Source organism: Oncorhynchus gorbuscha, linkage group LG09 (assembly GCF_021184085.1).
Source record: "Oncorhynchus gorbuscha isolate QuinsamMale2020 ecotype Even-year linkage group LG09, OgorEven_v1.0, whole genome shotgun sequence".
Classification (NCBI taxonomy): domain Eukaryota; kingdom Metazoa; phylum Chordata; class Actinopteri; order Salmoniformes; family Salmonidae; genus Oncorhynchus; species Oncorhynchus gorbuscha.
This window is the reverse complement of record NC_060181.1, coordinates 45,991,610-46,061,136: the sequence shown is the minus strand read 5'-3', so window position 1 is coordinate 46,061,136 and position 69,527 is coordinate 45,991,610. Positions and strand designations below refer to the sequence as shown.

At 42.6% G+C, this 69,527-nt stretch overlaps 1 protein-coding gene and 1 pseudogene across 4 annotated transcripts; both read right to left on the bottom strand.

Annotated features, from left to right (window-relative positions):
* Positions 1-9,897: 9,897 nt before the first annotated feature.
* Positions 9,898-57,014, bottom strand: LOC124044393 (annotated as a pseudogene).
* A 1,682-nt stretch (positions 57,015-58,696) lies between these two features.
* LOC124043711 lies at positions 58,697-65,616 on the bottom strand. Of its 4 annotated transcripts, XM_046362590.1 has the most exons (7): positions 65,328-65,616; positions 62,047-62,139; positions 61,734-61,769; positions 61,466-61,486; positions 60,358-60,441; positions 60,223-60,240; positions 58,697-59,507 (listed from the first exon to the last, which is right to left on the bottom strand). In XM_046362590.1, the coding sequence occupies exons 1-6, from the start codon at positions 65,445-65,447 to the stop codon at positions 60,235-60,237; spliced, it is 360 nt and encodes a 119-aa protein (XP_046218546.1). In that variant the 5' UTR covers positions 65,448-65,616; the 3' UTR covers positions 58,697-59,507; positions 60,223-60,234. The 4 variants fall into 4 exon arrangements, with proteins under 4 accessions (XP_046218546.1, XP_046218544.1, XP_046218547.1 ...); XM_046362588.1 differs by lacking the exon at positions 60,223-60,240; XM_046362591.1 differs by lacking the exon at positions 61,466-61,486 and having other exon boundaries at positions 65,328-65,611.
* Between the last annotated feature and the right edge of the window lie 3,911 nt (positions 65,617-69,527).

Genomic DNA, 69,527 nt, shown 5'->3' with positions numbered 1-69,527 from the left:
ATTTGAGATTCTTCAAGTAGCCACCCTTTGCCTAGATGATAGCTTTGCACACTCTTGGCATTCTCTTAACCAGCTTCATGAGGTAGTCACCTGGAATGCATTTAAATTAACAGGTGTGTCACGGACGTTGTCGTGGAAATGACCGGACCAAGGTACAGCGTGGTGAGCGTACATTTTCCTTTATTTATATAAATGTCACCAACAAAACAAGAAACAAAGAAACTACCGTGAAGCTTAGTAGGGCTATAGTGCCACTAACAAAGTCAACTACCCACAAAATACAAAGGAAAAAAGGCTGCCTAAGTGTGATTCCCAGTCAGAGACAACGATAGGCAGCTGTCCCTGATTGAGAACCATACCCAGCTAAAACATAGAAACAGAAAACATATAAATAAAGAAACTAGAATGCCCACCCTAGTCAAACCCTGGCATACCCAAAATAGAGAATAAAAGCCTCTCTATGGCCAGGGCGTGACAAGGTGAGCCTTCATAAAAGTTCATTTGTGGAATTTCTTTCCTTTGTAATGTGTTTGAGCCAATCAGTTGTGTTGTGACAAGGTAGGAGGGGTTTACAGAATATAGCCCTCTTTGGCAAAAGACCAAGTCCATATTATGTTAAGAACAGCTCAAATAAGCAAAGAGAAACTACAGTTCATCATTAGTTTAAGACATGAAGTTCAGTCAATACGGAACATTTCAAGAACTCTGAAAGTTTTTTCAATTGCAGTTACAAAAACCATCAAGCGCTATGATGAAACTGCCGCTCATGAGGACTGCCACAGGATTGGAAGACCCACCTCAACCAAATTGAGATGGTTTGGGATGATTCGGGCCGAATAGTGAAGGAAAAGCAGCCAACAAGTGCTCAGCATATGTGGGAATTCCTTCAAGACTGTTGGAAATGCATTCCAGGTGAAGCTTGCTGAGAGAATACCAAGAGTGTGCAAAGCTATCATAGAGGCAAAGGGTGGCTTTTTGAAGAACCTCAAATATAAAATATATTTTGATTTGTTTAACACTTTTTTGGTTACTACATGATTCCATATGTGTTATTTCATAGTTTTGATGTCTTCACTATTATTCTACAATGTAAAAAATAAAGAAAAACCCTTGAATGAGTAGGTGTTCTAAAACTTTTGACCGGTAGGGTAAATTCACTGAAGAGGTAAGGGAGGAGGATGGTACATCTGATCTGCATTACATACCAATACCAATTTGTATGCCTCCTTGTCTTTATACCTGCAGCCACATACACAAATGTGAGCAGTTCTGTCATCTGCACCAATAAAGCTAGCCTTCAACATATTCTTACCTCTTTGTTGAATGATATCCATTGAATTGTGTCCATTTTCTGTTTTAGAAAGTTTCGCACAAATATGAAAAGATAGATGGTGTCATCAGAAAACAATATAATTGGAGATCATACAAGGGACAAACCTTACCTTAAATTGAGGAGATCTTTACATTGTTCAATTAAGTGCCTGCCCCTGCTGTCCTTTCAAATCCAAATGTTTCAGTTGGGAAATTAAGTTCCTGCAAGTACCCACACCAACTAACGAGGTTCCTCAGTGAATTCCACCTCATATGGGTTCTTGGAAGAATATTTTGTGGGCAATTGTCAGTGCCAAACACCCTAAAGGTTCGGTGAAGATCTTTGAGGGTCTAAGAAGAACCCTTGTTGAACCCCTAATTTTTGAGTGTATAACATCATTACACCACTACATATCTGCCTGCCTGTGTGTGTGTCTCTTTACAGTCTGCATCGTTCCATGAGGTGTGGTTTTATCTGGGGGGGGGTTAACCTAATTTTACTGCTTGCCTGAGTTACTTAATGTGGAATAGAGTTCCATATAGTAATGGCTCTGTGTACAGTCGTGGCCAAAAGTTTTGAGAATGACACAAATATTAATTACCACAAAGTTTGCTGCTTCAGTGTCTATGTATTTGTGTCAGATGTTACTATGGAATACTGAAGTATAATTACAAGTATTTCATAAGTGTCAAAGGCTTTTATTGACAATTACATGAAGTTGATGCAAAGAGTCAATATTTCCTGTGTTGACCCTTCTTTTTTAAGACCTCTGCAATCAGCCCTGGCATGCTGTCAATTAATTTCTGGGCCACATCCTGACTGATGGCAGCCCATTGTTACTTAATCAATGCTTGGAGTTTGTCAGAATTTGTGGGTTTTTGTTTGTCCACCCTCCCTCTTGAGGATTGACCACAAATTCTCAATGGGATTAAGGTCTGGGGAGTATTCTGGCCATGGAAGCAAAATATCTATGTTTTGTTCCCCAAGCCACATAGTTATCACTTTTGCCTTATGGCAAGGTGCTCCATCATGCTGGAAAAGGCATTGTTCATCACCAAACTGTTCCTGGATGGTTGGGAGAAGTTGCTCTCGGAAGATGTGTTGGTACCATTCTTTATTCATGGCTGTGTTCTTAGGCAAAATGGTGAGTGAGCCCGCTCCCTTGGCTGAGAAGCAACCCCACACTTGAATAGTCTCAGGATGCTTTACTGTTGGCATGACACAGAACCGATGGTAGCGCTCACCTTGTATTCTCCAGACAAGCTTTTTGCCGGATGCCCCAAACAATCGGAAAGGGGTTTCATCAGAGAAAATGACTTTACGCCAGTCCTCAGCAGTCTAATCCCTGTACCTTTTGCAGAATACCAGTCTGTCACTGATGTTTTTTTTCTGGAGAAAAGTGGTATCTTTCCTGCCCTTCTTGACACCAGGCCATCCTCCAAAAGTATTTGCCTCACTTCCTGAGCAAGCTCTGTACTGGTGGTGCCCCGATCCAGCAGCTGAATCAACTTTCGGAGATGGTCCTGGTGCTTGCTGGACTTTTTTGGGTGCCCTGAAGCCTTCTTCATAATAATTGAAAATGTGTTCTGGTTTTGGGGACTGTGAAGAGACCCTTGTTGACATGTCTTGTGGGGTATGCATGGGTGTCTGAGCTGTGTGCTAGTCATTTAAACAGACAGCTTGTTGCTTTCAACATGTCAATGCCTATCACAAGGACAAGTAGTGATGATGTCAATCTCCTCTACTTTGACCCAGGAGAGCATGATATGCATGTCATTTATGTTAGCTCTTTGTGTACATTTAAGGGCCAGCCGTGCACCACCCACACTCCATCCTCCCTACCACTCAGCCTTTCTGTCTCCCATCATCAATGTGCTCCTTTTGTCTCTGGCCTTGTAACAGAGTCCCCCAGTCTGTTTCCTGTTGTGTGTGGCAGTTGCCAGGTAACGAAGGCAGGCCTCATGTGGGGATGGAGTTTCCTAAAGCAGCGATTCCCCCAAGGCTGAGAGAGCACTCATAGTGAGTGGGGTTCAGCTTATAGGGCTAATGGGCCCTAAAGCCAGCATGAAGCCCAGACACAACACTGACCAACAGTTCGCTAACGTGGCACCAAACACAATCTCCACTAAACACAGAGCATGCGTGAGCATTTTATTATGTGTTTGCAGATCTTCCTTGAGCACAGAGTATAGTGGAAATACTGTGGAGACATCTTCAAACCAGAAGCCTGGCCATTACGGCTGGTCATTTCATTTGCATTGGTCACTCCTACTTAAACAGGGTGCACTGGAATTCCAGAACAAACCCAGTCAAATGTAATTAGGCTAGAGAAGCCGTTTGGCCATTTATTAACAAGATACAGTAGCATAATAGCATAATGGTAGGTCTTTCCAAAACATATAAAAAGCTGAAATGTTGTAGAAAATACAAATGAAAAAATGTTCTTCCACACAAGCTAACATTTCTGCGATATAAATGTTTTAGTGTTCCACCCAGGGGATGGCTAACATAATTTTGTCAAGAAATGTCAAATAGATACATGATCCTGCAGCATTTAAAATGGTCTCATTCACAACCATCAAAAAGAAAATAGACCTGACATATTGATTACGTGAATTTACTGTCAAATCGGATTTTGACACTTATTACAGCTCTTTGATAAATTGCTCCAATGCTCCCTTAATCTTCTATTTCATTTTAATGAAGGTAACTCTATTATTGAGTGTAATGGGCTTACAGTAGCTTTGACATAGGGCACTCACCTGTGTAGATTTTCCACAACACAAATCATTTTATTTGTCACATGCGCCGAATACAACAGGTGAAATGCTTATTTAAAAGCCCTTAACCAACAATGCAGTTCAATAAATAGAGTTAGGAAAATATTTACGAAATAAACTAAAGTAAAAAACAAAATAAAAGTAACACAATAAAATAACAATACCGAGGCTATATACAGGGGGTACCGGTACAGAGTCAATGTGCGGGGTACAGGTTATTCGAGGTAATTTGTACATGTAGGTAGGGGTAAAGTGACTATACATAGATAATAAACACTGAGTAGTAGTAGTGTAAATAGTCCGCGTGGCCATTTGATTAATTGTTCAGCAGTCTTATGGCTTTGGGGGTAGAAGCTGTTAAGGAGCCTTTTGGACCTAGACTTTGCAATTCGGTACCGCTTGCCGTGTGGTAGCAGAGAGAACAGTCTATGACTTGGATGACTGGAGTCTTTGACCATTTTTGGGGCCTTCCTCTGACACCACCTAGTATATAGATCCTGGATGGCAGGAAGCTTGGCCCCAGTGATGTACTGGGCTGTACACACTACCCTCTGTAGTGCTGTACATTTGGATGACGAGCAGTTGCCATACCAGGCGGTGATGCAACCGGTCAGGATGCTCTCGATGGTGAGGCTGTATAACTTTTTGAGGATTTGGGGACACATGCATTTTCCTGAGGGGAAAAGGTGTTGTCGTGCCTTCTTCATGAATGTCTTAGTGTGACTAGACCATAATAGTTTGTTGGTGATGTGGACACCAAGGAACTTGAAACTCTCAACCCACTCGACTACAGCCACGTCGATGTGAATGAGGGCATGTTCGGGGTCCCTATTTCTGTAGTCCACGATCATCTCCTTTGTCTTGCTCACGTTGAGGGAGAGGTTGTTGTCCTGGCACCACATGGGTGATCTTAAATCCCTATAGGCTGTCTCATCGTTGTTGTGTGGTCAGCAAACTTAATGATGGTGTTGGAGGTGTGCTTGGCCACGCAGTTGTGGGTGAAAAGGGAGTACTGGAGTGGACTAAGCACACACCCCTGAGGGGCCCCCGTGTTGAGGATCAGAGTGGCAGATGTGTTGTTGCCTACCCTTACCACCTGGGGCAGCCATAAGGAAGTCCAAGATCCAGTTGCAGTGGGAGGTGTTTAGTCCCAGGGTCCTTAGCTTAGTTTAGAACCAGGAACAGATGTAGCCCTTGGTTCACTCCAGACCTGACTGCCCTTGACAAGCACAAACACTTCCTGTAGCGTACTGCTTTAGCATCGAATAGCCCCCGTGATATGAAACTTTTCAGGAAGTTAAGAACCAATTTACACAGGCAGTTAGGAAAGCAAAGGTTAGCTTTTTCAAACAGAAAGTTGCATCATGCAGCACAAACTCCAAAAAGTTATGTGACACTGTAAAGTCCATAGAGAATAAGAGCACCTCCTCCCAGCTGCCCACTGCACTGAGGCTGTCACCACCTATAAATCGAGGATAATTGAGAATTTCAATAAGCATTTTTTTTACGGCTGGCCATGCTTTCCACCTGGCCACCCCTACCCTGGTCAACAGCCCTGCACCCACCACAGCAACTTGCCCAAAACTCCCCCATTTCTCCTTCACCCAAATCCAGATAGCTGATGTTCTGAAAGAGCTGCAAAATCTGGACCCCTATAAATCAGCAGGGCTAGACAATCTGGACCCTCTTTCTAAAATTATCCACAGCAATTGTTGCAAGTCCTATTACTAGCCTGTTCAACCTCTCTTTCGTATCGTCTGAGATTCCCAAAGATTGGAAAGCTGCCGTGGTCATTCCCCTCTTCAAAGAGGGAGACACTCTAGACCCAAACTGTTACAGACCTATATATATCCTACCCTGCCTTTCTAAGGTCTTCAAAAATCAAGTTAACAAACAGATCACCGACCATTTCGAATCCCACCGTACCTTCTCCGCTATGCAATCTGGTTTCCAAGCTGGTCATGGGTGCACCTCAGCCACGCTCAAGGTACTAAACAATATCATAACTGCCATCTATAAAAGACAGTACTTTACAGCCGTATTAATCGACTTGTCCAAGGCTTTCGACTTTGTCAATCACCACATTCTTATCAGCAGACTCAACCGCCTTGGTTTCTTAAATGACTGCCTCGTCTGGTTCACCAACTACTTCTAAGACAGAGTTCAGTGTGTCAAATTGAAGGGACTGTTGTCCAGAACTCTGGCAGTCTTTAAGAGGGTGCCACATTGTTCAATTCTTGGTCCGACTCTTTTCTCTGTATACATCAATGATGTCGCTCTTGCTGCTCGTGATTCTCTGATCCACCTCAAACCAGATGACACTATTCTGTATTCTTCTGGCCCTTCTTTGGACACTGTGTTAACTAACCTCCAGACGAGCTTCAATGCCTTACAACTCTCCTTCCGTGGCCTCCAGCTGCTCTTAAATACAAGTAAAACTAAATGCATGCTCTTCAACCGATCGATGAAGGTTAGTCAGATTATCTGGAGGTGCCTAAGGAGGAATAGATGAGCCCACAGACTAACATGAGGCAACCTGATAGGCCCATATGACAAAGATAGCTGCAGAATTTATACTCCACCACTAATTTTCATTTTCAATTGCTTCATCCCACAAGCCATTGTTTAGAATGGCTCGTTGCAGGACAAAGCAAACACTTCAAATGTGTAATCAAACGAATATACTCTACAAGACTTGATTCTTAACCAACCTTCTTAGATTCAGCATACCACCCTGAATCCCGCTGCTGGCTGAATCTAAGCAGTGTGGATCCGGCTCGGTCCCTGGATGGGAGAGCAGATGCTGCTGGATGTGGTTTGGAGGGCCAGTAGGAGGCACTCTTTCCTCTGGTCTAAAAATATATATCCCAATGCCCCAGGGCAGCGATTGAGGCCATTACCCTGTGTAGGGTGCAGTCTTCAGCTGGAACTTTAAACGGGTGTCCTAACTCTCTGTGGTCACTAAAGATCCCATGGTACTCGTCATAAGAGTAGGGGTGTTCACCCCGCTGTCCTGGTGAAGTTTCCAATTCGATCATAATGCCCACCTCATCATCCCCAGCTTCCAATTGGCTCATTCCTCTCCCTTGTAACTATTACCTGAATTAATAAAATATTCAGTATCAGGTCTTTGCCACCATCTTGTGGTCAACAATTATTCTCCCGCTGCATGAATACAAACAATATTGGGGGTTAACAGTATTATAAACAAAGACAACCTAGCTACTGTACTTTCTAAACTCTGATATAACATTTACCACTCAAATCAGAAACAATTTAACCAGAAGAGATTACTGAACTATAAAACACCTACTTAGTTCCTTGAGCATGCCTTTGGGGAATCCTTTTTAAGCAATCACAACATATGATACTATTATTTGTTAAAATGTCAGTTTATTGCATTAATCAATGGTAATACCATAATGAGTCATACATTTAGAAATTGCAGTCTGTGGCATGGAACGCAAGTCCTCAACAGATTAAACACGTATAACACCATACAAACCGAGCACGAGTATCAACAGAAAACACATTGTCAGACGATTGGGATCAAGTTACCAACTTCTATTAAAGTGACACAGCCATGTCCATTCGTCCTTCATAAATAAACATTACAGCCATGTCTGCCTCGTGCAGCATTGCCATGTACAGTACATATGGTTGCCACATTTCTATTCAGATTATTCAGAAATGATTTACCTGAGTTCAACTTACTGTACAGACAAAAACAATCAAGAAAAGAGATGTGTGAGCATGATGATACATTTATTACATTGTGTTTGGACTAGGAACCTATATCTAAACGCACACTCACATGGCAAGGATGATACAACTTATTCCTACAAACCGCTGTCAGGCTTCGTCTTGACATCCATAGGTAGTTTCATCTCAAGCCCAGAAGACATGATCAGAGCTTAATAAATAAACTGTCATATGAGTAATTGTCAGAGGATGACTACAAAACTACAGCCTTAATATTCCGTGGTTGTTTGTGATTGAGAGAGAACAGTATTGTCATTGTAAAACATTGTCAGAAGTGAATGGTTACAGCAAGGTAGATCCCCTGTGGTCAAACTGCTGGCCCAGGAGATCTTCCAAATAAGAGACAGAACACACTAGCTATTTATGAGAGACGATATCAAAACGCAACAATCAAAACAATGAGGCACAAAAGCTCTATGTCATAATACACCGCTCAAGAACAGGATGCACAGAACACAATTGCCAAAATCAAAGTAACTATGGAGTGCTGGTTTCATACTATGAGGTAGTTTACATGATATTCAACTTCTTTTACTTAATGTAAAGGACTTGTTGTACAAAGATGGAACATCCTAAGCCAGTTGGGTGTTGTTCCCAGAACAAATGATTTGGGAAATTTAGCTAATTTTGGTTAATGTACTTAAAAAAAAAAGTTTTACCAGCTAGGCTGGTTGAGAACAAGTTCTCATTTGCAACTGCGACCAGGCCAAGATAAAGCGTAGCAATTTTACATATACAACAACACAGAGTTACACATGGAATAAACAAAAACACACAGTCAATAATACAGTAGAACAAAGGAAAACAAAAAGTCAATATACAGTGAGTGCAAATGAGGTAAGTTAAGGAAATAAATAGGCCATGGTGGCGAGGTAATTACAATATAGCAATTAAACACTGGAAAGGTAGACCGACAGAAGATTAATTTGCAGGTAGAGATACTGGGATGCAAAGGAGCAAAATAAATAAATATATAAATACCAGTATGGGGATGAGGTAGGTAGATTGGCTGTTTACAGATGGGCTATGTACAGGTGCAGTGATCTGTAAGCTGCTCTGTGTCACAATATTGAGTGAAGAGGTGTGGAGTCAATTGCAGAGAGCAAAGATGTGGGAAAAACAACACGCTTTAATGTCCCGTAACACAACATGTACGAAGTGAAAACACAAATGAACAGAAATATAACCGGACAGCGTGTAACCCAAAATACAACAAAATACACTCAACCAACAAAACAGACGAACAAGCCCGCACGAAACAGAAGTGGGCTAAACAGACTATATATACCCTATCCTAACAACCAAACTAGAAACAGGTGCTACCAATTAGACAAAACTAAACGAACACAGAACAACGGATCGGCGATAGCTAGTAGACCGGCGACGACGACCGCCGAGCGCCACCCGAACCAGAAGGGGAGTCACCTTCGGTAATATTCGTGACACTCTGAAAGCTGGTGCTTAACGCTAGTGAGGGAGATGTGAGTCTCCAGCTTCAGAGATTTTTGCAATTCGTTCCAGTCATGGAATTTTCCCTAGGTAAGTACAGTTAAGTGTCAGGGTACAGTAGTAAAACACTGTACATGTTAAGTTGGTATTTACAGTGCTTGGGAATCACAACACAAATAGAAATCCAAATTAAACCATCATACTAGTATCTCTACTCAGTAATGTTCAATGTAATTTTAAAAAACATACAAAAAGTTAAATGCGGAAAGCATAGTCATCGAGTTATACAAATTTTAAAACAGAGGGCAAATTGAGCCAAACGATCCTGTCCAGTGCATCAAAGGGCAATTTGTTCTGTTTTTACATCTTTCCTCAGTCCCTTTTTGGTTTTGTGCTTACAGTCTTTTCAAGTATTACCACATTCCAGTGACAAATTCAGAACATTTTCTCATCATGTTTTTGCTTCTAGTGGTTCCTTGACCGCTTTAGTTTCCCTTTACTGTGGATCAGAAAGAAGAGCTGAAAAGAAGGATTGTAGAGAGACTAAGAAAAATAATTTGAGGAAGCGTGTAAGTAGGACAGAGCTTAAAATGGCTATGAGGACAGCTTAGAGTAGCTGGGTGGTGAGAACTTGCGTTTCAGGTATTTGATGATATAGAGAGGAAGAAAGCTGACGACGGGGATCACTGACAGATTCCACAGGAAGGCTGGCGTTGTGATGAAGGCCAGGTCTGAGTGAAAAAACAACACAGGTTAGAAATCTGTCCAGATATCAGCACATTCAATATGTGACAGACACTAATATGTTGATATTATTTTGTTATAACTTACAATACCGTTCAAAAGTTTGGGGTCACTTAGAAATGTTCTTGTTATTGAAAGAAATGTCACATTTTTTTCCATCAAAATAACAGAAAATTGATCAGAAATACAGTGTAGACATTGTTAATGTTGTAAATGACTGCCGTAGCTGGAAACGTCTGATTTCTTTATGGAATATCTGCATAGGTGTACAGAGGACCATTATCAGCAACCATCCCTCCTGTGTTCCAATGGTATGTTGTGTTAGCTAATCCAAGTTTATCAATTTAAAATGCTAATTGATCATTAGAAAAGCCTTTTGCAATTATGTTAGCACAGCTGCAAACTGTTTTTCTGATTAAAGAAGCAATAAAGCTGGCCTCCTTTAGACTAGTTGAGTATCTGGAGCATCAGCATTTGTGGGTTCGATTACAGGCTCAAAATGGCCAGAAACAAATAACTTTCTTCTGAAACTCGTCAGTCTATTCTTGTTCTGAGAAATGAAGGCTATCCATGCGAGAAATTGCCAAGATACTGAAGATCTCGTATAACGCTGTGACCTACTCCCTTCACAGAACAGAGCAAACTGGCTCTAACAAGAATAGAAAGAGGAGTGGGAGGCCCCGGTGCACAACTGTGTAAGAAGACAAGTACATTAGAGTGTCTAGTTTGTGAAACAGACGCCTCACAAGTCTTCAACTGGCAGCTTCATTAAATAGTACCCGCAAAACACCAGTCTCAAAGTCAACAGTGAAGAGGCGACTCCGGGAGTTGCAAAGAAAAAGCAATATCTCAGACTGTACAGAGGAACTGTGTCTAGAAGGACAGCATCCCGGAGTCACCTCTTCACTGTTGACGTTGAGACTGGTGTGCCAATAGCGGACTCAGCTATTTCAGCCATACCCGTTGCTGACAGGTGTAAAAGCGAGCACACAGCCATGAAATCTCCATAAACTAACATTGGCTGTAGAACGCACTGGAAAACGTAGCCAATTGTCATACTTGAGTAAAAGTAAAGATACCTTAATAAAAAAATACTCAAGTAAAAGTCACACAGTAAAATACTACTTGAGTAAAAGTCTAAAAGTATTTGATTTTAAATATACTTAAGTTTCAAAAGTAAAATTCATTTCAAATTGCTTGTATTAAGCAAACCAGACAGCACAATGTTCTTGTTGTAAATTGTTTACGGATAGCCAGGGGCACTCCAGTCTCAACACGCAGACATAATTTACAAACTAAGCATTTGTGTTTAGTGGGTCCGCCAGATCAGAGGCAGTAGGGATGACCAGGGATGTTCTCTTGATAAGTGAGTGAATTGGACAATTTTTTACCTTAAAAATGTAACAAGTACTTTTGTGTGTCGGGGAAAATATTTGAAGTAAAAATTATTTTCTTTAGGAATGTAGTAAATTGAAAGTTGTAAAAAATATAAATAGTAAAGTAAAGATACCCCCAAAAACTACTTAAGTAGTGGTATAAAGTATTTTTACTTCAGTACTTTACACTACTGGTAGAATGGCCTTACTGAGAGCTCAGCAACTTTCAATGTGGCACCATCATAGGATGCCACATTTCCAACAAGTAGGTTCATAAAATGTCTGCCCTGGTCAACTGTAAGTGCTGTTATTGTCAAGTGGAAATGTCTAGGAGAAACAACAGCTCAGCCGTGAAGTGGTAGGCCACACAAACTCACAGAACGGGACCGCCAAGTGCTGAAGAGCATAAAAATAGTCTGTCCTCAATTGCAACACTCACTACCGAGTTCCAAACTACCTCTGGAAGCAACGTCAGCACAAGAACTGTTCATCGGGAGCTTCATGAAATGGGTTTCCATGACCGAGCAGCCACACACAAGCCTAAGATCACAATGCGCAATGCCAAGCGTTGGCTGGAGTGGTGTAAAGCTTGCCGCCATTGGACTCTGGAGCAGTGGAAATGTGTTCTCTGGAGTGATGAATAACACTTCAACATCTGGCAGGCCGAAGGACGAATCTGGGTTTGGCGGATGCCAGGAGAACACTACCTGCCCGATTGCATATTGCCAACTGTAAAGTTTGGTGAAGGAGGGCTAATGGTCTGGGGCTGTTTTTCATGGCTCGGGCCCATTAGTTCCAGTCAAGGGAAATCTTAACACTACAGCATACAATGACAATCTCGACGATTCTGTGCTTCCAACTTTGTGGCAACAATTTGGGGAAGGCCCTTTCCTGTTTCAGCATGACAATGTGACGACCTCACTGATGCTCATATGGCTGAATGGAAGTCTCTGCAGCAATGTTCCAACATCTAGTAGAAAGCCTTCCCAGAAGAGTTGAGGCAGTTATAGCAGCAAATGGGGGACCATCTCCATATTAATGCCCATGATTTTGGAATTAGATGTTAGACAAGCAAGCGTCCACATACTTTTGGTCATATAGTGTATATGTCACATCAAATAGGGCTGCAAAAGACATGGTCAGAGTATGGTCACAGAAGGAACATTGCCAGGGCTGAGCAGTCACAGCACAGTCAAAAACAGTGATGAGAGGAAAAGTTGAAAAGGAGGTGGAACAGAAGATAGGTAGCGTTTCCACAGTGCTGTACAGCTACCCAGAAAAGCTCCAAAGGACACCCTGCCTATGCCTGTCCCAAGGCCACGTACAATGGAAAAAGAGAGGACAAGTAGCAGAGCGAAAGCGAGAGAGAAAGAGACAAGGTGAGTGCCAGCATGAGAGAGAGAAAACAGGGAGCGAGAGATACAAAAGAGAGCGAGGGAGAGAGACAGAAGACGGCAGACACAAGCAAAGCAAAGCACAGACCTCCAAGGTTTAATTGGGTTAACTCATAAACATAAGTGCAAAGTGCATCAAATTTAAACACAAAAGCTGCAGTGTAGTGTAGTGCAAAGGGTGATATTGTTACTACAAGTGTTTGGCAAACCTGCCTTCGACATAACAAAAAGCAACAGAACAAAATTATTATTTCCCCTCAATCCTTCTGAGCACAATAGCAAACAGCATAATAAAAAAATAAGGGGGGATAAAGAAAGTTGAATTTAGTTGTTTTTCTCTTCAGGTAAATAATATTTGCTTACCTAAGTACTCGTTGAGGAAGGCAAGCGAGGCTATGTAGCAGCCTAGACTGAGGAACTCTGCTAGCACCATGAGCCAGGTACAAATGTTGAGCGCCACCATGAGCAGCTCGGTGAGGATCAGCTCAGTGAAGGAGATGGCCACCACGTGCACAAGCTCTGACTCAAACAACAGCAGTGCGCCGTACATCAGGATGCCACCTGGGGATGCCTCAAAGAAGTGTTAGTGACGTAGTAGCGGTTGAGTAACTGTTTAATCAGCTTGAGAAAGAAACTAGAGAATGGGTCAACTAGAATGTATTCTAGTAATCAACTAAAATCAATTTGTTTCTACTTAATGATGATAAGACCTAAAAATACAATGAATTGGTTTATTCTTTTAGGAGACGAAATATGTACATTTGGCCTTCATTTTGGTTTATTTATTTTAAGTTACTTTGATCCCCAATGGGGAAAGAGGGATACCTAGTCAGTTGTACAACTGAATGCATTTAACTGAAATGTGCCATCCGCATTTAACCCAACCTCTCTGAATCAGAGGTGCGGGAGGCTGCCTTAACATCCACGTCATCAGAGCCCAGGGAAGAGTGGGTTAACTACCTTGCTCTGGGGCAGAAGGACAGATTTTTACATTGTCAGCACAGGGATTCGATCCAGCAACCTTTCGGTTACTGGCCCAATGTCCCTACCCTACCTGCTGCCCCTTCAATGCTCACTGAAAGTCTGTTATTCATTGAGACACCAGACAGTCCAGTAAGTCTGGAGACACGGGGTTTGACTCAATCATATTATTTATCGCGTATCCCGAACCCACCCAGGTAAACCCCTCTGAGTATTGTAGCTTGACACTAATTCATCTATTCTATGGTTGTGCCTATCATTTAATCATAACTCTCTGCAAATTGAGCTTAATTGCCTATAACTGATCACATAATTGCCTTTTCCATACAGTCTACATACAGTGCATTCCTGAGAGTTAAACTAGATGATAAATTAAAACTGACGACCGTGGCCTGTTTTTCATTGGTATTAGGCCTTTAATTAAAAAACGAAAGCTGTCAGGAAGGTACACTTCAGTAGGAACATAAGATCTTTTTCAACACGCTGCATGGCTTAGTGATTACAGAAATATTGATTTACAGAACACACAAAAGTCTGGATGTAACTGTGGATGACTCTTGGTAACCTAAGCTACTGAGAAACAGGACTGTCTGAGAGTCAGGGGACAGTGGACTGAAGTTTTGCACATAGTAAAAATGATGAAATAGAAGTGTGTTGCCTGGACAAACAGTGAGTAATAAAAATGTGGTTTAGCCACTATGCTGCGCGTCATTCAGATTGCTTTCAGGAAAGCTGCCATACTGTGCGGATGGATCCTTTGGATATAAGAGTTTGTGCACCTGGCCAACACCTGTTATATATCTAATATCCATTATGTTTCTCAGCACCCTTCCCTGTGTGTTAGTATCCATCATTAGAACTGTGTTAAGGAAATCTAACTCAGAAAGCTACAGGAGTATCCTGTCAACCCTCTTACCTTGGTAAATACTGATTAACTGATTAACAAATGCCTCGGTGCTTGACAAACTGGCCCAGGGCTGCTGAGCGCTTGTAGCTGTTCCTGCCGTGGACCACGAGCAGCAGACCAATGTGCTTAAAAACTGGGTGATGGAGAAATATTCAGTCTTCATAAGGGGTGCCTGCTTCTCCTCCTGCATGGGAAAAGCATAAGAGCATATTCTAGGGATGGACACATATGGGGCCCTTAACAGGTTTTGCATTTTTGTAAAAAAAAATCATGTTTTTACTATTTAATGTAATAATAAATGGATAAGGTAAGAGGCGTAATATGGATTATTAACCTTTCCTTCAATACCAATGCCACAGTCTGCTGCCTGGATCATATTGACATCATTACCTCCATCACATGGAGAGCCACATGTCAGCCACAGGTTCAATAATAGCATGTAAAAGAGCAATATGGAGATAAGGCTTATGCCCCAGGACAAAACAATGTTAATAGAGATGCTTATGCTCTTTGATTGTGGACATAGGGGTGTACCTTCTCATAATGGGTCTAGTTTCTTCATTTTCAAAACAAAGTAGTCAATAGTGAGAGGTATATTACTGGTAGGCATTTTCTACAATCTATTTTATAATTTGGCATTCATTGTACACAGATCATTGTCGCAGTTCTGTGTCTCAAAGGATGAGAGTGGTTAGTTGTTACAAAACCTGTGCTATAGGTGGAACAGGTTCTGTTGGCTGTGTGCTGCTTGAGCAGGTGGACGATCTGGGCTTTCTGAGTGGGGGAGCAGCGACAGCAGACTACCGCTGGACACTGACACGCCAGTTCCACAAACTCATGCTCATTGTCCCGCAGACTATGTGGGAAGATAAACATATGGATTTGGAAAATGCAAACACATCTGGACCCACAAGCACATTCACATATTACTTACTGTACCATCTCTTCAGATCAACAGTGATAAAATGTAGTTTGTTTTGCTTATAAAATCATAACTGATGTGCTTTGTTGCTCTTCTTGCGGTTTTGGACTCAAAATGTTTTAGTTTTGACACCAGAATATTTTTGGCTGCATCTACTGTACCATCTTGAGAGGCTTGTAAGAAGTGTGTTGTGTTGTAGTACCGCCAAGGAGTCTCCAGAGATGACCAGAGCACAGTCGTGTTTCCTTCTGAAGGCATTGAGCTCCAGATGGGCCTCTCCACCGTTGGAGACCTGCTCGAGAGCCCGGCAACACAATCAGTGGAAGGACAGATACAAGACCATTTCCTCATCCCTTTAAACACTCATTAAGTGAGAGATTATTATTTTAACATTAAAAAGAAAGAGAAACGTACCCATCTTCACTTCTGGACACCAAATGGGAGCTTTTAGCGATACAAGTAGTTGTCTCCAGCTTATCCCCAGTAAGCATCCATATCTGAACTGAAAACAAAACCATGACAAGGAATCAGTGACAGAGTATCCGCAAAGGACCATCTTGCAGTATTTCATATTATACAAGGACCAGTCAAATTCTATGGAGTGCCTCTTTTTCACAGCTAACATTATAATGTACATGGAAACAACAGCACAATATAAATGCAGCCAACATGAACAGTACGTTCACAGTTTGATTCCAGCATTGCTGAGGAGCTCCAGGGATGGCCTGATGTCGACCTCAACCCCAGTCAAACACAGAAGCTCCATCTCCCTCTCCAGACTTTCTACCACTGCTGACACTTTCAGAGCCTGGTCATGCATACGCAGCTTGGCCTGGTTGTACCGGTTCTACACTGACACAGAGAGGGAAAGAGAGACCATCAGTGAGGGAGGAGAGATGAGAAAGGAAGTGATAATTAAAGAGAGGTAGGGAGGTACAAATAGATAGTCAAAGGGAGAAATCTGAGATAAATAAATAGCCATGGCAAGAGTGTAGTGCAAGAGAGGAGAGGAAATAAGTGGAACGAGGGAAAGTATTGGGTTTGTAGGTTATTTTGAATTCAGCAGGACATTAAGCCTCTAATCTAAGCCTGGGTGGGGATTCTATTACGCTAACATATGGAGTTGTTTTAAGATGGTCATACAAAGGATAATTTAAATATTTGACTTTGCATTTTAAGACTCCTTTAGGTAAAAATATACAGTACCAGTCAAAAGTTTGGACCTATTCATTCAATGTTTTTTCTTTCTTTCTTCACCTTATATTAAAACTATGAAATAACACACATGGAATAATGTAGTAACTAAAAAAGGGTTAAACTAATCTAAATATATTTTAGATTCTTCAAAGTAGCCACCCTTTGCCTTGATAACAGCTTTGCACACTCTTGGCATTCTCTCAACCAGCTTTATGAGGAATACTTTTCCAACAGTCTAGAAGGAGTTCCCACATATGCTGAACACTTGTTGGCTGCTTTTCCTTCACTCTGCAGTTCAACTCATCCCAAACCATCTCAATTTGGTTGAGGTTGGGTGACTGTGGAGGCCAGGTCATCTCATCCAGCACTCCACTCTCCTTGGTCAAATAGCCCTTACACAGCCTGGAGGTGTGTTTTGGGTCATTGTCCTGTTGAAAAACAAATGATAGTCCCACAAAGCGCAAACCAGATATGATGGCGTATCGTTGCAGAATGCTGTGGTATCCATGCTGGTTAAGTGTGCCTTGAATTATAAATAAATCACAGACAGTGTCACCTGCAAAGCACCCCCCACACCATCACACATCCTCCTCCATGCTTCATGGTGGGAACCACACATAAGGAGATCATCTGTTCACCCACTCTGTGTCACACAAAGACACGGCAGTTGGAACCAGAAATGTCAAAATTGGGCTCATCAGACCAAAGGACAGATTTCCATCAGTCTAATGTCCATTGCTCATGTTTCTTGGTACAAACAAGTCTCTTTTTCTTATTGGTGTCCTTTAGTAGTGGTTTATTTGAAGGAATTCGACCATGAAGGCCTGAATAACGCAGTCTCCTCTGAACAGTTGATGTTGAGATGTGTCTGTTACTTGAACCCTGAAGCATTTATTTGGGCTGCAATTTCTGAGGCTGGTAACGCTAATGAAAGTATCCTCTGCAGAAGATTTAACTCTGGGTCTTCCTTTCCTGTGGCTGTCCTCATGACAGCCAGTTTCATCATAGCGCTTGATGGTTTTTGTAACTGCAAATGAAAAAAACTTTTTAAAAGTTCTTGATTGACTGACCATGTTTTAAAGTAATGATGGACATTGCTCTTAGCTTATTTGAGCTGTTCTTGCCAAAATATGGACTTGGTCTTTACCAAATAGGGCTATTTTCTGTATCCCACCCCTAACTTGTCACAACCCAACTGATTGGCTCAAACGCATTAAGGAAAAAAAGAAAATCCACAAATTAACTTTTAACAAGGTACACCTGTTAATTTAAAAGCATTACCTCATGAAGCTGGTTGAGAGAATGCAAAGTTGTCATCAAGGCAAAGGGTGGCTACGTTGAAGAATCTCAAATATTGTAACGAAGTGGGCTGAGAGTCGGGAAGAAAGTTCAGGGAGGGAGTGTTTTAATAAATAAACACAAAATAAGAAACACGAACAACGCACAAACATGACACAGGAACAGAAACAATAATGTCTGGGGGAAGGAACCACAGGGAGTGACATACAGTTGAAGTCGGAAGTTTACATACACTAAGGTTGGAGTCATTAAAACTTGTTTTTCAACCAACCTCTTTCCCTACTGTATTTATTTTATTTATTTATTTATTTTGCTCCTTTGCACCCCATTATTTTTATTTCTACTTTGCACATTTCTTCCACTGCAAATCTACCATTCCAGTGTTTTACTTGCAATATTGTATTTACTTTGCCACCATGGCCTTTTTTTGACTTTACCTCCCTTATCTCACCTCATTTGCTCACATCGTATATAGACTTGTTTATACTGTATTATTGACTGTATGTTTGTTTTACTCCATGTGTAACTCTGTGTTGTTGTATGTGTCGAACTGCTTTGCTTTATCTTGGCCAGGTCGCAATTGTAAATGAGAACTTGTTCTCAACTTGCCTACCTGGTTAAATAAAGGTGAAATAAATTAAATTAAATAAAAAACCACTCCACAAATTTCTTCTTAACAAACTATAGTTTTGGCAAGTCGGTTAGGACATCTACTTTGTGCATGACAAGTAATTTTTACAACAATTGTTTACAGACAGATTAATTCACTGTATCACAATTCCAGTGGGTAAGAAGTTTACATACACTAAGTTGACTGTGCCTTTAAACAGCTTGGAAAATTCCAGAAAATGATGTCATGGCTTCAGAAGCTTCTGATAGGGTAATTGATATCATTTGAGTCAATTGGAGGTGTACCCGTGGATGTGTTTCAAGGCCTACCTTCAAACTCAATGCCCATCATGTTGTGGGGGTGCTTCGCTGCAGGGGGGACTGGTGCACTTCGCAAAATAGATGGCACATGAGCGAGGAAAATTATGTGTACATTGAAGCAACATCTCAAGACATCAGTCAGGAAGTTAAAGCTTGGTCACAAATGGGTCTTCCAAATGGACAATGGCCTCAAGCATACTTCCAAAGTTGTGGCAAAATGGCTTAAGGACAACAAATCAAATCAAAGTTTATTCGTCATGTGCGCCGAATACAACAGTGAAATTCTTACTTACAGGCTCTAACCAATAGTGCGAAAAAAAAGCTGCGAAATTCAAACGAGCCTGCAAAGAACTAATGGGACTGTAGCGACTGTGTTGACCTCAAAATCTGGGGAGTGAACTAAGTTTCTATTCAAGCGTTGATCGACATGGTAATGGCTCTGTAGTATTGGAGAAAAGTTGAAAAAACTGACCCTCCATTACATTGTGACTTGTCATGCCGTAACGTACAGCATAAAGCAAATATTTCTGTCTTACAATCTCTCTCCACCAGGTGTAGCACTTCTCTCATCATTTAAAAACAAGAAATGGATAGTGACGGGGGTGAGGGGGGATACTTAGTCATTTTTTGCGTCGTCACTGCAAGCGATCATGACTCTCAAAAGACAATGTTTACTTCTGAATATCACTTTAGCACCGCCCTAAAAACCCGATGCAAATTTGATACAAACCTTCAAATCAGTATGTAATGACACATTACATAAACTCTTTACAGTTTTTTATTTATATTTTAGATGCGATAAGGTGATGTTGGACAAAAAGAATTGTTCCCACACGACATCTCTCCTTCTCAATATCACGCATTAGTTACGCTTCCCCACCCGCCATTTTTAAAAATACCCGACGGAGCTCGTTGCCTTCTTGAATCATGCAGAAACGGGCAGTGTGGAGGTCATGTCATTTATTTTGTTGGAAAGGGGAGAAATTGTGCTTTACAATGGCATTGACATTTATTATTCAGTTGATCTGGAAGTATTACGTTATTTGGCGCTAAAATAAGGTCAATTGTACGGACCAAGGCGTTATACAAAAGTGAGTGAGTTTACGTTATATATACAGACACCGGTTAGTCAGGCTTATTGAGGTAGTATGTACATGTAGGTATGGTTAAAATGACTAGATATATTTGATGAACATAGAGTAGCAGTAGCGTAAAAAGAGGGGTTGGCGGGTGGTGGGACACAATGCAGTTAGCCCAGTTAGCACTGGTTGGTCGGGCCAATTGAGGTAGTATGTACATGAATGTATACTTAAAGTGACTATGCATATTAGATAAACAGAGAGTAGCAGCAACGTAAAAGAGGGGTTGGGGGCTGTATACAATGCAAATAGTCCGGGTAACCATTTGAGTCTTATGGCTTGGGGTTAAAAACTGTTGAGAAGCCTTTTGGTCCTAGACTTGGCCCTCCGGTACCGCTTGCCATGCGGTAGTAGAGAGAACAGTCTATGACTGGGGTGACTGGGGTCTTTGACCATTTTTAGGGCCTTCCTCTGACACCGCCTGGTGTAGAGGTCCTGGATAGCAGGCAGCTTTGCCCCAGTGATGTACAGGGCCGTACACACTACCCTCTGAAGTGCTTTACGGTCGGAGGCCGAGCAATTGCCATACAAGGCAGTGATGCAACCAGTCAGGATGTTCTCGATGTTGCAGCTGTAGAACCTTTTGAGGATCTCAGGACCCATGCCAAATCTTTTTAGTTTCCTGAGGGAAAATAGTCTTTGTCGTGCCCTCTATACGACTGTCTACATGTGTTTGGACCATTCTAGTTTGTTGTTGATGTGAACACCAAGGAACTTGAAGCTCTCAATCTGCTCCACTACAGCCCCGTCAATGAGAATGGGGGCGTGCTCCGTGCTCCTTTTCCTGTAGTCCACAATCATCTCCTTAGTCTTGGTTACGTTGAGGGATTGGTTGTTATTCTGGCACCACCCGGCCAGGTCTCTGACCTCCTCCCTGTAGGCTGTCTCTTCATTGTCGGTGATCAGGCCTACCACCTACCACTGTCTGCAAACTTAATGATGGTGTTGGAGTTGTGCCTGGCCATGCAGTTGTGGGTGAACATGGAGTACAGGAGGGGACTGAGCACGCACCCCTGGGGAGCTTCATTGTTGAGGATAAGCGTGGCATATGTGTTGCTACCGACCCTCACCACCTGGGGGCGGCCCGTCAGGAAGTCCAAGATCCAGCAAATTGGAAATTGGTGTTGATTTGAGCCATTACTAGCCTTTCAAAGCACTTCATGGCTACGGACGTGAGTGCTACGGGTCCGTAGTCATTTAGGCAGGTTGCCTTTGTGTTCTTGGGCACAAGGACTATGGTGGTCTGCTCGAAACATGTTGGTGTTACAGACTCAGACAGGGAGAGGTTGAAAATGTCAGTGAAGACACCTGCCAGCTCGTCTGCACATGCCCGGAGCACACATCCTGGTAACCCGTCTGGCCAAGCAGCCTTGTGTATGTTGACCTGTTTAAAGGTCTTACTCACGTCTGCGTGATCACACAGTCATCCGGAACAGCTGATGCTCTCATGCATGCCTCAATGTTGCTTGCCTCAAAGCGAGCATAGAAGTGATTTAGCTCATCTGGTAGGCCCGTGTCACTGGGCAGCTCGCGGCTGTGCTTCCCATTGTAGCCTGTAATAGTTTGCGAGCCCTGCCACATCCGTCGATTGTCGGAGCCGAATTTAGCTCTGTACTGACACGTTGCCTGTTTGATGGTTCGTCGCAGGGCATAGCAGGAATTCTTGTAAGCTTCCGAGTCCCACACCTTGAAAGCAGCAGCTCTACCCTTTAGCTCAGTGCGAATGTTGCCTATTATCCATGGCTTCTGGTTGGGGTATGTACATACATTACCTGTGTGGATGGCGTCCTCAATGCACTTATTGATAAAGCCAGTGACTGATGTGGTGAATTGCTCAATGTCATTGGAAGAATTCCCGAACATGTTCCAGTCTGTGATATCAAAACAGTCCTGTAGTTTAGCATCTGCTTCATCTGACCACTTTTTTATTGACCGAGTCACTGGTGCTTCCTGTTTTAATTTTTGCTTGTAAGCAGGAATCAGGATAGAGTTGCGGTCGGATTTACCAAATGGAGGGCGAGGGAGAGCTTGGTACGCGTCTCTGTGTGTGGAGTACAGGTGATCTATAATTTTTTTCCGTCTGGTTGCACATTTAACATGTTGATAGAGATTTGGTAGAACTGACTTAAGTTTCCCTGCATTAAAGTCTCCGGCCACTAGTAGCGCCACCTCTGGGTGAGTGGTTTCCTGTTTGCTTATTTCCTTATACAGCTGACTGAGTGCAGTCTTAGTACCAGCATCTGTTTGTGGTGGTAAATAAACAGCCACGAAAAGTATAGCTGAGAACTCTCTAGGCAAGTAGTGTAGCCTGCAATGTATCACAATATACTTCAGGCAAGGAAAATCTAGAGACTTCCTTAGATTTCGTGCACCATCTGTAGTTTACAAATATGCACAGACCGCCTCCCCTCATCTTATCGGAGTGTGCAGTTCTATCCTGCCGGTGCAGCGTATATCCCGCTAGCTGAATATCCATGTCATCATTCAGCCACGATTCCGTGAAACATAGGATATTACAGTTTTTGATGTTCCGTTGGTAGGATATTCGTGATCGTACCTCATCTAATTTATTGTTCAATGATTGTACGTTGGCGAGTCATATTGACGGTAACGGCAGCAACTCGCCTTCTGTGGGTCCTGGCGAGGCATCCATCTTCGTCCTCTGTACCTGCATCGCTTCCTCTTGCGAAAAACTGGGATTCCGGCCCTGCCGGTTGTTTGGAGAATATCATGTCTTGCTTGTTGTGGAAATAATCTTTGTCTAATTCGAGGTGAGTGATCGCTGTCCTGATATCCAGAAGCTCTTTTCTGCCATAAGATACTGTTGCAGAAACAATATGTACAAAATAATTTACAAATATTGTGAAAAACCCAAACGTAATAGCACAATTAGTTGAGCGCCCGTAAAACTGCTGCCATGTCTTCCGTCGCCATTTTAGGTTGTTGCACACAAAGTCAAGGTATTGGAGTGGCCAATCCAAAGCCCTGATCTCAATCCTATAGAAATGTTGTGGGAAGAACTAAAAAAGCTGGTGCGAGCAAGGAGGCCTACAAACCTGACTCAGTTACACCAGCTCTGTCAGGAGGAATAGGCCAAAATTCACCCAACTTATTGTGGGAAGCTTGTGGGAGGTTACCCGAAACGTTTGACCCAAGTTAAACAATGTAAAGGCAATGCTACCAAATACTAATTGAGTGTATGTAAACTTCTGACCCCCTGGGAATGTGATGAAAGAAATAAAAGTTGAAATAAATCATTATCTCTACTATTATTCTGACCCATCTGGACAAGAGGAATACCTATGTGAGAATGCTGTTCATCGACTACAACTCGGCATTTAACACCATAGTGCCCTCCAAGCTCGTCATCAAGCTCGAGACCCTCGGTCTCAACCCCGCCCTGTGCAACTGGGTACTGGACTTCCTGACGGGCCGCTCCCAGGTGGTGAGGGTAGGCAACAACATTTCCACCCCGCTGATCCTCAACACTGGGGCCCCACAAGGGTGCGTTCTGAGTCCTCTCCTGTACTCCCTGTTCACCCACGACTGCGTGGCCACGCACGCCTCCTACTCAATCATCAAGTTTGCGGACGACACAACAGTGGTAGGCTTGATTACCAACAACGACGAGACGGCCTACAGGGAGGAGGTGAGGGCCCTCGGAGTGTGGTGTCAGGAAAATAACCTCACACTCAACGTCAACAAAACTAAGGAGATGATTGTGGACTTCAGGAAACAGCAGAGGGAACACCCCCCTATCCACATTGATGGAAGAGTAGTGGAGAGGGTAGTACGTTTTAAGTTCCTCTGCGTACACATCACAGACAAACTGAATTGGTCCACCCACACAGACAGCATTGTGAAGAAGGCGCAGCAGCGCCTCTTCAACCTCAGGAGGCTGAAGAAATTCGGCTTGTCACCAAAAGCCCTCCCAAACTTCTACAGATGCACAATCGAGAGCATCCTGTCGGGCTGTATCACCGCCTGGTACGCAACTGCTCTGCCCACAACCGTAAGGCTCTCCAGAGGGTAGTGAGGTCTGCAAAACGCATCACCGGGGGCAAACTACCTGCCCTCCAGAAGATCATCAAGGACAACAACCACCCGAGCCACTGCCTGTTCACCCCGCTATCATCCAGAAGGCGAGGTCAGTACAGGTGTATCAAAGCTGGGACCGAGAGACTGAAAAACAGCTTCTATCTCAAGGCCATCAGACTGTTAAACAGCCACCACTAATATTGAGTGGCTGCTGCTAACACACTGACTCAACTCCAGCCACTTTAATAATGGGAATTGATGGGAAATGTAAAATATATCACTAGCCACTTTAAACAATGCTACCTAATATAATGTTTACATACCCTACATTATTCATCTCATATGTATATGTATATACTGTACTCTATATCATCTACTGCATCTTTATGTAATACATGTGTCAGGATTTGGCCAGGGTTGTTCCGTTTTTTTGTCACTAGATGCCCCCATTGTGCCTTTTGACCTTTTGTTTTCCCTTGATCCCCATTATTATTTGCACCTGTGCCTCGTTTCCCCTGATTGTATTTAAACCCTTTGTTTTCCTCAGTTCTTTGCTCTGTGTTTGTATGTTAGCACCCAGCCCTAGTACTCTGTGAACTCTTGTTGATCCCGGTGGACTCTCTTGTGGAATTCTGTTTTTTGTTCTTGTTTGTTTGTTTTTGAGTATCTTTTGAGGCTTTTTGTGCTATACCTTCCACCTTGTGGATTTACCTTTTTTGTCTTGGAGGATTACCTTTGTTCTTGTGGAATTCCTTTTGAGGTTGTGGAGTTACATGTTTTCCTGAAGAATTTCACTTTTTACTTCATTAAATACACCGTCTCAAGTACTGCTGTGTCTGCCTCATCTTCTGGGTTCTGCCGACTATTCGTGGCTCAGTTGGTTAAGTGACTGTTTCTCACTCCGGAGACCCGGGTTCGTAACCGGGTCCTGACAACATGTATCACTAGCCACTTTAACTATGCCACTTTGTTTACATACTCATCTCATATGTATACTGCACTCAATACCATCTACTGTATCTTGCCTATGCCGCTCTGTACCATCACTCACTCATATATCTGTATGTACATATTCTTTATCCCCTTACACTTGTGTCTATAAGGTAGAAGTTTTGGAATTGTTAGCTAGATTACTTGTTGGTTATTACTGCATTGTCGGAACTAGAAGCACAAGCACAAGCTACACTCACATTAACATCTGCTAACCATGTGTATGTGACAAATAAAATTAGATTTCATTTGATTTGACATTTCACATTCTTAAAATAAAGTGGTGATCCCAGCTGAGCTAAAACAGGGACTTATTACTAGGATTAAATATCAAGAAGAGTTTAAATGTATTTGGCTAAGGTGTATGTATACTTCCGACTTCAACTGTATATAAGGGAAGGTAATCGGGGAAGTGATGGAGTCTAGGTGAGTCTGATGACGCGCAGATGCACATAACGATGGTGACAGATGTGCGCCATAACGAGCAGCATGGTGACCTAGAGGCCGGAGGGAGCACACATAACAAATATAAAATATATTTTCATTTGTTTAACACTTTTTTGGTTACTACATGATTCCATGTTTTATTTCATAATTTTGATGTCTTAATTATTATTCTGTAATGTAGTTAGTGCAATGTAGTTAGTTTAAAAAATAAAATAAAAAATAGAATGTGTAGGTGTGTCCAAACTTTTGACTGGTACTGTATATAAAAACATTATTTGACAAAGCATTGAATTTGGATTTACTGCTATTAGCCCATAGAAACACATTGAATTCATACATGGATAATCAGAAGAAAGATCAGGAAACAATTCTTTTTTTTTACACACATTTAACCCTTTCTTTTAGCCACTAAACTACTTACATATACTTCTACTCATTCTTTTTTTATACAGGTACCGTGCTACCTTCAGTCGAGTCTTGTGATGCTTGTGGGCGTCCTAGAGCAAAACAACCGACATGTTCGTGAGAGACTCACCTTTACATAGAGGATTCATACAACCCTGCATGCCACTGCTGGCTTGTCTCTGAAGCTAAGCAGGGTCGGTCCCTGGATGGGTGACCAGATGCTGCTGGAAGTGGTTTTGGAGGGCCAGTATTTATATACATTTTATTGAACCTTTATTTAACTAGGCAAGTCAGTTAAGAACAAATTCTTATTTACAATGACGGCCTACCCCGGCCAAACCCTAATCTATTCTGGCCCAATTGTGCGTTGCCCTATGGAAGGCACTCTTTACTCTGGTCTAAAACAATATCCCAATGCCCCAGGGCAGTGTTTGAGAACATTTCCCTGTGTAGGGTGGCATCTTTCAGATGGGACGTTAAACGGGTGTCCCAACTCTCTGTAGTCACTAAAGGTCCCATGGCACTTATTGGAAGAGTAAGGGTGTTATTCCTGTGTCCTGTCTAAATTTCCAATCTGGTCCGCATACCATCATGGCCCCTTAATCATCTCCCCTGTAACTATTCCCCAGGTTGTTGCTGTAAATGAGAATGTTCAGTCAACTTACCTGGTAAAATAATACAATTTCATATGAGTCCCATGACGCTTGTGGGGGTTGTAGAGCAAAACCACTGACATGAGTCTCCCCTTTCCATAGTGGGGTCATAATAGTTTATAGGCCAAACCGTTCGGAGTTATCATTTGCGTGAGAAGACCAATTTTCAGTATGTCTCATGGTCAGACAAACACAGCTGTAGCTTTGCCACCTTTCACCTCGGATGCGGTGGATTGGGATGCAGCCCATGCAGATAGCTCTAGCTTAAACAGACAAAAGTTGTAGTATTATGCTAATTAGATTTCCGTGGAACCGCAGAAATCAACTCAAGTGGGTTAATCAGGGACATTATATTTTGTACCTCAAAGTCTGCTTACTGCTCCTTGGATAGGCATTTATTAGCCACCGTCCTAAGCCCTTCCCTGGCCATGTTCCCACTCTGAGAACAAAAAAGGGGATTGTTAGGAGAGAGGGACGTAATATGATGAAAATATTAATTACTGAACAATTGTAGGGACACCAACTCAATATCTATATTCCAGGCAGATATTTTTCATTCAACAAACAATACGTTTTAACAAATGTCATATCACATACAGTAGGTTAAACACACTGTATAGTATAGAGTAGAGGCATAGATCATTTCATCTAACTGAGAGTCAGCTGCATCAGAACAGTCAACCAACAACGACAGAAGTCAATGGGGAATAAAGCCACCTAGGGGCTAAATTCAGAGGACACAAAATCAACAGATGGTGGTTTATTTTTTATATGAAACGCCAATGAGCTGAAACTGACACTCTGATTGCTTATTGACATGGTACCCATATTGCTTGGACAGTCTATGGGTTATTACAGTCAATGGAACATCATTAAAACTGTTGTTAGGAATATGACATACTGGATCTGTCCCAAATGGCACCTTATTCCCTATATAGTGAACTAATTTATATTAAACCACAGCCTTGGTCAAAAATAGTACACTAAATAAGGAACAGGGCACAATTTGGGAGGCAGACACTGTAATGGCTCCTAGACAAGGAATGCAATTCATGTAGGTCACTAATTAAATTGAAAACAGCCTCTGGTCATAAATGACTCAATACTGCCAATATAATTATGAACATACAGTACACCACACCCAGTCATGGGTGGGCCTGTTGATCTTGTGATGAATGTCCTGGTTAACAATTGAGGTAATTAGCCTGCATGTGTTAGATTCATTTTTTTCATATAATACAGCCTTACCTCCTCCTCCAGCCACTCATTGTACTGCACGATACTCGCCATGGCAACATCAGTGCCCTTAATAAACATGTGATGTCACCTGTGGTCTCCTCCTAGAGCAAAGTATGAAAAAAATTATACATGTTTAACCATATAAAAAGCATTTCAGTGCCATATCATACTAACAACAGACCTGAATTCAAATACTACTTTAAATCCTTCAAATTAGTTTAATGTTTGTGTTAACCTGCCTAGATGGGGTTTGCACTTTTCTGACTATTCTATTGATTCCATTGCAACGGGATAGCTCAATCAAGCACAGCTTAAGTATTTTAAATGATTTCAAATAGTATTTAAACCCAGGTCTGACTAACACACACACATAGTTACCAAACATGTAATGGTCACCAAAACTAAGTCCATACCCTGACGATGATGACCATCCTCTTGCTCTTGGAGGTGAAGGTCTGCAGGATGTAGTAGGTTAGGATTTGTCCTGCTGGGGTCTTCGGCAGCAGGGAGATCAGGTCCCTAGTCACCAGTCAGGCCTACGCTCTCAGTCCACCGCACCAGTGCCACCTAAAGAGGAACAACGCACACACAGTAAGGTCAGGAACACACCCGCACTACTACACAGACCCAAGCCCTCTGCTCCTCTCATTAGGGGCTGGCTATGGGTCCACATAGAGGTTTCACAGGTCAAGGTTAGGGGCTCTGTGTATGCTCACAGGGTCAACTTCCTGATCGCCCTGAAACAAATCCAACACATGAAATTAACTGGTTCATTGTTAAGTATCATTCACAGCTGAGAGGGAATACAATGAGACACAGAACGAGGTTGTTAGCCTCATAGTAACAGAAGGACTAACTATAACTCAGTGGCCAATTATTACACAATAGAAGGAGCAGAATGGTGAATAATCCTGTAGTCATTGGCTATGCTTTAGATTAGGACATATGGTGAAGGGACCAAAACCAATATAATATACCTACTGTAATATATATAAAATAATATACCAACCAATGACAATAACATACATAGACAGTTTCCAAGGGGGAAACTCATGTCAGGAAGTACACTAATGCTAATGTCAAATGTGTTATGCAGGATCATTACGATGCTAGATAAGCCTAAAAATATGCACATTTTGATCATTTGTTTATCCAATAATCTATATAAAATGACCCTAAGTATCGCTTGTGGTCAAAAAGCATGGTCAATAATTGAAACAGAAAGGCATGCGCTAAAACTGGCCTCTACTTAAAGCTGCAATATGTAATGTTTTGAGTGACCCGTTATGAATCGGTCATTCTCAATGAAAGCAAGTCTAAGAAGTGCTAGATCTGTTCTATGTGTGCTATTTCTATGCTTCCCGATCTTGTTTTTTTTTTACTTTCGGTTTTGGACACAAGCTTCAAACAGCTGAAAATACAATATTTTTTGTTATTGAAACAATATTTCACAGCAGTTTAGATGGTAAATTGATTCTCTGCACTATACTTTGCTTGTTTTGATTCACATAAACTGAAATTAGGGAAACTATTAGAAATTTTGCAACCAGGAAATGGCGGAGCGTTTCTGCAAGTAACTGAACTGAGGTTTATCATAATGAATGGGGATCTTTGTGGTTGTGTGTGTGCTAGCGTGCGTGTCCCTTCCCCCAATAATAATAGAGCATACACTCAACCACAGCTTCTGAGTGTATGTTCAGTACACAATTGTCATGCAGTACATCACTTTACTGGATATAACCCAAAATCCTGAATCATCATCCACTGTCATGATATTGATAGTTCGTTGCCTTACAAATACTATGTATACAATGGTCTAAGTGCTTTATCTCTGGAGTCTGGACACAGTTCATTCACAAACAGAGGAGTGTTTTTCTATTTGTCTTTTCCCTCCCACCAAGTTCAGCTACACGACTCAATTCTCCACGTCCTCATTTTTTATTTGCTCACTCAAAAGGTTGATATTACTGTATACTCCTGACTTACAAAAAGGAACTGATTGCTAATACCCCATAATTTTTTTCTGGTTCCCCTTTTGAGGTCCGTGCTAGGCTGGCTATATGTACTTAATACACATCTGTGGCAAGAACGTGTGTATGCGCGCGCGCACACAGTCAGGATCTAATACCTACCTCCTCAATCTAGTTTATCAGCTCCATGGGAACAATTTAAAGCCATTTCAACTTTGATACAAACTGTATGTAAATCATATGTTACATAAGGAATTTAAGAGACTACCCGTGACTACTTTACGATGTTATGTTCTTATTTCTCAGAGTAAATAACTCACGGACAAAACTTTAACCAAGTTGAATCATTCTCCAAAGATTCTGTACAGCTGAAAACAGCTGCTAAACATTTAAGACATCACAGTTTATATGCATCCTACTTAAGACACTCCTCTTCCTTACAGTTTATGGCTCCACAGGAAAGAAGGTAACCAGATAACTGACCTCATCTCCTGACCCAGAGATATCCATATGTCTTCCCTATATCAACACATCACTCTACTCTCTTCCATCAAAACACATTCCAAAGCCTTCTGGCTTTTTACAAACTCATTCAGCCTCTATTCAAGGCTTTTTCTATATCATTTATTTAATATCTCAATGTTCAAAGTTTAGCCGATCCCAGCAACGACAATGGCAGACCAGTTTAAACTACCCAATCAATCATTTGAATACCATTCCCAACATTCTAGTGATCATGTATATCAAAATTAAATCAACAGCATCTAAGCATTTCATGATGAAAATGGATCTGTAATAGCTCAATTCTTCCCACTATGTCATTACCAATCAAAACTAGGATTTTAAAAGCACTTGCTAAACATTATTGTCTTAGTTGATTTAGGGTGGTCAACATTCAAGATAACATGTAGCACTAAATTTTAGTTGTCATATTAGCACTATGCATGTATGTAAAACATTCATACATGCTGACTGACTCCATAGATAAATGTCCATCTTTGCAGTTTTATTTGGTCACCTATTGAAATGGGTCAATCAGGGACTTATATATGCAAGTGATAATACCCAACAAGCCAAACAAATTGTTCCTTTGCCTGGTACTCCCATTGTGGTCCACCTTTTCTATCCAATATAAAAGACAGTGGGGAGGAAAAATAGTGAGTGAGAGAGAGTCATATGTGTGAGAGTCATATGTGAGGGAGAGATGGAGCAGAAAAGAGAGAGGGCGACAGATAGAAGTGGTGGGGGGACTGAACAACCACATACCCCTCTTATTGTCTCTCAGAGAACATGTAATATTGATCAATCCAAGCAGTGCCAGACAATAGAGGCAGATAGCTCCAAGTGTAAAGGGAAATAAATATACACATCAAGGTGAGACAGGATGGACGAGCAGGCAGGCAATTCCAGAGCAAACAAAAAGGGAAACCGAGCTATACATCTTTTGGTTACCATATCATCTTCATTTTGACTTCTAGTCTGCGCTGGGCTCGTGCCTAGTGCAAGCCAAGGTAAGTTCCACAAAGGCCTCACAAAATCATTGTTCCATGGGTGAAAAACACTCCAGTGGCCCGGAACACTGTACTATATGAGGGGATTAGCGATCCTTAGATATGAATTGAATATTTATGACAAAGTTATATGACGAAGACTCCTCCTCATCCAGCGACCTCTCCCTGTTCCCTCTGTGTATTCGATATTCATCTAGGACTTTCTTGGAATTCTCTAATAACAGCGGCCATATTCCCATCAGAATGGGCAGTAAATAAAGTTGAACAAAGATGCCCATTCCGAATGTTCCAAAATGTTGTGTCCTGCTGACTATGTTTGAAATAAGACCATTGATACAGTAGACAGGTAATGCAGCGACTTTCATAGGCTGCAATCACCCTGCCAACTCTCACTAGCCTGAGAAAATCCTGACAATGCCATACAATGCCATAACTGAGGTGCTACAGCACAACACCAGCACTCCGTCTCCCTCCCCCACTAAGCAGTGAAGTAGCTACCAGATGATTAAACCCTCACTCCGCTCAGGGCACAATTCACTTGACACGGGTTTAGACCAAATGACACAGCGGCACGGAAACGCTGTATCATCATCTGTATTGTGTCATATCTGGTTTGGGGGCTTTTACATCTTCTCCGCCCTGACAACACCCATCAATTCAACTCAGTGGCATCTCACGGACATTCCACTGTGCCAGCTAGGTTTGACAAGGTTGATGTGATCCACTGGAGCGGGTAATATCGCCTTATTAACCATTGTTGCTGCTAGAGAGAGAGAGAGACTCCTACAAAAATTCAAAATGACAACCCTTCAGCAAGCCTACAACAGAGCGCTCACTTCACTATGAAAAATGGGAGTGGTAGCCAGTCAAGTTATGAGAGCTCCTTCTATTGCCAGCTGCCCTTAACTTCATGCTTCATCTTACCCTCCTTTCAGACTACCCTTCACTGCTACATTCTCATTTTCTCTGTTTTAATCCCTTACACCGAGGTGGGTAAATGCTTGGTCTCCTTTGAGGGTTAAACCACTATATATATTCATATATGTCTACCTTGAATTCTGCATTTAATAGATTACTTCCCCTGAGTTGGCAGATCTGTGCACAACTGCGCTCTATACTGTACATTCAACGTAACAATGGCATCACCATAGCTCTGCACGTGATATTAAAATGTATTTATTCCTATGAATTACATCATGCTTACAGATGACTACAATTTCACACATTGATATCTATCTATATGCCCTTTGTTCCTCACAAACCATGCCATGCAGGGACCTATAATGAGGTTATGTTAGATTTTAACGTAGAGTTACAATCCATCTCTGTCACGCTCTGTCATCTCTGTAATAAAAGGAACATGAAACACACCAGCACTACAAATCATTAGGGCTGAAGCGTTAGCTGCTGACGAGTAGTGTGCTAAAAAGACGCATCTTTCATTAGCAGAGCTTAAACAGAGTGCAGTCATGACTTCAGCTACAGATCAAACTCAGCCACCTAGAGGAAATGCTGGTCTTGAAAGTATGTCGGTGTAACGCTTCAGGACTGAGCATGAATGAACAATGAAAAGGCCAAGAGGAGAAGTAGCGGAGAGAGAGGTTTAACGCAATGACTCTTTATGAGGAGTCGTGAGCCATGATCTCTCCTGATCTTGGAAAGTTAATAAAGCAAAGAGATCAATAGCTAATCTTTCTGCTGCTAATTCCTATAATTGACAAGTGATGTTTGCACATGTTTACTGAGGCTACTCAAATTCAGTGAACCATTTAGGACAATACTAAGAATGTGACCCTAGTAGAGTATGATCACCTGTGCATATGACTGCACTATATGGCTCTGGATCTCATCCATGGTGTCCGTCCCATAGGACACTGTCCCCAGGTGCAGCCGCTTGAAAATCAGCTCGTTCTGTGTTAGAGTTCCATCAATTCAAAACGCAGAATGAAGTGAGATTTGTATTAGAGGCAAACAATAGGTTAATGAGTGAGAGCCTCTATACCAGCACATAAATCCCATACTGGTGCTCATTGAGTCATTTTTGAGGTGGTCATGCATTCATTATGGCTACAGTGTTAACCCTATGATTTCTTTCAGTATCGGTTGGCAGAGTAAATTTCTTTTTGGGGGTGGGGGGAAATCACCTCACTTAGCTTAAAACCTGTTAGGGAAGATGCGAATTTTCTATGCATATGATAAGTATGTGTGTATAGAAAACACCCTGAAGTCTCTAAAACTGGTTCAATTGTGTCTGTGGCTATAACAGAACGTGTTTAGGAGTAAAATTCCCAGGGAAAACTGTTCACCAAAAACACAAAAAAAATATTAATCCGCCAGTCAATGTATTGTCTAAGGCGACAGAAAAAAAAACGAGGATCCCATTACAATGGCTACAGCTTCCACATGATGTCGCCAGTACTGGCATTTTATGGCTGCTTTATCCTTGGTTAGATGACATATGGGCATTTCCTGTCTTGAGGCGCACCGCAGGATGTTATGAAAGTGTAAACATGGAGGATGATTTCAAGACTTGCTGCTATCGAATACAGATCGCCCCGTGATCAATTTGACAGATTATTAACGTTTATTAATACCTAAAGTTGGTTTAGAAAAGTGATTTGTAAAAGTTTATAGGCAAAAAAAAAGTGACGTTGCGTCTTGTAACGGGGAATTTTCCTGGATCAGACTGGCCTTCATGAAATGACATTTTGGGTATACAATGACGGATTTAATCGGGAAAAAGACCCAATTGTGATGTTTATGGGACATATAGGAGTGCCAACAGAGAAGCTCGTCAAAGGTAATGAATGTTTTATATTTTATTTCTGCGTTTTGTTGTTGCGCCGGCTACCACAAAATCTGTTGTTTAGGTGACGTTCTGGTATTTTGGGGGGTGCATGCTATCAGATAATAGCTTCTCATGCTTTCGCCGAAAAGCATTTTACAAATCTGACTTGGTGGCTAGATTCACAACGAGTGTAGCTTTAATTCAGTACCTTGCATGTGTGTTTTAATGAGTTTTATCGAAAACTATAGGTGGCGCACTGAAATTTCCATTGATTGATGTTCCTGCACTGGAACTACATTCTGCGTCATCCCTAAGAGGTTTAAACAGATAAAGGGAACAACATTCTTAATTGTGGCACCTATGCTTATGAAATATTCTCAGATCTTTCTAAATGAAATAATATCTTACCAAATAGAAATAATGTTCCTTATGGCCATCTTAATCTTAAAATGTCTGCCATCGTGCTAACAGAGGTCAGGGTAAGGTTTGGTTATTGGAAATTAAACTCATTTGTTCTAAAAGAGTCATAAAAAACAAATGTAAAAAAATAAAATAGAAATTAACTAAGAATCTCTGTAACGGTTTTCTTCCGTTGAAGGAGAGGACCAAAGCGCAGCGTGGTTAGTGTTCATTTTATTTAATAATAAATCCAAACTGAACACTTCAATTTACAAAAAACAACAAATGTGAAAACCGAAAAACCGAAAACAATACCGTGTGGTGTAAAACACAAACATGTAAACAATCACCCACAAAACAACAGTGAAACCCATGCTACCTAAGTATGATTCTCAATCAGAGACAACTAACGACACCTGCCTCTGATTGAGAACCATACTAGGCCGAACACAGAAATACAACAATAAATAGACAAACAAAACATAGAATGCCCATACAACTCACGTCCTGACCAACTAAAACAAACAATAAACACAATAACTAGGGTCAGAACGTGACAGTACCCCACTCCCAAAGTGCGGACTCCGGCCGCAAAACCTGAACCAATAGGGGAGGGTCCGAGTGGGCATCTGTCTGCGGTGGCGGCTCTGGCGCTGGACGTGGACCCCACTCCACCATAGTCTTAGTCCGCCTCTGTGGTCTCCTAGGAACAGCGACCCTTGCCGCCGACCCTGACCTGGGAACCCTAAACAACAGGCCCACCGGACTGAGGAACACCTCTGGAATTAAGGGGTAGCTCAGGACTGATAGGTAGCTCAGGACCGATAGGTAGCTCAGGACCGATAGGTAGCTCAGGACTGATGGATAACTCAGGACTGAGGGGGTAGGTCAGGTCTGAGAGATAACTCAGGCTGGTTGACGACTCTGGCATCTCCTGGCTGACTGACAGCTCTGGCAGCTCCTGGCTGACTGATGGCTCTGTCAGATCCTGGCTGACTGGCGGCTCTGGCGGATCCTGGCTGACTGGTGGCTCTGGCAGACCCTGGCTGACTGGCGGCTCTGGCGGATCCTGGCTGACTGGCAGCTCTGGCGGATCCTGGCTGACTGGCGGCTCTGGCGGCTCCTGACTGACTGGCGGCTCTGGCGGCTCCTGGCTGACTGGCGGCTTCAAGCTGACTGGTGGCTCTGTTGGCTCCAAGCTGACTGGCGGCTCCACGTTGACTGGCGGCTCTCGCGGCTCCACGCTGACTGGAGGCTCTGGCGGCTCTGGCAGCTCTGGACAGATGGGAGACTCTAGCAGCTCTGGACAGACGGGAGACTTTAGCAGCTCTGGACAGACGGGAGACTCTAGCAGCTCTGTACAGACGGGAGACTCTAGCAGCTCTGTACAGATAGGAGACTCTAGCAGCTCTGGACAGACGGGAGACTCTAGCAGCTCTGGACAGACGGGAGACTCTAGCAGCTCTGGACAGATGGGAAACTCTAGCAGCTCTGGACAGATGGGAGACTCTAGCAGCTCTGGACAAACGGGACTCTAGCAGCTCCGGACAGATGGGAGACTCTAGCAGCTCTGGACAGACGGAAGACTCTAGCAGCTCTGGACAGACGGGAGACTCTAGCAGCTCTGGACAGATGGGAGACTCTAATGGCGCTGGGCAGATGAGCAGCTCAGGCGGCGCTGGAGAGGAAGGAGGCTCTGGCAGCGCTGGACAGCGGAGCTCTGGCGCGTCTGGACTGAGGGGCTCTGGCAGCTCCGGACAGACGGGAGACTCCGGCAGCGCTGGACAGAGGTGCTCTGGCGCCTCTGGACTGAGGGGGGGAAACTCTGGTAGCGCTGGACAGGCGGGAGCACCTGTATTGATGGGACGGAGAGACAGCCTGGTGCAGGGTGCCAGCACTGGTGGTACCGGTCTGGGGACACGCACCTCAGGGTGAGTGCAAGGCACAGGACACACCGGGTTGTGAAGGTGTACTGGAGACCTGGTGTGTATAGCCTGGCATCAAATCTTCCCGGAACTCTAACACAAGTTTCAGGCAGAGTACGAGGAACTGACACAGGTGGCGTCGGACAGCTAACACGCTCCTCAGGGCGAATACCATGCATACTACACCAAAACAACAGCTCTCGCTCTACTCTGTCCAACAACTCCTCAACATTCTCAGACGCACACCTCAACATCGCCGACTGCTCTGATTCCATCCATGGCTCCTTACGGTAAACAGGGGGAGTTGGCTCAGGTCTGACTCCTGACTCTGCCACACTCTCCCTGTGCCACCCCAAGACATTTTTGGGGCTGCCTCTCGGGCTTCCAGCCGCTCTGCCATGCTAGCTCCTCATAATGCCGCCTCTCTGCTTTCGCTGCCTCCAGCTCTGCTTTGGGGCGGCAATATTCCCCTGGCTCTGCCCGGGGTCCTTTTCTGTCTAGGATCTCCTCTCGTCCATTTCTCCAAATAGTGCTGCCTCTCCCACTGCTGCTGCTGCTGCTGCTGCTGCTGCTGCTCTCTCCTGCTGCTGCTGCTTCCCACGCAGCTTGGTTCTTTTGTGGTGGGTGATTCTGTAACGGTTTTCTTCCGTTGAAGGAGAGGACCAAAGCGCAGCGTGGTTAGTGTTCATCTTATTTAATAATAAATCCAAACTGAACACTTCAATTTACAAAAAACAACGAATGCGAAAACAGTACCGTGTGGTGTAAAACACAGACATGGAAATAATCACCCACAAAACAACAGTGAAACCCAGGCTACCTAAGAATGATTCTCAACAACTAACGACACCTGCCTCTGATTGAGGACCATACTAGGCCGAACACGGAAAAAACACCTAGACACAAAACATAGAATGCCCACCCAACTCACGTCCTGACCAACTAAAACAAACAATAAACACAATAACTAGGGTCAGAACGTGACAATCTCAAGTGAATAATGTATTGTTCAGGGATACAAACTGGTGAGGGCTCCCCAAAAAAAAATTTGCACAGAAATGCGCGAAAAATCCATGTGAAGTGTTAGAACATTTGATTATTTTCAGAGAATAACAAGTACATACTGTAATACACATTTGAAAATAGTTTCCTGGGGTGGGGGGGGGGAGTTGGGCTCTTAGGTCTGAGTTTAAGGTTCATCATGACATGTATTGTCAGACAGAAATAGATCAGTCTATAATGCACCTGCATCTGAAGTTGTTCTATAGAGGTGCATAATGAAAAGTAAAAAACAAATCCTGTCTCACATCTCAAATACATTGCTAGGTGTTGACATTTTTAGGAGTACATAAGCACAATTAAAGTATTTGAGGAAGTGTTTTTTATTGTTATTTAACTAGGCAAGTCAGTTAAGAACAAATTCTTATTTACAATGACGGCTTAGGGATAGTGGGTTAACTGCCTTGTTCAAGGGCAGAACGACAGATTGTTAACCTCTGGGATTTGATACAACAACTTTTTGGTTACTGGCCCAACATTCTAACCACTAGGCTACCTGCCACCCCTATAATGATAAGAAATTAATAAAAGTTCAGGAATAAAAGGCTTTTGGAGTGTTCCACGCTTAATCAAGCTCGATGTACCCTCGAATATGTTCAGCTGCCCCTTTAATAGTCAGTGGGTACAACATCACTGATGTACTTGCAAATAAACCCGCTCACCAGGTGTAGTATACGTCAATGTTGGTGTCTGAGGCTTATCCCGGTCCACGTGATCGAAGCAATCTTGAAGAGTGGAATCCAATTGGTCAGACCAGCGTTGGATAGACCTGAGCATGGGCATTTCCTGTTTTAGTTTCTGTCTAGAGGCTGGGAGCATCAAAATGGAGTCATGGTCAGATTTGCTAAAGGGAGGGCGGGGGGGCTTTGTATGCATTGCGGAAGTTAGAGTACCAATGGTCCAGAATTCTACCAGCTCAACATGAAACATCTAAGAGGCCAGGCCTGGTGTTTATAGTAGATTTTGAAAAGGCCTTTGTTAAAGTAAGACTGGATTTGATTTATAAGAGTCTCTTATAAAATGGGTAAATGTAATGTATAGCAACCCCAGGTGAATAGTAAATATCGTAAATAGTGGTTTGAATTGTCAAGAGGAGTATCTGCTGCCACCATATCTTCTCGTTAAAATATGATCAAATAACAACATTAGAGTATTAGAAAGCCAAGGCTTGAAAACAAAGGTGTATGTGTCACGTTCTGACCCTAGTTCTTGTGTTATTTCTTTGTTTTAGTTGGTCAGGACGTGAGTTGGGTGGGTATTCTATGTTTTGTGTTTCTAGGTTGGGTTTCTTGTTTGGCCTGATATGGTTCTCAATCAGAGGCAGGTGTTAGTCATTGTCTCTGATTAGGAAACATATTTAGGTAGCCTGTTTTATGTTAGAGTTTGTGGGTGGTTATTTTCAGTCTTTGTGTGTCTGCACCAGATAGAACTGTTTGGTTGTCACGTTGTTGTTTTGTGTTTTTGAAGTGTTCAGTTTTCCATTAAAAAGATTAACACTAACCACGCTGCGCTTTGGTCTTCTCTATCTCCAGACGACAACTGCTACAGTATGCCGATGATGGAAGTTTTATATTAAGTCCTCAAGCTTGATCCCTGCAATGTCTCATTGAAGATTTAGATAACTTAATTATGATAAATGTGCCATATTACGTATTTTATCTTTAAAAAATGTAACTTTTACATTACCTTGCAGTTTCCCTATAAAATGGGCTGACGGTGAAGTAGACACACTTGGTATTCATATCACAAAATGTATAAATGAGCTCTCCACCATGAATTTCACTAGAAAAACATGGAGAGGTATTACCTGTCTATTTATTGAAAAATTGCACTGATTAACTCCTTAGTCACAGTTTACTCCTGATTTGTTAAATCATATGAGCAACAAAATATTTAGGTTTATCGGGATGCAAAACCAGACAAGATAAAGTGTGCCTATTTATATAATAAATATGAACTGGGTGGGTTGAGATTATTAAATAGAAAAGCACTTAATCCTCTCTCTAAAAGCTTCAATTATACAAACATTTTACTTGAACCCTAAATGGTTCTCAAGTGGCTCATCCAATGTTTAAAAATGTCCTTTTTGACTTTGTGCAGATTGCCATTTCTCATGTTTGATTAATTGAAAATGAAACCTTTTTCAAAGTACAACCATTGCAGAGCTTGTTACAATTTCAATTTCTTGCCCCTGAAAAGATAAGACAAATATTACAACAAATGTGCTGGTTTATAAAAGACCTGTGTATATAGAAAAGGGTATTTTGTTAATTGGAATGGTAGAGTTATGTCTATAATGGAGTTATCAGAATTGTATGGGAAGGCCTGCTCAATCCAAGATTACAACCAAATGATTACGGCATTACACCAAAAATGGAGGAGGCAGGTGGCAGCGGGAGGAGATAGGAAACTGGTCTGTCTGCCCAATATAAAGGATCAAAACTGGCGGAGGAATAAAAAATTGCATAAATAGGAAAGTATACCAGTTTATTTAAGAACCAGGATGTTGGCAGCTGTGCAATACAGATTGCCCTCCTGGCGTTCAAACTCCTTCCTTCCCCCAGTGGCTATGGCTGAGATTGTGGCCTGATGAGCGATGCTCTTCGCCTTTGCCTTCACCTCCAACCATGCGGCCAGGTCTCTGAGAGCATAGATGCTACGGTTCATATGGCGAGATATACATTTAAGTCATTTAGCAGACGCTCATATCCAGAGCGACTTACAAATCGGTGCATTCACCTTATGACATCCAGTAGAACAGTCACTTTACAATAGTGCATCTAAATCTTAAAGGAGGGGGGGTGAGAAGGATTACTTATCCTATCCTAGGTATTCCTTAAAGAGGTGGGGTTTCAGGTGACTCCGGAAGGTGGTGATTGACTCCGCTGTCCTGGCGTCGTGAGGGAGTTTGTTCCACCATTGGGGGGCCAGAGCAGCGAACAGTTTTGACTGGGCTGAGCGGGAACTGTACTTCCTCAGTGGTAGGGAGGCGAGCAGGCCAGAGGTGGATGAACGCAGTGCCCTTGTTTGGGTGTAGGGCCTGATCAGAGCCTGGAGGTACTGAGGTGCCGTTCCCCTCACAGCTCCGTAGGCAAGCACCATGGTCTTGTAGCGGATGCGAGCTTCAACTGGAAGCCAGTGGAGAGAGCGGAGGAGCGGGGTGACGTGAGAGAACTTGGGAAGGTTGAACACCAGACGGGCTGCGGCGTTCTGGATGAGTTGTAGGGGTTTAATGGCACAGGCAGGGAGCCCAGCCAACAGCGAGTTGCAGTAATCCAGACGGGAGATGACAAGTGCCTGGATTAGGAGCTGCGCCGCTTCCTGTGTGAGGCAGGGTCGTACTCTGCGGATGTTGTAGAGCATGAAGCTACAGGAATGGGCCACCGCCTTGATGTTAGTTGAGAACGACAGGGTGTTGTCCAGTATCACGCCAAGGTTCTTAGCGCTCTGGGAGGAGGACACAATGGAGTTGTCAACCGTGATGGCGAGATCATGGAACGGGCCGTCCTTCCCCGGGAGGAAGAGCAGCTCCGTCTTGCCGAGGTTCAGCTTGAGGTGGTGATCCGTCATCCACACTGATATGTCTGCCAGACATGCAGAGATGTGATTCGCCACCTGGTCATCAGAAGGGGGAAAGGAGAAGATTCATTGTGTGTCGTCTGCATAGCAATGATAGGAGAGACCATGTGAGGTTATGACAGAGCCAAGTGACTTGGTGTATAGCGAGAATAGGAGAGGGCCTAGAACAGAGCCCTGGGGGACACCAGTGGTGAGAGCGCGTGGTGAGGAGACAGATTCTCGCCACGCCACCTGGTAGGAGCGACCTGTCAGGTAGGACGCAATCCAATCGTGGGCCGCGCCGGAGAGGCCCAACTCGGAGAGGGTGGAGAGGAGGATCTGATGGTTCACAGTATCGAAGGCAGCCGATAGATCTAGAAGGATGAGAGCAGAGGAGAGAGAGTTAGCTTTAGCAGTATGGAGCGCCTCCGTGATACAGAGAAGAGCAGTCTCAGTTGAATGACTAGTCTTGAAACCTGACTGATTTGGATCAAGAAGGTCATTCAGAGAGAGATAGCGGGAGAGCTGGCCAAGGACGGCACGTTCAAGAGTTTTGGAGAGAAAAGAAAGAAGGGATACTGGTCTGTAGTTGTTGACATCGGAGGGATCGAGTGTAGGTTTTTTCAGAAGGGGTGCAACTCTCGCTCTCTTGAAGACGGAAGGGATGTAGCCAGCGGTCAGGGATGAGTTGATGAGCGAGGTGAGGTAAGGGAGAAGGTCTCCGGAAATGGTCTGGAGAAGAGAGGAGGGGATAGGGTCAAGCGGGCAGGTTGTTGGGCGGCCGGCCGTCACAAGACGCGAGATTTCATCTGGAGAGAGAGGGGAGAAAGAGGTCAGAGCACAGGGTAGGGCAGTGTGAGCAGAACCAGCGGTGCCGTTTGACTTAGCAAACGAGGATCGGATGTCGTCGACCTTCTTTTCACAATGGTTGACGAAGTCATCTGCAGAGAGGGAGGAGGGGGGGAGGAGGATTCAGGAGGGAGGAGAAGGTGGCAAAGAGCTTCCTAGGGTTAGAGGCAGATGCTTGGAATTTAGAGTGGTAGAAAATGGCTTTAGCAGCAGAGACAGAGGAGGAAAATGTAGAGAGGAGGGAGTGAAAGGATGCCAGGTCCGCAGGGAGGCGAGTTTTCCTCCATTTCCGCTCGGCTGCCCGGAGCCCTGTAGAATAGAACGAGATGCAGAGCCCACAATCTATGAATGGCAGGTACTCCCATTTGGCACCACATGCAGTCCATGCTGTGCCATATACGCTCTGCAGAGACACGCACGGGAGCATCCAGACAGTGACCCAGAAGTATTGGATTCAGTGGAAAATGCCTTCTATGTGGATAACTGCTTACAGAGTGTCCCATCCACGACTGAAGCGAAAGCACTCCTTGATAAAGTACAGAATCTCCTTTCCAAAGGGGGATTCGAGGTCTGACAGTGGGCTAGTAACAGAGCGGAGGTTATCCAGCACCTCCCGCCACAAGCTAGGTCCAGTAGCAGTGAACTATGGCTAATGCAGTCTGGTGCTAACCCAGAAGAGCCCACTCTAGGACTGAGATGGAGCTGCATACCGGATACCCTGGGGTATAAGCACCGCTCATCCCCGAGTACTGAAACACCCACTCTGCGCACCATCTATCGGACCCTGGCCAGTCAATACGATCCCCTTGGGTATATCCTGCCATACACAACACGAGCCAAAGTCTTAGTCCAGGACCTGTGGCAGACCAAGAGGGACTGGGATGAACCAATCAACCCAGCTGACCTAGTGGAACGATGGATCTGTTAGGAAACAGAGTTAACGGAGCTCTCTGATGTCCAAATGCCAAGATGTTATGTACCATCCTGTGCTGACCAACTGCGATCATGCCTGGAACTGCATGCGTTCTGTGATGCTTCGGAGCGAGCTTATGGGGCGGTTTCCTATCTTAGAGTGGAGGATAAGGCAGGCCACACCCATGTCTCCTTTGTCATGGCCAGGTCCAGGGTCGCACCCAAGAAGCAGTTGTCAATGCCTAGGCTGGCATCTACCTTGCGAGCCGAGCTCACCTTGCCAATCCAACGGGTCATCTACTGGAGTGATTCGACCACTGTATTGACCTGGCTGAAGTCGGAGTCCTGCAGGTATAAGGTGTTCGTCGGAACTCGCATTGCGGAAATCCAAGACCTAACAGAAGTCCAGGACTGGAGGTATGTTGATAGCATAAACAATCCTGCTGATGACATTACTAGAGGTATAACCCTTCAGGAACTGGCTCAACCCCATCGCTGGAGCTTGGGACCACCATTCTTGTCCCAACCAGAGAACGAGTGGCCGACAGCCCCCAGGCGTGCGGCCCATCCGCAACCAACTGAAGCTCATGAGTTAAGGAAGTCCGCCCAATGCTACAGCATCTCTACGGAACCAACAACGGCTCTCTCTGACCTAACACAATCTCAAACACTGCCGGATCTGATCGCCGCCACAAACCAGACCTCGGATGGGGTGGCTTCTATACCCACCTCCCTCCTCCAGCAAGCACAAGCGGTTAGCTTCCCTGAGGAGTTAAAAGCTCTGAAAGCCGGTAGGGAAGTGGCTAAGGACAGCAGTCTTCTCTCTCTTGCCCCAGAATATGATCCAATCCTTGGCGTGATCAGAGTCGGAGGGAGGCTGTGCCAAGCAGAGATTTTGGACCCAGATTCTATCCACCCAATTATCCTTGACTCCAGACACCCTCTTACTAGGATCCTCATCAAGAGTTATGATGAGAGGCTTCTCCACCCAGGGCCAGAGAGGGTCTATGGGGAGATGAGGCGGAAGTACTGGATAATTGGAGGACGAGGAGCCATTCGTAAGCACCAATACGCCTGCGTAGAATGTCAGAGATGGTGGGCCGGAGCTACGGTGCCCAAAATGGCAGATTTACCCCTTGCTCGCTTGCGCCTCCTAAAACCACCCTTCTGGTCAACAGGAGTGGATTGCTTTGGCCCCTTGATGATCAAGTTAGGTCGTCATGTGGAAAAGCGCTGGGGCATTCTATTCAAGTGTTTGACAACCAGATGTGTCCACCTGGACCTACTGGAGAGTTAGGATACTGAAGCCTTCCTCATGGCCCTACGGCGGTTTATCTCCCGACAGGGGAAACCCTACGACAAATCCTGGCTGACAGAGGTACGAACTTCAAGACAGGAGAAGCCAGGTTGGAGGATGCCTTCCAAGCCATGGAACCCAGCCTCCAGGATCAGCTGATGGACCAACAAATCTCAATCAAATGTAACCCTCCAGGCGCTCCTCATTTTGGAGGAACATGGGAGCGAGAGTTCAAATCTGTAAAGATGGCCTTACGAGTCGTCCTGGGGGACCAAACTGTTACTGAAACTGTCTTGAGGACCGTCCTGATAGAGGTGGAAGGGATTCTGAACTCCAAACCCTTGGGATATCTCTCTGCAGACATCGCTGACCCCGATCCGGTTACACCGAATATGCTCTTGATGGGACGCCGAGATGCGTCACTTCCTCAAGCCATGTATGCCGATACCAGCCTCGTAGGCAGATGCCGGTGGTGACACAGCCAAATCTTAGCTGACCATTTTTGGGGGATTACCTACCAAGTCTACAGCACAGAGGGAAATGGCGGAGAGAAATGGCCAGCCTGGAAACTGGCCAAATAGTAATGATGGTGGGCCCTCAGCTGCCTCGAGCCTCCTGGCCGGTGGGCCGTATAACTAAGCCCATGCATGGGATTGATGGTCGTGTTAGATCAGTGGAGATCCAGGTGAAGAACCGGACCTATATCCAGCCAGTTGCCCGACTAATTCCTCTCCCTGAGATGACAGAGGACGGGGAGCAATGAGCCTTTTTTGAGGAGTGTGGAATTTAATACATTTCCGGGGTGGCTGTAGAAAAGGCCCATGGAGTTGGTGGAATAATCCTTTAATTCATTGCCATTTGCTCAGCTGGGCCAGGGGCGCTTTAATTAGGTCAGGTGGAAATGTCCGACAGATCTCAACTCCATAAAAGGAGGAAATTGCCATCGCCTGATCTCGCTGCTTTCTCTTCCTTGACTCCATCTGATCCAGAAGTTCTGTGCATCCATGAATCCACGTAAGTCCACCGACTTTGTTACCTTTCATGTTACCTTTCATATGAACTATCTGTTGCGATCCGGAGATGGGCCATCAGTTATTGTTAATAGTTGTTACCGCGGAGCGCGGCTTGGAGCGCAGATTCAATCATATTGTGTAATGTGAATTGTCAATGATCACGTCCCTACGGATCCTCATAGGCCAATTATGCAATCGATATGGTTCATGTGTATTGAAATTAATTATATGTACACATGAAGACAATTGAAAGTGAAATGAGAAACGTCATTGTTTGCTAACTGATTGACTTTGATAATGGGGATTATAGATTGTATAACCATTCCCTGTTTGTATTCTTTCATGATTTATGATAAATAATTATGAGCCTAAATGACTCGCGGATGCTTACTATTGACTTAATGAACTGAACTGTTGAACTCCCTAACTTATGTTAATAATGAATGATCTGATTTGATCTTTGATTATGAATTTGATTGGATACATGTTATTTGTTTCCTTTGTGATGCAGCACAGACTACTCAGTAAATATGCCACTTTATGGTTAAAGGAATTCCTGCCTCAGTCTCATCCATTCCTCTGTCACCTGACATGTGACCACCTGTTCACCTTCACTGTCAGTCATGCTACCTGTCCAGCTACCCACACAGATGCCACTAATCTTTCAGATGGGAAGATATTTTTTGATGTAATGATTCCATGGTACAGGGTGTATGAGTTGATATTTAGAATGACACAAGATTCAAGCGTTCATGCTTTTCAGCTAAAATTATTCTACATAATTTTTGCCACCAACAAAATTGTAAATATTTGGGGAATACAGCTCTGCAAATTTTGTTGTGAGTATACAGAATCAATAGACCACTTGTTTTGGTATTGCCATCAGGTAAACTGTTTCTGGTCTCAGGTTCAGGATTGGCTAAAAAAGCAAAATATTAATATAAAATTGACCATAGAAACAGCATTGTTGGGAGATCTGGAGAGGCCTGGTCAGTCAATTACTAATATACCAATACTCTTAATAAAAGTATTTATGTACATCTCGTCATCTGTGGATTCTACTCGATTAGATAGATTCAAATTGTATGTTAAATATCACAGCATAGTTGAAAGAGACTGTATGTGGTGTGTAGAAATCTGAAGAGGGTTGCCAGCAAAGATAGGTGGGATGGGCTGGGGGAAGCTAAGGGTTGGGATATGGAATTGGAGACAAGTGGGAGTGGAGGTGCTGGGCATGGGATAGAATGAAAAAAAAATAAAACAAATCAAAAAGTAAGTTGACACTGAGGGGCAACAATGTAACATCGAACGCATGTTTGCCTGAGGCTGATGCCACTCAGGTGTTTGTACTCATGTACACATGCATATAACACACACTCATTCAAACGCATACACATGCGCATACACGAACACACACACACACACACACACACACACACACACACACACACACACACACACACACACACACACACACACACACACACACACACACACACACACACACACACACACACACACACACACACATACAGTGTCTTCGGAAAGTAGTCAGACCCTTTGACTTTTTCCACATCTAAAATGTATTTAAATTAAAAGAATTACCTCATCAATGTACACACAATACCTCCATAATAAACATAAACAAAAACAGGTTTTTAGATATAAAAAAATAATTTACCATAAAATAAAAATGGAAATATTGCATTTACATAAGTATTCAGACCCTTTACTCAGCACTTTGTTGAAGGACCTTTGGCAGCAAATCCAGCCTTGGGTCTTCTTGGGTATGATACTACAAGCTTGGCACACCTGTATTTGCTCTGTCAGGTTGGATGGGGAGCGTTGCTGCACAGCTATTTTCAGGTCTCTCCAGAGATGTTCGATCAAATCAAATCAAATGTATTTATATAGCCCTTCTTACATCAGCTGATATCTCAAAGTACTGTACAGAAACCCAGCCTAAAACCCCAAACAGTAAGCAATGCAGGTGTAGCAGCACGGTGGCTAGGGGGAAAAAACTCCCTAGAAAGGCCAAAACCTAGGAAGAAACTTGGAGAGGAACCAGGCTATGAGGGATGGCCAGTCCTCTTCTGGCTGTGCCGGGTGGAGATTATAATGGCGAAGATGTTCAAATGTTCATAAATGACCAGAATGGTCAAATAATAATAATCACAGTAGTTGTCGAGGTTGCAGCAAGTCAGCACCTCAGTTGGCTTTTCATAGCCGATCATTAAGAGTATCTCTACCACTCCTGCTGTCTCTAGAGAGTTGAAATCAGCAGGTCTGGGACAGGTAGCACTTCTGGTGAACAGGTCAGGGTTCCATAGCCGCAGGTAGAACGGTTGAAATTGGAGCAGCAGCATGGCCAGGTGGACTGGGTACAGCAAGGAGTCATCATGCCAGGTAGTCCTGGGGTATGGTCCTAAGGCTCAGGTCCTCCAAGAGAGAGAAAGAAAGAAAGAAAGAGAATTAGAGAGAGCATACTTAAATTCACACAGGATACCGGATAAGAAAGGAGAAATACTCCAGATATAACAGACTGACCCTAGCCCCCCGACACATAAACTACTGCAGCATAAATACTGGAGGCTGAGACAGGGTTCAAGTCCAGGCTCTGGCAGGGCCACTCAAAAACATTCAGAGACTTGTCCCGATGCCCCCCCTGTGTTGTCTTGGCTGTGTGCTTAGGGTCGTTGTCCACTTGGAAGGTGAACCTTCACCCCAGGCTGAGGTCCTGAGCATTCAGGAGCAGGTTCTCATCAAGAATATCTCCGTTCATCTTTGCCTTGATCCTGACTAGTCTCCCAGGCCCTGTCGCTGAAAACATTCCCATAGCATGATGCTACCACCAGCATAATTCACCGTAAGGATGGTGCCAGGTTTCCTTCAGACGTGACGCTTGGCATTCAGGCCAAGGAGTTCAGCCTTGGTTTCCTCAGACCAGAAAATCTTGTTTCTCATGTTCTGAGAGTCTTTAGGTGCCTTTTGACAAACTCCAAGTGGTTGTCATGTGCCTTTTACTGAAGAGTGACTTCTGTCTGGCCACTCTACCATAAAGGCCTGATTGGTGGAGTGCTGCAGAGACGGTTGTCCTTCTGGAAGGTTCTCCCGTCTCCACCGAGGAACTCTAGGGCTTTGTCAGAGTGACCCTTGTGTTCTTGGTCACCTCCCTGACCAAGGCTCTTTTCCTCTGATTGCTCAGTTTGGCCGGGCGGCCAGCTCTAGGAAGAGTATGGGTTGTTCCAAACTTCTTCCACTAAGAATGATGGAGGCCAGTGTGTTCTTGGGGACCTTCAATGCTGCATGAATGTTTTGTGCCATTCCAAATCTTGTCCAATCAATTGAATTTACCACAGGTGGACTCCAATCAAGTTGTAGAAACATCAAGGGAGAATTGTATTTATTTAATATGTTTTAGGATAAAGCTGTAACGTTAAAAAAAATTAAAAAGTCAAGGGGTCTGAGTACTTTCCAATGGCACAGGTAAATAGATAGTGCCAGAAATGCACTCAAACATATTTAGTTGACCTTGCTGTTAGGATTTTAGTTGGCGTTTGTCTTTTTTTCTTTTGTTTTGTTATTTAGTTGGTTGTTGGTGCATTGGGGAACGGGGCTGGGGGACGGGGTGTTGGAGGGCTGGTGGCCTGGTGATTGGGAGTTTGGGCTGGTGGCTGAGAGGTGTAGACTGTGCTCTGAAATGGATTGCAGAAGAGAAGGTCAAATAGGTCAGCAACGCTGAGATTGCAATTGAAAATGTTTGTGCTGCTTCTTGGTTGTCTTGGTTTACTGCACGCCAATACTGCAATGACCAACGAGTTCCCAATCACACCGAGGATAAAAGTTAGCCAGAATATTAGAAAGGTAATAAAGTTGTTTGTACCAACACCAACCTAAAGATTGTGTCTCCCTCTTACTTTGGTTAACTAACCCTTCACTTTATTATTCATTGACTTGTGCTGACTTGTGCATCTCCCCCAGTTAGTCAACATACAATAACTGAAAAGTTCATTTTTACTCTATCCATCGTTATGTATGCTAAAATTGGCAAGTGTCTTCTTCAGTAGAACCAATCATTTTGTATTTGAGGTAGGTTGCGTTGAACAAAAGCATTTGTACTGCCTTTCCACGCCAACGTAACGTCACCATGAGCGAATTTTGGTCATTCCCAACATTACAGAAAATACAGTATGCTATTCCCTCCCTGTTTGCTCTGTAACCTGTTATTTCATATGCCTTGACATCGTGATATATAGGCCTAAAGCTGAGACAATAAGTAGACACAATGGCAGAATAAATTCAACCATACCTTTTTGTGTCATCACAAAACCAGAGAGCAACATCTGTAACAAATTACCTACCCCACCCAGCAAACTGTCATTAAAAAGACATTGAAAAGACGAATATGCCCGACGGCTAATATACGTTCGGTTTTGGTTTAAAGTGAAAGTTAAAAAGACATATTTTTCAGGTCGTTGTTTTAACGACTTGCAAATAACATAATTTCAATGTACTTGTAGACTATACACATGGACGCAGTAACCAAAAATGGTCGGTCATTTCTTAAAATGAACAATCACACTTCTCATTAAATTACTCCAGTATTTGCACAAAACATTCAGTCAAAGAATACTATCTAGTACAGTGATAACAGTCAAAATACAGTTAAGTTCAAATGAATATAATTAATTATATTAATTGAATAATTATCCATCAAAATTATAGATATAGTTTGCTGCCTTAGCAACGACCCTGTGTGGTGGTGACGTGGAAACCACCACCCACGGCTCTACCAGGAGCATGCTTGAGGTCTGCCACAGCTCTCCGAACATCATGGTCAGTGGCCTTGCTGTTCCATTTCTTTAATGCAGTTGTAACACCAAAATAAAGACAGTAAGTTATACAAAAGACTAATGGATATGGATATGAATCTTACAGGTTCCCCACGGCACTTAAATCAGCATTCAGGGCTCAAACCACAGGTTTATCACTAACCAATGGTGGCTATTTTGTGTTGTACAGTAATAATGATAATGTATTACATTAATTCAGAATCATTTAGAAGTGGATAAATGTGTTTGCTTTTCTGCGTCCATCTGTCACGACTTCTACCGAAGTCGAAGCCTCTCCTGGTTCGGGCGGTGCTCGGCGGACGACGTCACCGGTCTTCTAGCCATCATTGATCCATTTTTCATTTTCCATTGGTTTTGTCTTGTCTTCCTACACGCCTGGTTTCAATCCCATTCATTACCTGTTGTGTATTTAACCCTCTGTTTCCCCTCATGTCTTTGTCAGAGATTGTTTGTTTGTTCAGTGTTGTGTTGTTTTGTATTGGTGCACAACGGATCCTCGTATCCACTTTGTTTTATTTGTTACATTTAGTGTTGGAGTTATGTTTTCGTCTGTTGTTATTAAATAACTCCATTACACTAAGTTTGATTCTCCTGCGCCTGACTTCCCTGCCACCTATACACACGACTCTGACACCATCAAAGACAAAACGCAATTTACAAGATAAGTTTGGCTAAAGTTGTCCTCAGGGGCTGACAATTGATTAGGGTTGGGCTCAAACTTGCATGCGTGTAGAAAAGACGTAGAAAAGACAAGGGCCTGTTTGAATGGCGCAAGTTGTTTCTTTCACTCCTCCCTAATAGACTTATTATAAACACATGCATTGGTAAACTCTGAACAATGTAGCCTAATATATTTGTCAGTATGCGGAGATCGCAAGTTTTTTTTAAATCAACTTGAAATGGGGAATGTTAAGCTGACTGGTTGCTCAGGAGACAAAGGCAATGTCAGACATATGGAAGACATTTGACTTGAGCTCATAGAAAGAGGAAGGAGCCAGTGCTGCGTTCATGTGCCAAACAAATTAAATTGTGTTTGTCACATACGCCGAATACAACAGGTGTAGGAAGACCTTACAGTGAAATGCTTACTTACAAACCCTTAACCAACAATGCCAGTTTTAAGGAAATACCTCAAAGAAAAGATAGAGAATAACAAATAATTAAAGAGCAGCCAGTAAATACCAATAGTGGGGCTATATACAGTGGGTACCGGTACAGAGTCAATGTGCGGAGGCACCGGTGTCGAGGGAATTGGGGTAAATGTATATGTTATTAAAGTGACTATGCATAGATAGTAACAGAGAGTAGCAGCAGCGCTCGGGGGGGTTGGTCAATGCAATGCTGTAGGCTACAATATTTTTCTTGTCTAATTGCTTGGTACAGTGTAAACAACACAAAATAAAGTATACGTGTACAAGAAAGTTGATCTGTACTAATGAAAAAAATTATAAAGCCTTTATTATTATTATTAGGCCATTGTTGGCTAATTATTCAAGAGAATGCTTGACTGCATTTAAATGCAGGACTAGTAGGCTGTGTGATGAAGAGAAGTAATAATGACTAATTGATAACAGGCCAGAAAGCTAAACAAAACCAGCATAATGACATACTAGAGTCTACTCTAACGAAGAAAAAAATGGTAAAGAATTTATTAGAATTTAAAGAATTTATTACTCCCCTCCAAGTCTCCGACCACTACCTTGTATCCTTTTCCCTCTCGCTCTCATCCAACACTTCCCACACTGCCTCCGATGTCAACAACTACAGACCAGTATCCCTTCTTTCTTTTCTCTCCAAAACTCTTGAACGTGCCGTCCTTGGTCAGCTCTCCCGCTATCTCTCTCAGAATGACCTTCTTGATCCAAATCAGTCAGGTTTCAAGACTAGTCATTCAACTGAGACTGCTCTTCTCTGTATCACGGAGGCGCTCCGCACCGCTAAAGCTAACTCTCTCTCCTCTGCTCTCATCCTTCTAGACCTATCGGCTGCCTTCGATACTGTGAACCATCAGATACTCCTCTCCACCCTCTCCGAGTTGGGCATCTCCGGCGTGGCCCACGCTTGGATTGCGTCCTACCTGACAGGTCGCTCCTACCAGGTGGCGTGGCGCGAATCTGTCTCCTCACCATGCGCTCTCACCACTGGTGTCCCCCAGGGCTCTGTTCTAGGCCCTCTCCTATTCTCGCTATACACCAAGTCACTTGGCTCTGTCATAACCTCACATGGTCTCTCCTATCATTGCTATGCAGACGACACACAATTAATCTTCTCCTTTCCCCCTTCTGATGACCAGTTGGCGAATCGCATCTCTGCATGTCTGGCAGGCATATCAGTGTGGATGACGGATCACCACCTCAAGCTGAACTTCGGCAAGACGGAGCTGCTCTTCCTCCCGGGGAAGGACTGCCCGTTCCATGATCTCGCCATCACGGTTGACAACTCCATTGTGTCCTCCTCCCAGAGCGCTAAGAACCTTGGCGTGATCCTGGACAACACCCTGTCGTTCTCAACTAACATCAAGGCGGTGGCCCGTTCCTGTAGGTTCATGCTCTACAACATCCGCAGAGTACGACCCTGCCTCACACAGGAAGCGGCACAGGTCCTAATCCAGGCACTTGTCATCTCCCGTCTGGATTACTGCAACTCGCTGTTGGCTGGGCTCCCTGCCTGTGCCATTAAACCCCTACAACTCATCCAGAACGCCGCAGCCCGTCTGGTGTTCAACCTTCCCAAGTTCTCTCACGTCACCCCGCTCCTCCGCTCTCTCCACTGGCTTCCAGTTGAAGCTCGCATCCGCTACAAGACCATGGAGCTTGCCTACGGAGCTGTGAGGGGAACGGCACCTCAGTACCTCCAGGCTCTGATCAGGCCCTACACCCAAATAAGGGCACTGCGTTCATCCACCTCTGGCCTGCTCGCCTCCCTACCACTGAGGAAGTACAGTTCCCGCTCAGCCCAGTCAAAACTGTTCGCTGCTCTGGCTCCCCAATGGTGGAACAAACTCCCTCACGACGCCAGGACAGCGGAGTCAATCACCACCTTCCGGAGACACCTGAAACCCCACCTCTTTAAGGAATACCTAGGATAGGATAAAGTAATCCTTCTCACCCCCCCTTAAAATATGTAGATGCACTATTGTAAAGTGGCTGTTCCACTGGATGTCATAAGGTGAATGCACCAATTTGTAAGTCGCTCTGGATAAGAGCGTCTGCTAAATGACTTAAATGTAAAATGTAAATTAGGGCTACACCATAGGAACATTTTTTTTAAATCGAATTAGAGAAAATGTCAAGCTGGGAGGACCGTCATACATTTTTAGAACTTGGGGGTCAATAGGTTAATAGGCCATTAAAGTCACGTGATCACCTCATTCAAAATTGACAAGCTCCTAAAACCATTCTTCGCAAAGATGGACCACACAAATTACCACCATGCAAATGAATAATTTGTTTAGAAGAATCTAGCCTATTAAAACAGACAGAGCAGGTCATTTTGATTGTGCGACCCTTTAAGCAATGGGAGGGTGTAGTTAAGGCTTTTCTTATGCACAACGCAACTCAGCGTGCCTGGATACAGGCTCTAACCATGTATTGTCTGGTTACGGTACCACAAAACCCAGAAAACGTTGCTTTTATGGCTATGACACTCACAGCCATGATAAAAATGTGATCATAACACATGGGCTCTCATGTATTATTGCTTAAATATACCATGGCTGTCAGCCAATCAGCTTTTAGGGCTCAAACCACCCAGTTATTAATACAAAATATACTACAGAATAATGACATGTTTGTAGGTACCGTTGACAACAGAGTACACAGATGTGTTTCCTAATTTCCACATTGTGTGATGGCCGTTGAAGTTGAAGAAGGACATCAGGCCATTGGTAAAGAGCCTGAAAGTCAAGCACACATAGGATGTACTTTGTGAATTGAACACTTTCAAACTGCTGAGGAGATAAGGCTGGATTGTTGCTTTGTTGTCTTTGATGCTGACAGTTTGTATCACTAACGATACCTTTAAAATTACTTTGTTATTGGATCCATTCTAAAGATATGACAACCCTATCTATGACCTTGTTGGCACAGTCCTTTGTGTCCTCACCACCAATTTTGCTTAACCTTGCAATCTGTGTCAAGAGACTTTGAAACATTGGACGTTATGCAGTAACAACTGTTTCTGAATGACTACTTTTTTTGTATTATACAGGCATTGCTTGTAAGAGTGGAATTAACTAATTGTATCACTTTAGGTAGGGTGAATAAGGCTGACTAAATCTACAGTGTAAATTAAATGTCAAAATAAATTTCAGTTTCACCATAAGATTCTGTGCATCTGCACTTTGGAGCTGCAGCCCTAGTTGCTCAACGTCTTTGTCAGGATTTGGCCAGGGTTGTTCCGGTTTTTGGTCACTAGATGCCCCCATTGTTCCTTTTGACCTTTTCTTTTCCCTTGATCCCCATTATTATTTGCACCTGTGCCTCGTTTCCCCTGATTGTATTTAAACCCTTTGTTTTACTCAGTTCTTTGCTCTGTGTTTGTATGTTAGCACCCAGCCCTAGTACTCTGTGAACTTGATTACTTGATTACTTGATTACTTGATTACTTGATTACTTGATTACTTGTTGGTTATCACTGAATTGTCGGAACTAGAAGCACAAGCATTTCGCTACACTCGCATTTAACATCTGCTAACCATGTGTATGTGACAAAAAAAATGATTTGATTTGATTTGATTGAACTCTTGTTGATCCCGGTGGACTCTCTTGTGGAATTCTGTTTTTTGTTCTTGTTTGTTTGTTTTTAAGTATCTTTTGAGGCTTTTTTTGTGCTACACCTTCCACCTTGTGGATTTACCTTTTTGTCTTGGAGGATTACCTTTGTTCTTGTGGAATTCCTTTTGAGGTTGTGGAGTTACATGTTTTCCTGAAGAACTTCACTTCTTACTTCATTAAATACACCGTCTCAAGTACTGCTGTGTCTGCCTCATCTTCTGGGTTCTGCTGACTATTCGTGGCTCAGTTGGTTTAGTGACTGTTTCTCACTCCGGAGACCCGGGTTCGTAACCGGGTCCTGACAGTCTTGCTCCGTCTCCATCCTCTTGACATGGAACTCAAGAATCTTGGGGCTCTGCTCTCCCAACACGTTTCACCTCCTTCAATATCTCCACCAATTTAGTTAGGACACACTTCTGAAATTCTGAAAGGAGAACATTTTGTTGTCACTGGAAATATGTGGTTGTCACACGCAAGAGGATCCTGACAGAAGAGATTGTGGATTGCAAATATAAGTTACATTTTACTTTCAATAATACATATAATTCAACGTTTCAATAGTATTCTATATTCTAATGTATTCAGTGTTTAAGTTTAACACATGTTTCAATTTTGTAGTACATTTTGAGTCGTTCCACAAAATAGGTGCCTTTTGAATTATTGCATAATTTATACATAAACTATCAGAGAGAATTAAATGTCACACATTTAGTGGAACACTCCACTTACTGGCATTATTCATGGGAAACAGTTCTGGTCTAGCGGAGGGAAAGGGAGGGTGAGAGCTGCGATGCCCTTGGCTCCGTTAGGATTGGCAAGCAGAAGCCCTGGATGAATCTGCAAAATTCAAATCCAACTCAGTGTCAACACAAGAGGTAAACAGCAAAAAGAAATAGCATTTGATTTTTGTAAACCTACACACTACAATGCATATTTTAAGGATAGTTTTAATCTTCAGTTATCGAGACTGAACATGATGTGTATAATTTCTGCTCATTGTAAGGAAACCAGCACTGATGAGCGAACATGTCCCCATCGTGTGCTTGTTGTCTGTGTGTGCTCTTTAGTTACTACATATCTGCTCTCACCTTGTCTGATAGAGTAACAGGATGGAGATTGAGAACATCTGTGCTCTCTGCTCTGGAGGTGGGACTGGCTAGCAGAAGCCCTGGATGATTCTGCAACATTCAACCAATGAACAAACCTTCTTAAAAACTTTAAGAAGTTTAAGACCGGTTAGCTGATTAAGAATTCTAGACTTGTCTGGCAAGCTTTACTCTTGACCCACTGTGTGCGAAGTGAGATGTGGAAGGAGAGCATCTGGAACGGCCGGCTGAATCCCTGAATTTCCCTGAAACACAAATAAAAACCCAATTTGTGTTTAGTCCAGATAGCAAACAGGTACACCAAATGGCAGAGGGAGTGTTCGAGCTGTTGTGTCCGCTGAATCGACTCCTGGCCAAACTGTTGGATGGTCCTGAAACACAAACATTATCTAAACCTTTTTCTGTCTGTAGGTGGACTACACATTTGATTACTTAACTATTGTCTCTTACCAACTACATCCCGAACATGGCTGGATGGAGAATGAGAGGGGCTAGAGTTGCTGTGCCTGCGTGATTGACTCCTGGCCAAACTGTTGGATGGTCCTGAAACACAAACATTATCTAAACCTTTTTCTGTCTGTAGGTGGAATACACTTTTGATTACTTAATGATGGTCTCTTACCAACTGTATCCCGAACATGGCTAGAGGAGGAAGAACGAGAGCGGGTTCGTGAGGCAAGAAAACCTCTCAAGCCAGCGAGGGTGTGAAAGCCCGATGGGGTTGCTTAGGCACCCCCGGTTCAATCGGCGGTGGAATCCACCCCGACGTCACCAAAAAATGTTTAAACATTTTTTTTTTAAAGAACTCCTGGACCGACTGGGGGAACAAGAACTGATAATCTGGATGAGGCCCGACGTGGTATGGGTGCCATCCGAGCCAACTGGGGCAAGGAAATCTCTGAAGCCAGCTAGGGCGTAGAAGCCCGACGAGCTGGATAGGCACTCCCGATTCCATCGGTGGTGACCCAGAGCCGACACCACCATACCAACCAGAATGCCAGTAGTCCCCGATGCTTCGTGTAATGTCTTCTCCATTCTGTAACATTAGTTGACGCTGGAGAGACGAAGCAGTTAATCATTTAATAAGGATCGGACACGAGACAGGAACGAGACAGGAACAGCGTCAGCATACAAGAAAACATAGACAAAAAAACAATCAATGCAGAAGCGGGGAACAGAGCAGGGGAACTGACAAATATAGCCAAGGTAATAACAGGTGATGAGTGAGTCCGGGTGAGTCCAATATCGCTGATGCGCATGACAAGGGAAGGCAGGTGTGCGTAATGGATGATAGGAGTGCGTGATGCATGGCAGCCTGGCACTCTCGAGCTCCAGGTGTGGGGGGAAGTGCAGGAAGAGCAGGAGCAGACGTGACATAATTTGTGCATGACAATAATTTTTCCAACAATTTTTACAGACAGATTATTTAATTTATAATTCACTGTATCGCAATTCCAGTGGGTCAGAAGTTTACATACACTAAGTTGACTGTGCCTTTAAGCAGCTTTGAAAATTCCATAAAATGATGTCATGGCTTTAGAAGCTTCTGTTAGGCTAATTGACATCATTTGAGTCAATTGGAGGTGTAACTGTGGATGTATTACAAGTCCTACTCAGTGCCCCTTTGCTTGACATCATGGGAAAATCAAAAGAAATCAGCCAAGACCTCAGAAAAAAATTATAGACCTCCACAAGTCCGGCTCAGCAAGGACAAAGCCACTGTTCCAAAACCTCCATAAAAAAGACAGCCTACGGCTTGCAACAGCACTTAGGGACAAAGATCATATTGTTTGGAGAAATGTCCTCTGGTCTTGTTAAACAAAAATAGAACAGTTTGGCCATAATGATCATCGTTATGCTCGGAGGAAAAAGTGGGAGGATTGCAAACCGAAGAACACAATCCCAACTGTGAAGCACGGGGGTGGCAGCATCATGTTGTGAGGGTGCTTTGCTGCAGGAGGGACTGGTGCACTTCACAAAATAGATGGCGTCATGAGGGAGGAAATTATGTGGATATATTGAAGCAACCTCTCAAGACATCAGTCAAGGAAGGTAAAGTTTGGTCGCAAATGGGTCTTCCAAATGGACAATGACCCCAAGCATACTTCCAAAGTTGTGGAAAAACGTCTTAAGGACAGCAAAATCAAGGAGTGGCCATCACAAAGCCCTGACTTCAATCCTATAGAAAATTTGTGGGCAGAACTGAATAAGTGCGAGCAAGGCGGCCGACAAACCGGAGCCAGTTACACAATCTCTGTCAGGAGGAATGGGCCAAAATGCATTTATTGTGGGAAGCTTGTGGAAGGCTACCCGAAACATTTGACCCAAGTTAAACAATTTAAAGGCAATGCTCCCAAATACTAATTGAGTGTATGTAAACTTCTGACCCACCATTCTCTCTATTATTATTCTGACATTTCACATTCTTAAAATAAAGTGGTGATCCTAACTGACCTAAGACAAGGAATTTTACTAGGATTAAATGTCAGGAATTGTGAAAAATTGAGTTTAAATGTATTTGGCTAAGGTGTATGTAAACTTCCGACTTCAACTGTATAAGAGACTTATATGTACCGACATTTGTTGTTTCTCTAATGTCTGCGATCTTGACACAAGGCGCTGCATGATTTACAATTGTCCTGTTGGCGGGACGCCGTTCCCTAAAAAGTCCTCTTAAACAGTTTTGAAAAAGTTTAACAGTGCAGTTTGGAAGGACATTTGTTTTAATTGTTGTTGTTTTATTAGGCATGGACAACATAACAGTACACAACATTGATTATTTAAGCATAAGTTAACCAAGACTTTCGTAATATGACTAAACTAATCAAATGTAATTGTTGTTATATTACAATAGAATATTACATAATGTTAGTTTATAATTTGTACAGGTATTTTTCCCATTACATTTTCAAATGCAAAAACACTGCATTCATGAAATACTTTTCACAAGACAATTTTTACTATTGCATGCATAACAAGGCCCACAAACACTTAATCAGACTAGATTTCACATCAATGGCAACATACAAAACAAAACACAGTTGTGTGTGAGCTCCTAAAAGCAGCAAAGGGGAATATAAAGCATATTTTTATGCATAGAAGAACAGATACAAAATGCAGACAAATAGAAAAACACATAACATGAAAAACACTAGCGTCATTAGAACACGGTGCTAGGATGAGGTGAATAGCCCTTTGAGACAAATGTTACAGTAGAATCATTTTGAAGCATTACCAAAAAAATCTGAAAGCTATGAAAAACACATCTAAACAAGAACTTCCCTTAGAGCTAAGATTATAAGGCTATTGATGAACTCAAAGACTGCATATTGTGATCCCAGCAGGCTAAATATTAGGTGCCAAGATTGTGTCACTATGTACAAACAAAGAAGACTGGCTGGTGTTAGTGTGTTAATGTTGTCGAGGGTTGTTATGAGTCTTTCAAATGTTGGATCATTGATTTTCTCATCTAAAGACAGCTCAGAAGATGGTGCTCCAGCGTTTGGGAGGAGGGCGGGACTTGGTCTCCTGTAGACAGAGGGAAGTAGAAGTAATACATTAGATGATTGACATCTGAATAATATTTCTATACAACCAAAGGAGGAAATACAGAGTTTAAAAGTGCTTGTCATGGTTTGACGAGTGTCTCTGTATTCGGTGGAAATAAGTATTTCTATTTTCTATGAGAAGATTGGGGTTTAAATTGTTATTTGTATTTATATGATTGTCAAATGTCACATTTTCAGGGATTCTTAATTAGTACATACTCTCGGGAAATAGGGTTGAGGTAGGTATAAAGACATCAATAAATAATACCATCAATAAAAAGGAGTGATGCAATAGAGATTAAACTGAAAAAGCATGAAAAAGCAAAACTGAAAAAGCAAAATACACAGTTTGTAATTAATTTCCCTAATACCTGTATATGTACATGAAAATTGCCAAATAGTGTAATTACAGTGCACTCACATACCTGTTTGGTTACTATTATACCTGTTTATAACAATGTGTACCTACACTGTGATTACACTGTAACTAATATGTAAATGTATAGGAACGTATACAAGTGGAACCCAACCTTAAAAATATATGCTTTTTTCATTTAATTAATTGCTGATGCATATTTGTTAGCTTATTATGATGGCAAATACATCTCAATGTAATTAGCTTTTTGGGGATTTTATGTGTAGATGAATGATGATTCAGGATGGATATGGCTAGGTTACAACTATAATTTACTCACTGATTCATGATATCACCACTGTTGTTTTCAGAGGTAAACACAAACAAGAAAACAATGTTTATCAGGTGCATCTTTAGACAGTGTAACTGTGTAGTGACAAGATAAACTTGCGACACAAAAGTCAGGATGTCTCACCAGGTTGAAGATTTTGGACAGTGTTCCTTGGTCTCTGCGGCGTCTGTGAGGTGACTTTGTGGCATCAGCACGCGGTGGCGTGGCCTAGAACAAAATACTTTATAAACACAAGGAACATGGCTGGGCCTGAAACCTTATCAGTGCTCAGTTCTTATTAGATGAAGTAGGGAGAGAGGACACCAAAATGGTGTCGAACTAATAGTTATATTGAGTTTGAAAATATTTTGATAAATACAATGGGTATAAATGTTATATTACTACAATTCTCGTTTGCATCAAACCTAGAAATGTCATGTTGCTATCCAAATAAATTGGCTTCATTCAGTGATCAATTAGTGTAAAAGAATGCTGTGAATTAGACAGGAAGAGAGATAAATGAAGAACGACCAGCATTACAGCGCCCTTTAGGGGGAAAGATGGAAGTCAAAGGCATGCATTACTTCAGAACACACATAACACAGAGAACTGGCGAGGAGCACATTTCAACTCTTACACACTGGACAGCTCACTCTATGGACACAGAGGAGTTGAATGAAGAAACACACAAATGCAGAAAGATTAGTGAGTCACTATGAACAGAGGAGGGGGCAGAGAGGATATAGTCTCAGACTGGTAAGGAAAGGAAAGGTGGAACTTTTGTATATAGTGGTCCCTGAGTCCTTAATGGTTGTGGTTCAGAAATAGTTGAGGAGTGTCATCCAGAAGCAGTGACTGAATTGAATCATCAGAAACACAATGAAATATAATGGCACTACAGTCTAAGCTACTTTTCCAGGAGAATGGCGTTCAGCGTTGACATTTTCCATCCGAGTAAGAATAGTAACATTTCACGTAAATAATGTTTGTACTTAGCAAAATTCAATTCAAGCTATGTAAGGAAATATATATATTTTTATGTTAACTGTCTTGAAGAATCACACAAGGGAAAGGATGCAGAGCTGGGAGAGTAAGAGTTAAGTAAGAGGGAAGAACAACATATCATGACGGTCACAGAATGACATTAGAGAACGTCTTCAGACAGAGGGAGACATTGAGATGTCATTATTACGCACAGGGCTGTAAAGTCAGCAGTGTTTGGGGGGTTTAGGACTGAGTTTGAATGACCTACCAAGCCCAACACCTTCCTCCACTAGACATGAAAGAGAAAGAGAGGATCAGGAAGATTCATGAAGGCCTACTAGAGCAGCGCCTGTTACTATAACTGCTGAAAGTCTAGCTACCCAACTTGCACAGGCCCATGAAGAGATGTAAGTCATGCAATGTAAAAAGCAAGGTACGTTTAAAAGATAATTAACATTGTTTTCTTGACAGAGGCCTAAAGAAACTGTAACCACAGTAAATACAAACAAAATACAAAATGATGTAATGGAACTCACCCTGGACTTGGGATGGGGAGAGGATGTCACCTGAGGCTACAGAACACAACAAATGATGAGGTCCTATTCTATGAGTTCATAGATGGTTACATGAATACATTGGCTAATTGGTCACATCCTTTGCAACACCAGAATTTGATTTTAAAAAACTGTATTTTTTTCAAGATTTTCAAGCAACGGTGCAGGCCTAGAGACACAACTTGTCTTGTATTAAATAACTACTTTTTCAACTTTACAATTGTTTATATAACTAATCAAATACATGTTATAACAGATACAAATGCAGTGACGTATTCAATCCTAAAATACTCACGCTCAAGCTCCTGAAGAAATGCATTACGGCATTCTCATTAGCCCGACGTCGAGGGGCTGGCTTGGGGGAGGTGGCATGACCCCGGAAGGACCCCTAAAGTTATAAACATGAGTCAAAAACTCACTGATGTCTTACTGCTACCGTTGGACATTCAGGCTCAATGAAATGTCTACATGGTTATAGAGCACATGTTAATCTACTCCATAAACATCTTTATATGTATTTGAAATACCGTTTTCAACCTGAGGTGACTTTCTGAACAGATACTATGCTCTGTATCTCTTGATAATAATTATTTGGTAATTTTATTTGTAATTTGTTACCTATCTATTTTTTACTTTAACACATATTTTTCTTAAAACTGCATTGCTGGTTAAGGGCTTGTAAGGGGGAGGTGGCGCATGTGACAAATACAATTTGATTTGATTTAATGTTATGCATCTTAGTTCACCGAGTTAGTTTTCTTACATTGTCTGCTCAATGGAATTAGAAATTATATTAAATGCATACAGATGAGTACAAAAAGGGTTGCATAACCAAATCTTCCCTCATATGAAGGTGATTAGGAGTTGTGTTTTTAAAGCTGTCTGACTGGAGGATTGCACTTCAATGGAAGATGCTCAAAACCTGTATAAAGAAACTATTCTATAAACTATAATTGGGAAGAAAGAAATTCAGATTTCCAAGAAATTGGCAAACAATGAACCTATCTAGGAGTACAACTTTACTACAGCAAGAAAATTCAGCCCGGAATTTGACAATCCTCCCTTTTTTTTAGTTGTATGCAGATCATAACTACAGACGTAGGATCTTAATTTGATCACTCTTTTGTTGCTGCAAATGTTCCTACACTGCAGGAAATGCAGATGAGCTTCGTGATTTAGATACATTTCTGAAAACCCGTACTAACTCAGGGTTATATTAACAGTATTGTATTGCACTTTGTAGCCTACTTTTGTCCAGCCTAACTGCCAATCAAGAAACATTTTTGGCTAAATGTTCAAATCTTGTTGGTGCAGGATTATTTTGCTACGACAATACTGGTCAAATTAAGATCCTACATCTGTGGTCCTTCTGTAGCTCAGTTGGTAGAGCATGGCGCTTGTAACGCCAGGGTAGTGGGTTCAATCCCCGGGACCACCCATACGTAGAATGTATGCACACATGACTGTAAGTCGCTTTGGATAAAAGCGTCTGCTAAATGGCATATATTATTTATATATTATTATATTATATTATTATTATATTATTATATTATTATATTGTAACACAAACTATGGCATTATGTTAATTTACATTCTCATATCTGTAGGTGTTTAACACAAGCACAGAGCAGAGTAGAAGACAGAATATTCTTTCAGTATGTCGTCAATGGGAAAATGCTGCAATTTTCTGGTCTAAAATGCATATATATTGATAAAACATTACAAACAAATGCATATCACCAGGGATAAGCTGTTGTTGACCTGCCATCACTCTGCAACGTGCCCCCTTCCTTAGATTTGGTTGCGATAAACTCTAGAGAAAATAAGCTAAAGGTGGAGCTCAGAATCATTTGGGGGTGTTTGATCATGTAATTTTCAGGACATGCACAATGTTTTGGATCTAATCCTATTTTTTTTGCGATAGACTTGAGTTCCTCCAAGCATTAGGAAAAAACATTAAACCTTATAACCTGCAGAGGACCACCTGGTGCCTAATGCAGACAGATCACATTTGATATTATGTTTGCTATCAAATCTGTACAGCTAAACCAATGGTGGTCAAAGTTTTATGAATTAAAATAAACTATGCAGTAGTTGTATTTCAAATACAAACACCAACCATCCAAGATCTGCCCACAAGTTCCCATGAGAGCTGTCTCTAAACCTGACTATTGATTCTAACTATTTCAATAATTTGAGGAACTCTAACTGCAAATATATTTTATGGGGTAAGGCACTGATTTTTCTACATTGGTAAAAACATTAAAGACATGCTTTGGAACTTTGGCAACTAGTAAGTATTTATTTTTACTCTTTTAAACACTGGGATGGATGTGTCAATATGTAGTTCATACATGCATAATCTACGATCAGAATTACTGTTGTACCTCAATTAGCCATGAAATCACTAGTTTGAAAGCGACTGTTTACTGGAAGCTGTGCGGCGCCATTTTCCCCCATGTGGGCCAGCCCCCTAGCAATTCAAGTTTCAGTCAATGAGCTTTAGCCCCTCCCCAATTGAGTGACAGCTAGCAATATGCACATACAACAGAGCGAGATAGAGAGAGAGCAATGACGTGGTGCACATACTGTACCTGCACCTAAACTGAGTATACCAAACATTAGGAACACCTTCCTAATATTGAGTTGTACTCCCCTTTTGCCCTCAGAACAGCCTTAATTCATTGGGGCACAGACTCTACAAGGTGTCGAAAGCGTTCCACAGGGATGCTGGCCCATGTTGACTCCAAAGCTTCCCACAGTTGTGGCAAGTTGAAGGAATGTCTCTTGATACACACAGAAAACTGTTGAGCATGAAAAACCTAGCAGCATTGCAGTTGTTGACACAAACCGGTGAACCTAGCACCTACTACCATACCCCATTCAGAGGCACTTGAATCTTTTGTCTTGCCCCTTCACCTCCTGAATGGCACACAATCAATTGTCTCAATACTAAAAAATAATTATTTAACCTGTCTGCTCCCGTTCAAATACGCTGATTGAAGTGGGTTTAACAAGTGACATTAAAAAGGGATCCTAGCTTTCAGCTGCATTCACCTTGTATACTCAGTGTACGTGACGTAGTATACCATTTTTGGGGACCACTTTTGGCTCGTGAATGCTACTCTCTTAAAAAGAAAATAAATTAAATGTATTCCTGTTCATCAAAGCGAATTCCTGTTATCTTTAGTGGTTCTATAGCTAGCCTAAAAATATTCCTCAACATAGCTGCCATAGCATTAGCTACTCTTCCTGGGGTCCAGAAAAATTATGTCAGTTATATACAATTTTACAAAAATTATATTACATTTCACAACACATAAGCTCTAGAATAGAAATTACATTTAACCAATTATCTGAGATTATTACATTACATCAGGTATTCTAGCTCTACAAGTATTTTATTTCTGCACAATTAGTAAATCACAAATTTTCAAAGAATCTCTTTCTTGACTGCAGACTTCAACACAAAAACTGGACAGATGCATCCTTACAATCGTCATCTTAGACCTCTATAGACTGGAAGAGTCTTTGTGAGGCAATTGGTCATGACAGTTGGTAACTCCAGATGCTCACCTTGCTCCCTTTCTTTTTGTCGCCTCCAAAGAAAGTGCTAATCTGATCCATCAGACCAGGGGCCTTCTTCCTCCTGCTCAGTCCAAATGAGCTTTGCCCTGAGCTACTCGCTGTGGTCATGCTGGACGGTGGTTAGGTTGGGTGGGGTAGAATGCTCTGTATCTGGGAGTAAGACTTCTTGCAAACAATCCAAACCAACTCTGTAAACTCTCTGCTGTTGCTCCTCTATCTATGTTACTTTTCTATCCGTCTGACGTTGGATGGGCAGTGTTTGAAGGTGTCGTCCCCATGCTCCAATGCACCATGGGAGATTAAGCGGGTAAGGTGGGGGTAGGCGGCCACAGTGGCATCCATGGTGCTGGCCTGACTCCAGGCATTCTTTGGTCCCTCAGTGCCTGCGGAGTCAGTCACTACCGCCCTCTGCATGGGCCAGCCATTGTTCTCTGCCCTCCCCCATCTGCCTCACCAAGTCTGAGGAACAACAAGGGTTATGTATGAGGCTGAACTAGGGCCCTGATGAGTAACAGTCTCCAGTACTGTGAACTCATTGTTGAAATGGACTCCATTTATCTTTTTGATAGATTATATTGAAATAGAATTTAAATTAGCCCTGTTTTCCATACAGAGTTGACTAGAAAAGGAAACACCCAAAAGCTAACAAATGTTCAAACATATGGAAACATATTAAAACAAACTATTTTAAAGATAAATAATAACTACACAAATGTTATGGTCAGCCATGGAAAGAGCTTTGACCTCCATAACTGTTAATATGATATTGTAGGGCAGCCTCCGAATAAACTCTTCTTAAAAACTGTATGCAAGGAGTCATCTGTGTTGTTTGAGGAATGCCTCATTATCTTTCCAACCCCCAATGTCACGCTTCTAGGTAGCAGAGGTTCTGTTGTCTTTACAGGTCAGTAGGTCTGATATCTGATTGGAGGTTAACTTTACAGTAATGCTATTGTTAAACAACTCAGATGTTTTAAAAGGGTCTTATATGTATTTTGTTCCTAGACTGCTGTGGTTCTTTCTTTCTGTTTCTCCCATGGTTCCTTCCTCTCTCTCTCTCTCTCTCTCTCTCTCTCTCTCTCTCTCTCTCTCTCTCTCTCTCTCTCTCTCTCTCTCTCTCTCTCTCTCTCTCTCCCTCTCTCTCTCTCTCTACCATGCTTAGAATAATGCCTTGTAAAGCTTGTTAATGCTTTGTAGCTTATGCTTTATGCCTTGTATGTGAATCCATTCATTTTACAAAGTAATTAAATACTATTCTATTTAGAATTCCATTCTCAGACATTTGCTGATTGCCTATTACTGTAACTCAACTATAGTCTTGCATGTTTTAATTATCTTTATGGAGTCAGATAAACATTTTAGGCTAATTAAATAGTCTTATCACAGGTCGCATGAAAGGTACATACAATATACACATAACAAATATTACTACAGTAAATGGTGACCCCAACGTGCTCTATCATTAGGATTTTGGAAGTACAGTAAATGGTGACTTCCGACTTGATCTTACGGATACTTTGGATGAAATTAGCGTTTATTCTATTATATTGCTTGATAAATAACGAATACCTACTTTACGTGACGTCGAATATGCAAGCAACAGATATTTCTGAGCTATGGCAATCGACTTGTATTAATGATTTGATCAAATGGAACCAAATGGAACCTAGTCTTTGCTAGATAGACAGAGAGACCAGTACAGAAAGAGAGAGAGGAAGGAAGTGAGAAAGAAAGTGACAGAGGAAGAGAGAGAGTTGGGAAGAGAGTGAAAGACAGAGAGCGAGCGAGCGAAAGAGAAAGACAGCAGGGCAAATTTACTTAGAATTTTCACGTGTCTTGTTTGTCTCATGTCGTCAATGTGAGTGAATTTCTGTCCATCGTGTCCATCGTCCGTCATCTGTTTTGTCTGTTTTCCCCACCCTTGATTTCACTGCTTGGCCGGCTCCCCACTTCAAGAAGGTAGGTATTTTACTACATTTCATCCTGTTGTGAATTGTATGTTATTATAAATAACCTTACTAACCTGTGGTAATGTTGTTTTTAATTTATATAAAGGTGTGTTTTCTTGCAGACATTGGCTGTGAAGTATAAGTTGGTTGGTAGGTATATAGTACATAACTGTCTTGTATTGTAAAGTAACGTTTACAAGCATGTAAATATTTGTATATTTTTGCATTTGTTTGCTGGTAAATATTTGAAACTTGCTCAAATTGGCTGTAAATGTATACATTTGCATATTAAATGTATTCATTGCAAGTTGTCACTTGTACACCCTATCACCAGGTCACCAGGCTGCTCATTATTACGAACACCTGTCACCATTGTTACACGCACCAGCCTCATAAGATTCACCTGGACTTCATCACCTGCCTGATTACCTTCCCTATACAGTGGGGCAAAAAAGTATTTAGTCAGCCACCAATTGTGCAAGTTCTTCCACTTAAAAATATGAGAGAGGCCTGTAATTTTTATCATAGGTACACTTCAACTATGACAGACAAAATGAGAAAGAAAATCCAGAAAATCACATTGTAGGATTTTTTATGAATTTATTTGCAAATTATGGTGGAAAATAAGTATTTGGTCAATAACCAAAGTTTATCTCAATACTTTGTTATATAGCCTTTGTTGGCGATGACAGAGGTCAAACGTTTTCTGTAAGTCTTCACAAGGTTTTCACACACTGTTGCTGGTATTTTGGCCCATTCCTCCATGCAGATCTCCTCTAGAGCAGTGATGTTTTGGGGCAACGCGGACTTTCAACTCCCTCCAAAGATTTTATATGGAGTTGAGATCTGGAGACTGGCTAGGCCACTACAGGACCTTGAAATGCTTCGTACGAAGCCACTCCTTCGTTGCCCGGGCGATGTGTTTGGGATCATTGTCATGCTGAAAGACCCAGCCACGTTTCATCTTCAATGCCCTTGCTGATGGAAGGAGGTTTTCACTCAAAATCTCACGATACATGGCCCCATTCATTCTTTCCTTTACACGGATCAGTCGTCCTGGTCACTTTGCAGACAAACAGCCCCAAAGCATGATGTTTTCCACCCCCATGCTTCACAGTAGGTATGGTGTTATTTGGATGCAACTCAGCATTCTTTGTCCTCCAAACACGACGAGTTGAAATTTTTACCAAAAAGTTATATTTTGGTTTCATCTGACCATATGATATTCTCCCAATCTTCTTCTGGATCATCCAAATGCTCTCTAGCAAACTTCAGACGGGCCTGGACATGTACTGGCTTAAGCAGGGGGACACGTCTGGCACTGCAGGATTTGAGTCCCTGGCGGTGTAGTGTGTTACTGATGGTAGGCTTTGTTACTTTGGTCCCAGCTCTCTGCAGGTCATTCACTAGGTCCCCCCGTGTGGTTCCGGGATTTTTGCTCACCGTTCTTGTGATCATTTTGACCCCACGGGGTGAGATCTTGCGTGGAGCCCCAGATCGAGGGAGATTATCAGTGGTCTTGTATGTCTTCAATTTCCTAATAATTGCTCCCACAGTGGATTTATTCAAACCAAGCTGCTTACCTATTGCAGATTCAGTCTTCCCAGCCTGGTGCAGGTCTACAATTTTGTTTCTGGTGTCCTTTGACAGCTCTTTGGTCTTGGCCATAGTGGAGGTTGGAGTGTGACTGTTTGAGGTTGTGGACAGGTATCTTTTATACTGATAACAAGTTCAAACAGATGCCATTAATACAGGTAACGAGTGGAGGACAGAGGAGCCTCTTAAAGAAGAAGTTACAGGTCTGTGAAAGCCAGAAATTATTAAATGATTCACTCCCTGTACTTGCTTCCCGACTCCGACTGACTGTTCAGTTGCCCAGTTCCTTACTGGTCCTTCTCCCTAGCCATTAATCTTTTGTGACCAAATAAAAATTTAGCCCAGGTTTGGTATGGAATTGGGCATTGGTTTCTAGTTAGTGTTAGCATATCTGGAGGGTCTACATTTGTGTAAGTATTATGGCAGTAGTGTCCAGGAGTCCATTACACAGCAGGGTTGAGTCATCACCATATTGCTATGCTTATTCAAGCCCCATCAGGTCAAACACTAAAAAGACAGAGTATGGGGTTATAGAGGCCTTAATTAAATTGGCCTGTACCTTCAAATCAAATCAAATCAAATTTTATTTGTCACATACACATGGTTAGCAGATGTTAATGTGAGTGTAGCGAAATGCTTGTGC

Excerpts from the sequence above, each read along its gene's own strand:
- LOC124043711 (XM_046362588.1), bottom strand. The coding sequence starts at position 65,447 with ATGACCACAGCGAGTAGCTCAGGGCAAAGCTCATTTGGACTGAGCAGG. Across the intron at positions 62,140-65,327 it reads ACAAAAAGAAAGGGAGCAAG|GGGTCCTTCCGGGGTCATGC; the intron begins GTGAGCATCTGG and ends TTATAACTTTAG. Across the intron at positions 61,770-62,046 it reads ATTTCTTCAGGAGCTTGAGC|CCTCAGGTGACATCCTCTCC; the intron begins GTGAGTATTTTA and ends TGTGTTCTGTAG.